General features: G+C 38.8%; 2 pseudogenes; one reads left to right on the plus strand and one right to left on the minus strand.

Annotated features, from left to right (window-relative positions):
• Nucleotides 1-25,257: 25,257 nt before the first annotated feature.
• Nucleotides 25,258-26,085, minus strand: LOC113722428 (uncharacterized; annotated as a pseudogene).
• Nucleotides 26,086-39,223: 13,138 nt separating this feature from the next.
• Nucleotides 39,224-39,675, plus strand: LOC113722424 (small ribosomal subunit protein eS24z-like; annotated as a pseudogene).
• Nucleotides 39,676-72,089: the final 32,414 nt, after the last annotated feature.

The following is a 72,089-nucleotide window of genomic DNA, read 5'->3' on the forward strand; positions in this document are numbered from 1 at the left end:
ATGATCAACCCATGAATTCTTGTCTTTTGGAGGTTATATAGCAAGATTAAGCTCATACATGCACTTAGTTAGCTTGTTTATGGTGAAAAATGTGATTGTGGGCTCTTGGAATTCCCACACTTGGGTTGTTGTTGCTGATGTGATGATGTTTGGTGATTATATTGTTGGTTTAGTGATATTAATGATGCATTAGTGGTGGGTAATTGGTAGGAACTTCATTGGTGTAAGAGGCTAGAATTTCCGAAAATGCCCCTGCCATGTTCGGCCATTTCCAGGCCCATTTTTAATGGTTTAATTGCTTGAATTGGATGTTTGTAGGATGTATTAGATGTGTGAAAAATTTCATTGAAAAATAATGAGGTTTGAATGGGCAAATGGATTTTTGTTCGAAACCAGCAAATCTGGAAACTGTCTCGCGTATGCCTCTGACCAGCAGTAGTATTTTGGCTATAACTCTGTCCTCGGATGTCGAAATCATATGCCGTCGGTGGCGTTTGAAACTAGACATTCCTAGCTTTAATTTGGTATATAATGCACGTTCTGATTCTTTGTGAGCAAGCCGAACCAAATGTTTTAAGTTCGCTGTCCTGTTACTCTGTTCTTCTGGAATGAAGTGTTCAGGCAGCAACTTGATGCCCGAATTTGAACCAATTGGGTGCCGAATTTGGAAATGATTTCTTCTGTGATGTTTTAGTACTATGAATGTATTTTCCAACGGCGTAAGCCATGCTCAATTTCGAGCTATATTGACTGATTTGTGATTGAATCAAGTGGACTGCTCTGTTTTGGAAAACCCTAATCCTTGGACTGGTTTGGGACCAAATCTTGGAATGAACTTGTTAGTTGATGTTTTTGATATTAAACACTTACCAAAGATATTATGGGTGTATCTTAGACCCTTATTTCACAAATGAACCATGGTTGGATAACTTTCTTGGTTAGACGATTGGAATTTGGGAAATGCAAGTCAAAGGCAGATTTGCCTTAGGATATTTCTTGAACTTTGGTGGGCTAATTAACTACCTTGCCAAAGGTATTTTTCCCCGAAATTCGATAGAGAGATACCTTCCATATAGTATTGAAATACTGCCAATTTTGGTGCCAATTCAAGTTCGTTTCGATACCTAATTAAAATTCTAAAGTTGGGGGTTCAAATCTGGAAATTCTTCTCCAGTCTTGAATTTGCTCAACTTCGGGCTACCGTATCTCGGTGCTCGAAACTCCGATTCTTGATCCGCTTATTTTGTCATACAATTCACTTGCAACACTAATTGAGCTGCAAAATTCAGAGGCCGGTTTACAACGTACGAATCGTGCCGAATTTTCAAAGTTGGCCAAAAACCAACTTCGTTCTGCCTTGTGAACCAACCCTGCATCTTCAAGCTCATTTTTGACCACTTTTCGCTTTGATTCATGGAAAAGTGTCTTCTAGGAACTTATAGTACTCTCTAAGAGGTTTCCAACGGTATAAAGTTTTCCAATTCTCGACTTATACCGTGCGAGTTATGATTTTTCAAAGATTCATCATAAAACTGAAAAATATTCCAATTCCAAGAAAATAGAGTTTTTCAAAAACTCTTTATTCTTTTTATATTCTTAAAACGTTTTGCTTACGATTTTCATGATAAAAACTCAAATAATATTGTACCTAATAAAAGGCAAGTTAAACCTCGATTTACGTGTAATTGAGGTTCCTTTTTGCAAAATAATTCTTAGATTGTACTAGTGTACAATCTTTCTTGATAAGTGTGATTATCCACTATTATATTGCCAGGCGCGCAAGGAGACCTTCAAGAGGATCTCACCGCGGACACCTGAACTCCCAGAAAATAATTCTTTTTGAATTGCTCGGTGAGTGTCAAGTGTGTGGAATTTGTTACTTGCTTGCTTGTGTAATTGTTGGAATTTTAAGAAAATGGGGACGGGTGCGTACTTTATCGTACCTGTTCTACTTTCAAATGAATGAATGAAATGTATTGAATGAATGAATGAAATGCAACGTTATGTCATGAATGCTTGTGTCGTTGGAGTGAATCTCCTCGACTTTCAAATGAATGGGGGACGCCCAAACTCATAGGCCGTCCTTAGACTCGAGCCAGCAATGGGCTTGGTCTGGGATTCGGACGAGCCATGAGATACACATAAGCTCGACCTAATAAGAGGTCTTGCTTGGCATACTTGTAGAGTATCGCCTAATAATAGACTTGTGGGCCCTTGGGGTGTACGGTGGACGGAGGAAAGTAAGTGGTGATCTACGGAAATGGAAATACCGACCCGGTTGACAGGAGGGTCAATGCGGGAAGGTATACGAATGACAACGGCAGATCAAGTGGAACTTAGCTCCTGAGAGCTACTATATCCTTGAATTGTTTCTGATTACTTTTCCTGTTTGAATAATTGATTGTTGAAGAGACGTGATTTTATTTATTAAACTTGGGTTTGTTATTTGGCTAAGTGCTTGCATGTGTGTTCTTGGCCTCACGAGCGTTAGCTCACCCTATAGTTTTGTTTTCCTTAACAGGACCGACTCTTGGGGATATATGGAGAAACCATCCGTTGTAATTTTGTTAAGACTCCTGTTATAAATTTTGACTAGGCCCTGGTTCGGGTTGTACTTTTGGAATTGTAAACTTGAAAAGTTTGGGCCCTGATGTGTACTTTGAATTCTAGTCGTTCATGATTACCCGATGTACTGGTTATACATTAAGTGACTTATTAAGCTTGAACGCTTCCGCATTATTGTATTCGTGTTGCTCTCATCGAAGTGTTTAGTTTGATTTTAAATTGAATGAAATCGCTTGAGTCCTGGCGAGAGCTGGGCAGGCGTCCGCGGATACCCTTTGGTCCGCCTTAGGGAGATGTGGGGCGTCACAAAAACAAGGAGATTAGGGTAAGAAAATAGTGGTCAAGTGGTGTACTCAATCGGTAACAAACGGTGCACGTCGGTTCAAACCTATTTTCCTTAACTCTCTCGTACTTGTGTTTTAACTTATAATTCACTAACTTATTTTTAGCACTTCTAGTCGCACACTTCCTCTTACTTAGTACTTGCTCTTATCCACCAAATTTAGTACACACATCTCACCAAGTGATCACATTATCAAAATGCACAAAAACCCTAATTTACACTAACTATAAAAGTAAAGTAAAACTCTCGATTCTATTATATATTTTAACTATTGAGGGAATAAAATTAATAGTAAAAGGAATTATAAATTAATATATTCAAAATAAAAGGGAATTATAAGAAAATATAAGCAAATTTTCAAGTCGTCACACTCTCTCCTCCTTAATAGAATTTCGATTTCAAAATTCATACATTTATTCGTAAATAACTCAGGGTATTTTGCTTGCATGTCCATCCTTAGCTTCCAGGTCTCATCATTAGCCAAAATTTTAGCCAGACAATAGAAAAGATGAATCGTACCTTCTACCACTTTAGACGAGTTAGGCACTTACTAGTGGTTTAAGGCATACACTCTAGTAGGCGCTCTGGGTCTATTCTCTCCTACATTTGGTTGTTTAGAGTTTGACCTATCTAACTGCTGCGTCTCACTGAAGAGGGGACAAGTTGCAATCTGGTACTCAGCACTACCACACCATAAACATTTCTATGCCTTTCGCCAACAATTATCCTCAGTATGATTGATCTTTCCACAATATCCACAAGATAAGTGAGGGATTAATGTTTGATCTCCTTGTGAGACACCTCTCATTTGTCCTCTTCCACTTGGGGCTCTTCTCGGAGTAACTCCCTTGGATATCCCCAAAATTCTCACACCACCAGCTCCTCGACCCACCTTAGAGGGTGATATACTTAGATCACCTTGTTCTTGCCCTTGGTCTCCACTAGACGCACTTTTTTTTCTTACATGAAAAGCTTTCACTTGCACTCTTGCAATTTCTATCCTCTGGACTTTCTCAATAACCTCCGTGAAAGTATTAATTTATGCAGCCACTAAAGCCTCTTGTATTTCTACATTCAATCCTTGCACAAACCGCCTCACCATCTTTTGCTCCGTAGCTATCAATTTAGGAGCAAATTTCGATAACTTGGTGAATTGAGTCTCATACTTAGATACACTTAAGGCTCCCTGACGTAGCTTAATGAAATTGTCCTCCCTTTTCTCCTGGATGATTGGTGGAATATATTTCTCGTTAAACTCTCGCACAAAGTTCAACCAGGCCTATATTGTCTGCTCTCTCTCCCACTTAGCCCTAATTACATTCCACCAGGCTCTGGCTGATCCCTCAAATTGGAATATGACAAAGTTCAACTGCTTTTCCTCCGTATAATTCAAGGCGGCGAAAATATTGATTATAGTTTTCAACCATCTCTCCGCTACTTCAGGGTCTGGTCCTCCAAGAAACATGAGAGGAGAAAACTTTTGAAATCGCTCTAGGGCCCTATCTTCCCTTATTTTAAGGTCCCTAGGTTGATTAACAGGGGATTGACCCTGCTACTCTACCAACTGAGCAAGAATATTAGTCATTTACTGGATTGCTGTCGCAACCTGATCCCCTCCTTCGGCTCGGGGTCCAGGTTATGGCTCAACCGTTGCACCTCTCTCCTTTCTCAATTCTTGTACTGGTTCTTGTGCTTGTCTAGCCCCACGTTCACGGCCAGAACCGCGTCCTCGACTAGTTCCACGTCCTTGATTTCGCCTACCATTCATGCCTCTTTTGGACAATAGACTATATAAGTATAAGTAAAATAAAGTAACTATAAAGTTCGATAAAAGCATTTTCAAATCATAAAATGAAACAATAGAACACATTTAAAATAAAACACTCTTCTTATATACATATCACAACAAGTCACATAACCTATGGAACATTAACCCCAAGTATTGTTCAAGCACTAGATTTAATCAAAACTCGAAAAAGTATAACCAAGTATGTACACTTTGTGAAGACTTACAAAATTTATCTATTTTAAACTCCTAATTCTAGCTTATTTAATTATTTATTTGGCCAATTGCCCTGAATGTTATTTTCTAACCTTTTTGGACATAATTATATGGATCTATAGCTTAGTTATATTTTTAAACTGACTTGTTTCAAAATTTAATTTTTGAAAACTCGTTAAGTGAAAATAGTGAATACACGATTGGAGTCAATAATCGATTCAAGGATACAATCAACTTGGAAAATTGGAGACTTGTACATTAGTCTTAAAATAGGTATTTTATACTTAAGTATCCAAGTATTAGTTAGTGATACTATCGTTATAAGAATTTCTTGAAAATTTCGCTTTATTGAGCAAAAATCGGAAGTACGTATTTTTACGCGCACGATTAATTGAGGAACTTAAGACCCTTATTTTTAGACCATTAAGAGTCAATAATAATAGTATGAAAACAAATGCATAAGAAGTTTAATGCACTAGTGAAATAAACAAGAAAGGAATCGAGCACAAAACGCGCGCGTCTGCGCGCAAGGGAGAGTTGACTTTTGCTCAATTTTGGACCACACATTAAATCTTCTCTTGGAAGCTTCATTTTAGTCAAAACTCTCTCTCTCTTCACTCCATTCCAGCCAGCCAAGGAAGAAAAAAAAAACAACCCAAAGCTCTTCCATTTTCTTCTTCATTCTTCATTAATTTTCCACTAAATCACACCAAAATTTAACCATACTTAGCTAATCACTTGGAGACCACATCAAGCTAGGAAAGAGGGCTGCTTTCACGGTTTTTCTTGGGCTAAGGAGGACCAAAATTTCTACTTTGGTTCATCAACTAAAGTAAGTGATGATCAACCTTGAAAATCTTGATTTGTGGAAGTAATAGTGCACTTATGAATTCATGCATGTATGTGGGTAGCTTTATTTATGTTGGATTTTGGTTTGTGGGCTCTATGAATTTCCGCTATAGTTGGATGGACTAATTTGATGAACTATGCTGTTATTAATGTTGGTTTAGTGCTTGTTATACTAGAAATGAGAGATGTTAAGGATGAAAACCCAAAGGAGGTCAAAGGGAGAATTTTTTCGATTCTGCCCCAATAAATTTCGTGCACTTTAGTGCAAATTTTTGAGGTTTTAATGATTTGTTTCTGATCTATATATGTAATATAGGTTGTGTACAAAGTTTCATTAAAGCATTTCATGATTTGGTTGGCCAAATGATGTGTTTTCAGAAACCAGCAAAAACTGGAAATTTTCCCGTAACTGCTCTGGCAGTGTTTTTGTTCCGATGTCGAAATAGAGTGTTGTTTAAGGCACCGAAAACTAGACATTCCCAGCTTTCCAACGGTATAAATTGCACATTTTGATTCCACCTGAGTAGTACATACCAATCATTTAAACATGACTGTCCTGTTTCAAGTCTACACTGGGAGCTCTGTTTTGAGCAGTGAATTGATGCTCAAATGTGAGCTAGTTGTGGATAGATTTTAAAATGATTTCTTCTAAGAAATTGTAGCTTTATGAATCTAGTTTTCAATACCACCATCCACGCTCAATTCCAAGTTGAATTGAGTGATTTATGAACAGATTTCGAAACCGACTTTGTGGGAGAAAACCCTCATTTTGGACAAATTTATAACCAATCTTGACTTGAGACTTACAATTCGAAATTCTTGGTATAAACCACCTACCAAATGTATCTTGGATCCTTATTAGACTTGGTTATCATAAATGAGACATGTTTTCGGCATTTTATTTGGCCAAAAGTTTGAGAAAAGAAAACTAGAGGTGCAAGGCAGTTTTGCCTTGGAAATTTGGAAACTTTAATGGTTTTGTTAACCAACTTCCCGAATGCATTTTCCTATGAAATTTGGCATAGGAATAGCTCTTATGTGGTAGGATAATACTACCAAATTTAGTGCCATTCCGAGCCCGTTCGATGTTCAACCAACGTCCCAAAGTCAGCGATTTAAATCAGGAAAATTGGTCTAACGGTCTCATTTTTCATCAAATTTGAGCCACTATATCTTGATGCTCAAAACTCCGATTCTTGTTTCACTTTTTTGTTTTAAACCTTGATTGCAACTCTAATTGATTTTCAAATTTGAGAAGCTAGTTCAAATTCTATGAATTTTGTCGAATTTCCAAATTTGGCGAAAAACCAACCTTAAAACTGTCTCGCAAGCCTAAAATAGTAACTTTGAGCCAATTTTTGAATGTCTTCCATGTGGAATCGTGGAAAAGTGCATTTTAGGAACTTTTAGTACTTTGGAAGAAGTTTTCAATGGTACCAAGTTTTCCAATTTTGGGCCTGTAAAGAGTGAGATACAATTTTTCAAAGATCTCGTATCAAAACGGAAATTTTTCAAACTCAAGGAAATGGAGTTTTTTCCAAATTCTCCTTTTTCTTTCGATATTACATGATCGTTTTACACTTGAATTTAGAGATGAAAATCAGATTTCTCTTGTACTTTAAAACTTGCCTTTATGCCTCGATTTATGAGTAAATAGTGCTCATTTTCATGAGATTTTCTTAGATTGTACTCTAGTACAATCTTTTTCGATAATTGGGGCTATACATGATAGTTATTATTAAATGTTCAAGCACTCAAGAGAACCTTCAAGGGGATCTCACGAGAGATGCCTAAACTATCGTTTGAACTTGCTACTTGAATCACTCGGTGAGTGTCAAGTGTGTGACAACGTGTTAATTGCTTTTGATAAATGAAAATTTTGGAAGTGCCAAGTCGAGTGTGTACTTTATCGCACTCATTCTCATTTAAGTGAATTGCACTTAAATTTTGTGACATGAAGTGCTTGAATTATTTAAAGTGACTTGTTAAGTGAATTTAAGTGAAATGTTTAAGTGCTTGTTTATGCTATGGTCGCATAAGTCGTTTGGAATGAATCTCCTTGACTCTTACATGTTAAGTGGGGGACGCCCAACTCTTTCATTGGCTAATCTTGGACTCGAACTGGTATGGGCTTGGTCGGACTCATTGGCAAGCCATGAGATCATATAACCTTGACCTATTGAGAGGTTTTGGTTGGCATACTCGTGGAGTATCGCTTCATAAAAGTATTGCGGGCCCGGTGTGGTATGTAAGGTGAAAGGGGATCGTGTAAGTGAAGTTTCTATGGACTAAATCTACCCGATTGACGGAGTGTCAACTCGTGGAGGTTCATGATTGTGCAAGTGAAAAATAGCCCCTGAGAGCTTCTATATCATTGAATTGTTTCTGTTTACTTTTCTAGCTTGAATTGTCATTTATTGAAATATTATTACTCGACTTGAAAAATTGGGATTGTTACTTGAACAACGTACCTGCATGTGTGTTCTTGGCCTCACGAGCGTTTTTGCTCACCCCATAGATTTGCTTTCCTTAACAATGATGGATGAAGTGGAACTTGATGGGACCCTCTTTTGATGTACTCTTGTATTAGATTTCAAATGTATTTGGCTAGATTCTTGACTGTTGCATATTTTGGAATTGAATGTATCTTTTAGAAATTCTGATGTAAGGATTGGATAACTTATGTATCGTGATCTTGTGGTATAAGGTTGGAGAAGTTATAGAAGTTTTTCGCGCTTCTGTGCTTTATTTTATCGCTTTAGATACTATTGTATTAAGCTTGAATGGAAATTGTACCGAGTCCTGGTGAGAGTTGGGCAAGCATCCTGCGGATACCCTTTGATTAGCCTTAGGGAGAAGTGGGGGCGTCACAGTTGGTATCAGAGCACTAGGTTAGAGATCTATATGGGAGACATACTAGATACTCTACCTTAAGACCTGAGACCGGACAACTAAGTTATACCTTAAGTGGTACTTGGGGTGAATTAGTGACTAGGTTAGGCATACCTAAGTGACATCCGAGCGAGTTAGTGATTAAATTTCTAATTCGAAAAGTGTGATTATTTTGCAGGGATAGAAAATGGAAATGGGACCCTGGCAGCTAATGAGAATGGCCATGCTAATGGTCACGTAGAGTCTTTTAGGCCTATTTACTACCGAACTCTTAGTGGAGGAGCTCGAGTGCGTTACTCACCCTATGATAGGTATCCTCGGTGTTCGTATAGGGTGACATTTGCCTACCCGAACTACCTAGTGCTAGCTCTGAACGACGAGTGTCGTCAGTTGGTGAATGCCAACTTAGACTTGCAGGCAGAGGTGGACGAGTTTAGATAGATTGTAGGTACTCAGGGTGAGAGGATCGCTGAGCTCGAGGAGATTATAGAGCGCGAGGTGGCTACAGTTGCAGTTGTTCGTGAGGCACTCCAGAGTACTAAGGTTCGACTTACTAGACTAGATGAGGAGATCCATGATCGCGCTTCCAGGATCTTAAATGATGCCATTGAGATGATAGAGGGGGTGTCAGATATTGTCCAAAACCCTGATCAGGGGGAGGATCCGGAGGAAGATCTTGAGAAGGAGATTCCGCCTGGTAGTCCTACTGTGGACTAGGTCTAGACTAGTTGACCATTTTGACCCTTTTAACTGGTTTAGCTAGGATTAGCAGGGGGATGCTGAGTGCTGAGACCATTGTATTTTGCATAACTGTGTGGCCTACTTTTGAGGCACTTGCTTTTACTTTAGTCTTTTGTGACTAAAAGTGTTCTTGTGGCACTTGCATGCTATATTTTTGTAATCTCTCCATGACATGTTAAATGTATGAACTTGAAGTGTTAATGAATGCAAATTATTGTTATTTCCAGTGCTTTCTTGATTGGTTCTTATTTTCGACTCTCTCTTGCCGTGGGGGAGGCACTAGACAGGCCCAACCTCATAGTAATGACCAGGGATCGGCGACTGGACCGATCCAGGGACAAGAAAATATTAAGGGTAATCAAGTGGCTACTGCCATTAATAGGATGACTGGTATCCTAGAATGCTTAACTGAAAGGCAAGGTCCTGGACCACTCAATCAAACTGGGGGACATGATAGAAGTGAGGATAGAACCTTAGAGAGGTTCTTGAAGTTTAACTCGCTTAAGTTCATTGGTGAACCCGACCCTGAAGTAGCGGAGAATTGGTTGGAGAGGATGACCAACACATTCGCTGCTTTAGACTATACTGAGGATAGGCGAGTGAATTTTGCTGCTTTCCAATTTGAGGGAGTGGCTCGTACTTGGTGAGATATGATAAATGGGAAATGGGAGAAAGTTCAAATCCCTTGGATTTGGGAGAATTTCACGAGGGAGTTTAATGAAAATTTTCTTCCACCTTTGATCCAAGAAAAGAAGGAGGATGAATTTATCAAGGTGAAACAAGGGACCCTTAGTGTAGTTGAGTATGAAGGGAAGTTTACTAAACTTTCTAAGTATGCTCCTAAATTGGTGGTTAATGAGCGAAGACGGATAAGGCGGTTTGTGCAGGGACTTAATGTGGAACTCCAGGAGGGATTGGCTGCAGCCCAAATCTCTATATTTACTGACACTTTAGAGAAAACGCAAAGGGTTGAGAGTACGAGACTGCAAGTGGGGGATTTTCATAATAGGAAAAGGAACTTTTCTAGCCACACTTCTGAACAGGCTAGTAAGAATGCACAGCCTTCCAAAATAAGAAGAGGAATGGGAGGAATAAGGACCGCAGGAGCTTCAAGAGGAGCTTTGTCCAGAGGAGGTCGTAGTAGATCGACTCAAGCTAGGGGAGCACCTTCCAGTGGATTGGTAGTAACCCCTCAAGTTACCTATGGATATTGTGGTAAATCTAACCACTCTAAGAATGACTGGTAGAGAAAGTTAGGGAAATGTCTGTATTGCGGGAGTGCAAAACACCAACTCACAGGTTGCCCAAAGGCACCAAAATTGGGAGGTAACCCTTAGAGGCCAGAAAAGTCAACGTCTAAGTAGACTAGTGCTGGAGGGAGCCGATCTAAGGTACCAGTTAGGGTTTATGCACTGGATCACCAATAGATACCTGATGCGACTGAGGTGGTCGAAGGTACGATTCCTGTCTTTCACCGTTTAGCTAAGATTTTAATTGATCCGGGTGCGACTCATTCTTTTGTAAGCCCTAATTTTATAAGTGGAATAGACTTGAAACCAATTAAGTTATCTTATAACTTGAAAGTTAAAACGCCTACTGAGGATCAAAGTCTAATCGCTAACTTAGTTTAGAGAGATTGTGAGATCTGGGTTAGAGAGCGGAAGTTACTGGCCGACTTGATAAGTTTAGCAATTAAGGGATATGATGTAATCCTAGGAATAGATTGGTTAACCCGTTACAATACCCAATTGAATTGTAAGACAAAAATAGTATAATTGTGCATTCCGGGAGAGGCAACTTTAAAATTGGATGTAAGGGGTAGATTAGCCCCATCTGCACTTATCTCAGAAATCCGAGTTAGGAAAATGTTAAGTAAAAGAGCTCAGGATATTTGGCTTTTCTAATCAACACTCCCAGTGATAAAATGAGATTGGAGGATATGTCTGTGGTGAAAGAGTTTCCGGATGTTTTTCCTAAAGAATTAGAGTCTTTATCACCGAAAAGAGACATAACTTTTAAAATTGATGTGACTCCGAGAGTAGTGCCTATCTCTAAGACGTTATACCGAATGGCTCCAGCCGAATTGAAGGAATTAAAATTGCAATTGCAGGACCTGTTGGAACGGGGTTTTATAAAGGAAAGTGATTCACCATGGGGAGCCCCCGTCTTCGTTAAAAAGAAAGGTGGGAGTTTAAGGTTGTGCATAAATTATCGAGACTTGAATGAGGTCACTATCAAGAATAAGTACCCATTGCCCCACATTAATAAATTGTTTGACCAATTGCAAGGGGCGGTAGTATTCTCGAAATTGGATTTGAGACAGGGTTATTATCAATTAAGAATTTTGGAGAAAGATATACCCAATACCACTTTTAACTAGAGGTATGGACATTTTGAATTTGCAATAATGTCATTTGGATTGACTAATGTACCTGTTGCTTTCATAAATTTAATGCACAGGGTTTTTAAGTTTTATCTAGACCAATTTATGGTGGTTTTTATTGATGATATATTGGTGTACTCTAAGAATATGTAAGATCACGAGAAGCATTTGAGGATTGTTTTGCAAACCCTGAGGGAACACAAATTGTATGCTAAATTTAGCAAGTGTGAATTTTGGTTGAAAGAAATGACATTCTTGGGGCACATAATTTCTAAAGATGGGATTAAAGTGGATCCAACTAATGTTGAAACTGTTTCAAAGTGAAAACGACTGGAAAATCCTACTGAGGTTCGAAGTTTTATAGGACTAGCAGGATATTACTGGAGATTTATTAAAGATTTTTTTGGAATTGCTGGACCCATGACTGAGTTGACCAAGAAAAGTGGGAAGTTTTTATGGAGTGCTAAGTGTGAGGACAGTTTCCAAGAGTTGAAAAAATGTTTGACGAGAGCGCCTCTGCTAGCTCTACCAAATGGAAAAGACAGCTTTGTGGTCTACACAGATGCTTCCAAAGAAGGATTAGGATGTGTTTTAATGCAAAATGACAAAGCGATAGCATATGCCTCTAGGAAACTGAAACCACATGAAGGAAATTACCCAACTCATGATTTGGAATTAGCGGCTGTAGTGTTTGCTTTAAAGAAATGGAGACATTATCTGTATAGAGTGGCATTTGAGGTTTTTATTGACCACAAAAGTTTTAAATATTTGTTTTCTCAAAAGGAGCTGGATTTGAGGCAACATAGATGAATGAAATTTTTGGAGAACTATAGTTGTACGATAAAGTACCATCCAGGGAAGGCCAATGTAGTGGCCGATGCTTTAAGTCGTCAAGTGCAAGTGGCCGGATTAATGATTAAGGAACTACACTTATTAGAAAAAATTAGTTATTGAATTCTTGATTGGAACCGAGGAAAGTAATTCTTGGGAATATAATAGTGAATTCTGCTTTGTCGGAACGTATCAAAAATCTCAGAAAAAGGACGCCGAAGTGCAAAAGTAGGCGAAAAAAGTTTAAAAATGAGAGAAATCAGATTTTAATATGGGAGCAAACAGTATTTTGAGGTTTCAGAATCGCATGGTAGTGCCACAAGATAAAGGGCTTAAGAAGAAAATTCTAGAAGAGGCACACCAATCGAACTTTACAGTACACTCGGGAGCAAATAAAATGTACCAAAACTTGAAGAATCTAAATTGGTGGGAGAGTATGAAGAAGGAAATTGCCCAATTTATCCAAACCTGTTTGGTTTGTCAACAGGTTAAAACTAAACATCAGAGATCATCAGGACTTTCGTAACCTTTGGAGATACCCGAGTGGAAGTGGGAGAACATCACTATAGATTTTGTATCAGGACTACCAAGAACACAAAGAGCCCATGGTGCTATTTGGGTGATAGTAGATAGACTGACCAAATCGGCTCACTTTCTGCCGATTAATATGAAGTACCCATTGGAGAATCTAGCTAAGTTATACTTGGATGAAATTATCAGGTTACATGAAATACCTATAAGTATAGTGTCCGATAGAGATCCGAGATTTGTTTCAAGGTTCTGGCAAAAGATGCAAGAGATGTTGAGGACTAAACTGAATTTTAGTGCCACTTATCATCCCAAACTGACGGACAATCTGAGAGGACGATTCAAACCCTTGAGGACATGTTGAGCACTTGTGTTTTGGATTTTAGAGAAAGTTGGAGTAAGTTTTTGACGTTGGTGGAATTTGCCTATAATAATAGCTTCCACTCTTCTATTCAAATGGCTCCGTATGAACACTTTATGGTCGAATGTGTAGGTCTCCAATTTGTTGGGATGAAGTAGGTGAAAGAAAAATTTTTTATCCGACTACAATACCTTTGATTGAAGAGGCCAATGAAAAGATGAAGTTGGTACGTCAGAGGATTCAGACCGCTCAATGTCGTCAAAAGAGTTATGCAGATAATCAGAGAAAGGCTTTAGAATTTGCAGTTGGAGACCTAGTATTTCTTAAGATTACACCTCTGAAAGCAAGTTTAATGTCTGGGAATGGAAAGAAGTTACAACTGAGGTTTGTAGGACCTTATAATATTATCCAACGCGTGGGGAATGTAGCATATAAGTTAGAATTGCCATCGAGTCTATCTCGAATCCACAATGTGTTTCATGTGTCTATGCTTAAGAAGTATCACCTAGACCCTTCACATATTTTGCAACCGGAAAGTATTGAAATTAATGGGACTTTGACTTATGAGGAGAAACCGGTCAAGCTTTTGGATAAAAAGGTAAAGGAATTGAGAAATAAGCAGATACCGTTGGTAAAAGTTCTCTGGAGGAATCATGGAATAGACGAAACCACCTAGGAGGTCGAAGAAGCAATTCAAGAAAAGTATCCAAACTGGTTCGCAGATCAAGGTAAATTTCGAGGACAAAATTTTCTTAAGGGCAAGAGGATGTGAAGACTCACAAAATTTATCTATTTTAAACTCCTAATTCTAGTTTATTTAATTATTTATTTGGCCAATTGCCCTGAATATTATTTTCTAACCTTTTCGGACCTAATTATATGGATCTATAGCTTAGTTATATTTTTAAAGTGACTTGTTTCAAAATTTAATTTTTGAAAGCTCGTTAAGTGAAAATAGTGAATATGCGATTGGAGTCAATAAGTTTGGAAAATTGGAGACTTATACATTAGTCTTAAAATAGGTATTTTATACTTAAGTATCCAAGTATTAGTTAGTGATACTATCATTATAAGAATTTCTTGAAAATTTCGCTTTATCGCGTAAAAATCGAAAGTACGCATTTTTACGCACGCGATTAATTGAGGAACTTAAGACCCTTATTTTTAGACCGTTAAGAGTGAATAATAATAGTATGAATACAAATGCATTAGAGGTTTAGTGCACTAGTGAAATAAATTCAAGAGAAATCGAGCACAAAACGCGCTCGTGTGTGTTTTTTGAGAGAGTTGACTTTTGCTCAATTTTGGACTACACATTAAAGCTTCTCTTGGAAGCTTCATATTAGTCAAAACTCTCTCTCTCTTCACTCCATTCCAGCCAGCCAAAGAAGAAAAAAAAAACAACCCAAAGCTCTTCCATTTTCTTCTTCATTCTTCATTAATTTTCCACTAAATCACACCAAAATTTAACCACACTTAGCTAATCACTTGGAGACCACATCAAACTAGGAAAGAGGGCTGCTTTTCACAGTTTTTCTTGGCCTAAGGAAGACCAAAATTTCTGCTTGGTTTATCAACTAAAGTAAGTGATGATCAACCTTGAAAATCTTGATTTATGGAAGTAGAAGTGCACTTATGAGTTCATGCATGCATGTGGGTAGCTTTATTTATGTTGGATTTTGGTGTGTGGGCTCTATGAATCCCCACTATAGTTGGATGGACTGATTTGATGAACTATGGTGTTATTAATGTTGGTTTAGTGCTTGTTATACTAGAAATGAGAGACGTTAAGGATGAAAACCCAAAGGAGGTCAAAGGGAGAATTTTTTCGATTCTGCCCCTGTGAATTTCGTGCACTTTAGTACAAATTTTTTAGGTTCTAATAACTTTTTCTGATGTATATGTGTAACATAGGTTATGTACAAAGTTTCATCAAAAAATTTCATGATTTGGTTGGTCAAATGATGTGTTTTCGGAAACCAGCAAAAACTGAAAATTTTCCCGTAATTGCTCTGGCAGTGTTTTTGTTTTGGCTATAACTTTTTGTTCCGATATCAAAATCAAGTGCCGTTTGGGCCACGGAAACTAGCCATTCCCAAATTTTCAACGTTATAAAATGTATATTCTGATTCCACCTGAGTAGTCCATACCAATAGTTTAAACATGACTGTCCTGTTTCAAGTCTACACTAGGAGCTCTGTTTTGAACAGCGAATTGATGCTCAAATGTGAGCTAGTTGTGGATAGATTTTAAAAATGATTTCTTCTAAGAAATTGTAGCTTTATGAATATAGTTTTCAATTCCACCAATCATGCTCAAATTCGAGTCGAGTTGAGTGATTTATGACCAAATTTCGAAACTGACTTTGTGGGAGAAAACCCTCATTTTGGACAGATTTGTAACCAATCTTGACTTGGGACTTACTATTCGAAATTCTTGGTATAAACCACCTACCAAATGTATCTTGGATCCTTATTAGACTTAGTTATCATAAATGAGACATGTTTTCGGCATTTTATTTGGCCAAAAGTTTGAGAAAAGAAAACTAAAGGTGCAAGGCAGTTTTACCTTGAAGATTTGGAAACTTTAATGGTTTTGTTAACCAACTTCCTGAATGAATTTTCCTGTGAAATTTGGTAGAGGAATAACTCTTATATGGTAGGATAATACTGCCAAATTTCGTGCCATTGCGAGTCCGTTTCGATGTGTCGCGCCCCACTTTTGATAATGGTGTGAGTGTGGTGTGTGAGATATGTATGTGAACGTGTGAAAGTGAAAATAAAGGCCGTGGGATTGTGAAATGCGATGGTTTGGCCAAACAAAGTTCAAAAAGGGTTTTTGAATAAAAAAACGGAGTCGCCACTTGGTATAGAGTTAGGGTGTACCAAGTCACCCAAAAAGATTTTTGTTTTTGAATGAAAAAGTAAATAAACCCTTTTTAAAAACTTTTAGGTCTACGTAACCAAAGAAAGGGATCGGGGGTCACATTTGGTAAGGGAGAAGGCAAAGGCAAGGCCTAAGGCACTCCCTTACCCTAGCCAAAGCTAGTTGCGTGACTTAGCCCCACTTTTCCTAATTTTTCTACCCAAAGTATGTATTGCATGTTGGATATGACTATATGAATGCAAAACCTAGACCTAGGGGACATCGGGATAAAATTTCTCTTCAAAGCTTGAGTGGTGCCAATCACATTAGCTGTGATGCCCAATAATGATCCTTTGGAGAGGTCACGCATAATCCTAAATGACGTAAAAATGAGTGGAATGAATGCATGCCATGTGAAAATATGAGTTTGTGTGTAGTGAAAAAATAATAAAAACAATAGTGGGTAAGTGGAAGTGTGCAAATGGATTTACAAGGTAAGGTGAGTAAAAATGATAATGTGAAAATGTATGTGTAATAATATAAAGTGCATGTGTGCGAGCGATATTGTATAAAGTGTGAGTAGTTGACTGAAAACGTGCAAAATTAAAGTAATGTGAAGTGAAAATGTGGAAAAACGGATAGAATATAAAGTAAAAATGTATGTGATAGCGAATAAAATGAAATGCATGAACCTTAGAGGAATGCAAGCAAGACGGGTACGGGGACTCCTAACTTTGTGACTTTAATTTTCCCTTTGATTAGAAAGGAGAACTAGCGTGCTAAAGCTATGTTGGAGCCACACTCGCTCGTTTCCCTTATCGAAAGGGGACTCTCAAACAAATGTACCCTATAACTAGCATGAGGATGCAAAAACCTAAAATGAAGGGAAAAGGGTTCGAGGAGCATACCAAATGATAAAAACTAAAAAAATGCATGAAATGTAGTGAACATGTAAGTATGTACTAATGAGAGGGGACGGCCTATTGGGTCTAGCATTGGACTAGCCCTTTTCTATGAATTCCTACTAGCATTGGACTAGTGGAAAATCGAAACAATGAGCCACAACTAGCGTTGGACTAGTGTGGATTCGGGAAAGGGGGCCACAACTAGCGTTGGACTAGTGTGGTGACGTCACACATTCATTACGAATCAAATAAATCATATAAAGGCTAATAAAATAAATAAACACATAAATCACATATAGCACATAGCACATGAGCATAATATCTAGATGCAGGGCCCTAAGAAAGCGGTAACACATAGCACGTACGCATGCAAATCACACAACACTCAATAAAGCAAATAAAGCCCTAACTATTACATTTGGAGAGCCCTACTACAATCTAAGGGGAAATGAATTAAATAATAAATAGCTAACTATTACAAATTTGGCATTCGAGTGCCCATCAAATAATCAATTTGAACTAAAATGAAATAAAATAAATGTACGAAGCCAATAAAGCAAATAAATAAATAAATGAAATGAATAAAAAGCATCCAAAAGGCATACAATCAACATGTAAAGTCACATAGGGCACGTATAGTCAAATAAAGCAAGAAAATAAGGGGTTAAGGTGTACCTCCCTTGAATTGTGGTCCCAATGGAGTGAAACCATTTATTTATCCTCCAAAATAATAAAAGAGTCAAGGCATCACTTTAATCAAAAAATAATCACAAAAGATAAACATGAAATTGAATCAATTAAATCATGTAGGCAACCTACATTTAAGAAGTCAAAAGAAGAAAGGACTTGATTGCAAAAATTAATAAAGTCTTGGGGTCAAAATTAAAGAAAAATAAAGTTCAGGGACTCATTTGCAATTAAAGTAAGGACCAAATTGAAAAAAATTGAAAATATCCAGGGCCACAATACAGTTAAGGAGAAATTCAGGGACTGATTTGCAAAATCATTTTCTGGTTTGTTAATGGACCAAACCATTGGGCCATTTTTCCTTATTTGCTTGGGCCAAAACCTTCCAGGCCCAATTGGAAATCCAAAACAAAAGGGAATGGGCCATTTCCACTTTTCCTGGGCCAAGATCCCTTGGCCCAATCGAAAGTCCAAGGAAAAACAAGTGGGCTAGTACATTATTGTGGCCCAAAAATTAGCCAACCAAAAAGATGGGCCTTGACTCTCTAGCCCAAACCAAAAAAAACAAACAAAATAAACTAAAACAACTTTCTTAAACCCAAACACAAAATAACCTCTTGGCCCTAAACATTTATTTCATTAAACCCAACAAGATAAACAAATCAACAAAATTATTAAGCCACAATTATGACCCACAAATCAAGAATTAATCTATTCAAAAAATCACATAAAATATGTAAACAGAGGATTAAACTTAAAAGGGTAAAATTAGTTCAATTTTCCCAGATTTTGGGCCTCGGTGAACAAGAGGGAGACTTGAGGGATCAAAGTGTAATTTTCAGAGAGTTATTTCATACAAAGCTACGGAGAACTTCACTCATGCAATTTTTACAGCTAAACACTCTTTCTGCAACTTTTCTCATGCTTTTGAACTTCAACAAATTAGCAGGGCAGATTCACAAACTTCCCAAACCAAAACCCAAGCCCAAACTATTACCAAACTCATCATTTCAAGATTCTATCATACATGCGGGAGGATGGCAGAACCAGAAATGATGAGGATTTCATGCAAACCAAAATTCAAACCAAGCTTTCTGCTAAGAAGGGTTCAGCAGCTAGGGAGGCTTTCTACAATAATTTTTCTGCTGCAAATTTTTATCAAAACTCAACTAAAATGCCTTAAACCTCTGCCGAAACTTCAAAACAAATCCACAAGATAAGGGCCTAAGATTCCAACCATAATGTTGCAATCAAGAAACAAACAAAAAAAACTCAACATTCACAGAAAACATCTCTCCAGGTTCTCGGATGGGGCAAATGGACAGATTTTATTCAAAAGGGCAGAAATGAACAACAATGGCAAAGCTGCAAACATGTTCTACTAAAGGAAATCTGATACGAATCAAATCATTCACATGCAAAAACCACGAGCAAAGTGTAGAATTCTTTTGGAAAAACCCATACAAAGCCACGAGGAAACTTTCTTTTGAACAACAAATACTCTTCGCAATTCTGATGTAAAAAATCTCATGCGGAGCTTCAAACAAGACCAACTAATCTATCATCCAAACACCACCGAACATTTCAATTAGCAAAAATGAACCCAGAGTTATTGTCTAAAAACACAAACTTGCATGAATCACGCCTTGCGGCCAAACAGAGACAAACGAATAGAAGACTAGTAGTAAATAAAGCTTCGAACTGCAAATCTAAATCAATAAACCAGAAATTCATGCAAACCAAGACTTCTTGTGACTAAGCAAAACACCAAAAATTTTCAAACGTAAAGAAAGGAATTGGATGATTTAGCCGTTTTCTTCACACGAAGATGCAGACCAGTTATCTTTCAATTAGAATTTCCAATCAGGCATTTCATCGAACAGGTTGTAGGCATTAAAATCCTACCAGATTTTTGCTTAAATTGAAGCATAACTAACCCAGAAATTCGTCAGAAAACCAAGGATATTCAGTCCAATCAAGCAAGTAAAGCATGTATGTTCAAAATTGTGGACAATCAGTAGGCAATTACACTAGATGAAACCACGGCAGTTCCATTTCAAAAGCTAGACAAGAAAACTGAAAGATTTCGGAGAGAAAACTAAACTTACAGTGCTTTTGTTCGGTGAAGATTTGCGGATGGAGAAGGGGAAGACTACCGAGAGGACATCTTTAGTGTGGCCGACAAAACGACGAGTAGTGATGCCAGATTGAAGGTCCCAACGGCAGAGCTCGCCGTCCCAGGAGCCGGAGAGAGCGAACTGGCCATCAGAGGAGAGAATGGCGTCTTGTCTTCTTTGATCAAGGACCAGGGGATGGTGGATGTATCGCAGGAAGAAGTGACGACCATGTCTGTGTTGTCAATTGGAGTGGCGATGGCCGTGACATTGGAGCTTGGAAGCATTTCTGCTGTAATTGAGGAAACAGGGAAAAAGACCAGAGAGCAAAGGTTGAAGGCTTGAGGGCTGAGTGGGGAGTGAGATGTGGACACCATCACCACCGCCGCTGGGAGTTTTTCTCCTCTCCTTTCTCAGCTTTTTTCCTCACTCCACCGCCTCCCTATTTTCTTGTTTTTGCTCCTCCCCCTCCTCTTGACTTGCGGCTCTTTCATCTTTAAAGGCACCTCCAAAAAAAAAAACTCAACCTAATATGAAGGGCCAAGATTTAAAACCCCAAAGTAGGCTTATGTGTATGATTCTTGTCCCTTTGATTGACTTTTTCTCTTTTCTTTTTTTCTTTTTTTCCTTTTCCCCTTTTTCTTCTTTCTTTTCTTTCCGAAAATTTTAGTGCAAAAAAAAAAAAAAAAAACCTTAACTCAATTAAAATAAAACAAGGGACACGAATCAAAACAAAAATAAAAATAAAAATCTAAAATCGAAACAAATTGAATAAAGTTTAAAATCAAAAATTTGGTGTCTACACGATGTTCAACCAATGTCCCAAAGTCAGCGATTTAAATCTGGAAAATTGGCCTAACGATCTCATTTTTCAACAACTTTGAGCCACTATATCTTGGTGTTCAAAACTCCGATTCTTGTTCTGCTTGTTTTTTTTTAAACCTTGATTGCAACTCTAATTGAGTTTCAAATCTGAGAAGCTAGTTCAAATTCTGTGAATTTTACCGAATTTCCAAATTTGGCAAAAAACCAACCTCAAAACTGTCTGGCAAGCCTAAAATAGTAACTTTGAGCTAAATTTTAAATATCTTCCATTTGGAATCATAGGAAAGTGTATTCTAGGAACTTTTAGTACTTTGGAAGAAGTTTCCAACGGTACCAAGTTTTTCAATTTTGGACATGTAAAGAGTGAGATAAGATTTTTCAAAGTTCTCGTATCAAAGCAAAAATTTTTGAAACTCAAGGAAATGGAGTTTTTTTCGAATTCTCCTTTTTCCTTCGATATCACATGATCGTTTTAAACTTGAATTTAGAGATGAAAACCAGATTTCTCTTGTGCTTTAAAACCCGCCTTTGAGTCTTGATTTACGAGTAAATAGGGATCATTTTCATGAGATTTTCTTAGATTATACTCTAGTACAATCTTCTTCGATAATTAGGGTTATACATGATAGTTATTATTAAATGCTCAGGCACAAGGGGATTTCATGGGAGACGCCTAAACTATCGTTTGAACTTGCTACTTGAATCACTCGGTGAGTGTCAAGTGTGTGACAACGTGTTAATTGCTTTTGATAAATAAAAGTTTTGGAAGTGCCGAGTCGAGTGTGTACTTTATCGCACTCGTTCTCATTTAAGTGAATTGCACTTAAATTTCGTAATATGAAATGCTTGAATTATTTATGGTGACTTGATAAGTGAATTTAAGTAAAATGTTTAAGTGCTTGTTTATGCTATGGTCGCATAAGTCGTTTGGAGTGAATCTCCTCGACTCTTATATGTTAAGTGGGGGACGCCCAACTCTCTCATTGGCTAACCTTGGACTCGAGCCGGCATGGGTTTGGTCGGGCTCCTTGGCGAACCATGAGATCATATAAGTTTGACCTGTTGAGAGGTTTTGGTTGGCATACTCGTGGAGTATCACCTCATAAAAGTATTGCAGACCCGGTGTGGTATTTAAGGTGAAAGGGGATCGTGTAAGTGAAGTTTCTATGGACTAAACCTACCCGATTGACAGAGTGTCAACTCGTGGAGGTTCGTGATCGTGCAAGTGGAAAATAACTCCTGAGAGCTTCTATATCCACTACAAGAAATTTGGTCATCAGTGACAACAACATGTCATCACAAGACATAGAAATGTTGTCACTAATGACTTTTATTGACGACTTTTGAGTCGTCACTATATCTCCGTCGGAAAAAGTATATAGTGACAACACAAAAAGTCGTTAGTGAATGGTTGTCATTAGTGACAACAATATGAAAGAGTTTTATTGACAACTTAGCATGTTGTCAGAGATGTATTGATCAGGGTTTTCACTGAAAAGTGTCAGAAGTTGTCACTTATATGATCTACTTATTGACAACATTTGTTGTCACAATTGAAGTTTGGAATTAGTGACAAGCTTTGTTGTCACAAAGAGTTTTTGATTGTTGTTATGTAATAGTTCTTTTTTGTCATTAGTGATCTTCAACATTGTCAGCTCCATTTCCATAAACTCACAATTTACCATGGTAAATTATTTATCTAAAATAAATATAAAGAAGTAACCTAAACAATTGATAATCAAATGTAGTTGTTGCATTAGGCTACATGCCAATATAGCATATTAAGTACTCAAATGTCACATTGAGGTGCACATTACCCAACAAAGGTCTATAAAAGTAACATTGTGCCCAAATATCACATATTCATAAGGTATGTTTACAAAAGGAATTAAGTTCAAGAAACCAAAGAACACCAAGCAAACCCTAGCAGGAGCAAATTGCGACTTTGTCTTCAACGCCCTTCAGTCATTGCTATAGATAGCTCCCAAAATTTTGTTTAAATAGCATTTATCTGTAATGAAGTAGTAAAACAAGTAGATATGGGGAGGATTAAAACACTAAAGGAGAAGTAACAATACTTAGGTTGCTTAGCTAAAATATGTAATCCAATAAGAACCTCAATAATTAAAGCTGTACATTCAAAATCAGCCCCAAAAAAAAACCCAAATCAGCCCCAAAAAATCAAAATCAGCCCCGAACAATTGCACAAAATCAGCTCAAGAAATAAGTACTACTATTAAACTTCAGCTTCAAAGGAATAATATAACAAGTTGATAAGGCAACAAGCACTGCTATAAGTACTGCTATGAACAATATAATTAGTTGATAAGGCTACAAGCACAACACTAAAGGAAAAGCAACTTTGATTTGCTTGCTTAGCTAAACATTCAAATAAACTAAACTGAACTAAACCAAAGCAATCCAAAGTAATGCATAGCAGAGGATACAACGTGTCAAGTATGATAACCAAAGTAATGTTAATCACGATACAAGGTGTCGAGCTACCCATTCATATAGGAGAAATTGAGGCTATGTGTACCTCATTTATATAAGAGAAACTAATGCAATGCGTATCGTGAGAAAGATGTCTATGGGTTGCTCAATCTTTACAACCCATTTCTCCAAACCACTAGAGGATGAATACATGGAGTGGTATTGCATAAACAATATTAACATTATCAAAACCCATATGCCCAAATTACTCCAATCACAATAACAACTAAAAGCTACTGAAAAGCATTGGCATTGCCATGTAAATGCTTGTTAAAGCAGTAAATACTGTAAATCGCAAGACTTAATAGCTACCATCCAAGGTCAGAACTCATCACTATCCTAGCTTGTGCTCAAACACATTACCTCAATAACACCATCATATCATACAAAAACTCAAATCACTTCAATATTTCAAAACAACATATGTAAGCTTAGAGAACACAAATTTCTGTAATGAAAGATCCAAAGTTCAAAACTTTCAAAGTCAAATAAGAGAACTGTAAAAGCAGCAAATTAAAGAAAAACAATTAAGTCACCTCTTCGATAATCTTCATTGCCACTCTATCTTTAACACACCCTATTAGCTTCAAGAAATCAGTATTGCTTAAAATCTAACAAAGTAAATACTCGTCATCAATTCAAGTAAATAATAAGCTGGACATAACTATGAAAAATAATATGTTTGTTGAGAAAAAAAAATTTACCTCTTAGCCAGTGGCATCAGATAGGCTATTGATTGATCAGGTACATTTATTTATCAAGAAAGAAAAACAAGCACCCTGTCCTCTTCACCATATCCTATTTTATGCCCTAAGGTAGAATACTCTGAAAACCATTTCAAATTACACTTCAAATCACAAACTACTCCTAAGTATAAACTACTTCGCCATACTTAAGTAACCAAAACTGAATTGCATGGAGAAATAAAAGATAATTAAGGTAAGAACATAGATGATAATTTGAACCAAAAAGCACGGGAATTACCGATCCACAATGGCATAACATATGTATAAACTACTTCACCATACTTAAGTAACCAAAGTTGAATTGCATGGATCACATACAAAAGTTGAACTAATGTTAAAAGAATCACATTTGAAAGTACCATGCTAACAAAGTCTAAAGTAACAGTAATTGCATTATGTAGCAGCAAAGGACAGATCCATAATCAACATTATGTCAGTCATCAATACCTCTACTAGAATAAGACCAAAAAGGAGGAGAAATATTATCATCTCCATGCAAAAAAAAAAATCCAATTCACCAATATTTACAACCATCAAGCCATGAGATTTTTTCTCACAAGTTACCAATCAGGCAAGGTTTAATACTCATACATGATATAGAGGTTTGTGTTCCAGAATGAATTTATAAGTTAGCAGAAAAAACTCAAGCCTACTATATCTCAACTTGTAGGACTACATCCATAGCTAATATACAGCTTTTTAGGCAAAGTACAAATGCAATGATGCTGTGCAACTTGTCTAGGTTTCTAGAAAAAAATGAATAAATGAAACAAAAGAAATGGAGTCAATTTGTAAGTGTGCACATTGACACAAAGATAGAGCACTTCCAACACGGAAACACTAGGAAAAAGCTTGAAGTCTTGCCATATAAACCATTAGGTTTAGGCATTGAAGCTTGGTCAATTTGGTTGTTCATATTAAGCTACCAAAATATGCAAGAAATGCAGACTGCCAAGCATCATCTAATGGCCTTAGCAAAAAAGCTAAACAAAACAAGAACCTATAGATTAGGCTCATTCGACTCTTTCCCTATTTTCTGTGGGCATTCTCCTATAGATTTGTACAAGTAGGAACTGGAGGGAAAATTTTGACTGTGGTAATAGAAGAAATTAGAGCATTACTGTTCCTCACTGCTTCTTTGCTAACATTTTTATGAGGCCCTTGATAATTTTACCAAACCACATCAAATTCATGGTAGAAAGAGCGTAAGGCACAACAAATACTAGAAAATAACAAATAGAATGCATCTGGATGACCTGACTATAGTGAATGTAAACATGGTGAAACATGTAAACAAACAACAAAATCCTTGCCATCAGCCAGCCAAAAAAAATAAAGACACCGTTAATTAGGTAGGCATTGGACCTCTTCAATCCAGAAATATCAAGATGCCATCTCATGTTGATTTTTGGGGTAGTCATTTCTCATATAAGGACCATGAATGGATAAAGCTGCCCCTCCCCAATAAATACAAAATATGCTACAGAAACTCCGGAAAGACTGTGATGGACAATATACTCTAGTCCACCGAAGAAAGGATATAGCCAACAAATCATGCCAAGGTCTACTAAAAAATAACCAACAGATACTCCTAAAGTGAAAGTTGATAAAGGCGAGCTTTGGAATGTAATGAGGCCAGGATGATGTTCATCTAAGAACAAATCAGACCAAAATACAAATTACAAGGACATGACAAAAATAAAAACAGCATAAAGAGTAGAGACGCCACGGTTATTCCATTCAATCCGCTGGATTTTTGTAAGGCTGTTGTAGCTCCTGAAGTAAAAAGTGCTAATCAACTGAACAAGATGATAGAGCACTTTGAAAGCAAGTATGCCAACAAGGACTAATGAGTATGGTATAACAGGGTCCAATAATAAATAGTTCTTCACCAGTAGCTCAACCTCATTTTGATAAGACTTCAATGTCATGGAGGCCTTTTTTGAAATTGCCATTACACTAACCAAAATGATAGAGTTATTGATCTTTGACTAGAACATGATGATAATCACCAGAATATACGATAGCCACCCAGATTCAGAAAACTAGAGAGAACCCTTTTAGCAGATTCCAAGAATTAACAGAAATACGTCACATTCCACCCCAAAATGAAGTTAATTGATAATGCCAACTGGTTTATTCTTTCAGGGCCTAAGGAATGCAAGATGGATAGTAGAAAAGCCAAAAAGAATTTAAAGCAATGAAAAGGGCATGAGCTGGGGAAGAAGCTTGGCCTAATCAACCCGTGAAGAAACGTGAGGTGCAATCAAATCAATGAAAAAGATTTGTTTTATTGTTTTGATGAAGAAAGAAATGGGTTTTCTGCCTTTTGGTTTGTCGTATGGAAATCTCCCAATTCCCAACCATTGCAATGAATTATGTATGATTCATGAAAGAGAATTGAGAGTCGTGATATGAGAGATGGAGTCATTTAGTGGGGGCGATTAGATTAAAAATATATACATTGGCATGATGATTGTCTATCTCCATTGTCCCACAATGGCAATTACAACACATATCACTCAAAAATAGGGGAAAAAAAAAGTGTACTTAAGATAAGATTAATTACATATCCCACCAAACAAAAAAAAAAACGCAGCCAAGGGAATAAAACATTTAACTTAGAGAGCAGTTAAAAAAAAAACCATCTGAGGACATAAAAAGCAAACTAGAGTGCAAGGAACGAACAAAGCAAGAGTGCTAAGACATAAAATTGAGACATAAATAATTGGTTAAAAGAGGATAAAGAACAACAGTAAGGCAGAGCAGCTAAACAATTTTGTCTAGTTTTTTCCTCTTCTTTAGATTTTTACCTAGTCAACTCCTTCCCACAACTCTCAACCTCTTTGCCTTTGTCGGTACACAATAATCCAGCCCACCACACTAACACCACTCCTTTTCTTTCTTCACACCACCACACAAATGAAACCCACAATGCTAAAGAAATTTACATAAAAACACTATAGAAAGCATAACTAGGGTAAGAAACTTTAGAAAAACTAGACAAATGATGGAGAAGAAGAGAATTTACCAAAAAATTGAATGTTAGGTGTGACAGCCCCACCTTCCCCTAAGGCGAACGAAAGGGGTTAGCGGATTGCCTGCCCAGCTCTCGCCAGGACTAACGGTACAGTTTACGTCGGTCTATTACGTTCCGGAACATAACAATGCGCGCAAACAAGTCAAAAACACAAAATAAAAAAAACGAAAATTGAAGCCGAAGTGAACAGTAGAAGACACGTCAGAATCCGGCCGGATTTCCGGCCGGATTCTCGGCCGGATACAAGGCCGAGAGCAAAACCAAGAAATTCAATTTTCCCTCGCAATCCGGCCGGCAATCCGGCCAAGATTCCGGCCGGATTGTCTGGCCGGATTCCAGGCCGAATGCAACTGGCCGGATTTCCAATTTTTTTCTCAGGCAATCCGGCCTTCAATCCGGCCAGTTTCTGGCCGGATTCCTGGCCGGATTCGACACTGTTCATCCTCGCCAAATTTTTTTCCTTTTCGTTTGAAAATCGCATTGATCCGAAATCCATCCAAACATTTACCAAACATATATATATATACATCAATTCAACATTTACAAGCCAAAACGGCCTACCAAAATCATTCACTAAGGAAGTACACATTCGATTTGCCTATCAAAAGGAAATGAACCCGTTATACATTAGGGTTTCACTTCAAGAGCAATACAAAAGACATTTACATGCTCAATTCGGCAATTGACTAACCAATCCATTCTCAAAAGTAATTATCACCCTGTAAGGAAAACAAATAACACGGAATGAGCTAAAGCCCAGTGGTATACCACCCAATAAGCAATCAAAGTCATATACGAATGAACTTTCATTTAAAGTGCGCAAATAAGCAATGAAGCAAAACGGTAAAAGGATACGGTCGGCTCTCAAGAGCCCATTTCCACGCTTGCAATCTTGATCCAACCTCATTGACTCTCCGTCAATGTTAAAAGTACCAAACCGTAGACCACCCTTTACTTCCAATCCTTCCACCTAACATACCCCAACCGGGCCCGCACTTCATTTCAGTAGTTTTTGGTAATACTCGAGTTTACCGGAACCAAGGGTCTCATTACCACAAGGTTCCCCAGTACAGTCCCCGTGGCAATTCAATATTCACGACCAAGCCCCCGCCGGCTCGATCCAATTGACTACCAAACGGGGTTGAGCTCAGTAATACAGTAAGGCCGTTGGACATCGTCCAAACGACACCAATTCAGTTTCCATGAAATGGAATTCACCAACCAATATGTCAAGTTCAGTAATGCAATAAAACGGTAACCAATCAGTGACAATATCAAAAGAGGTGAGGGCGGTTAAGTACACCCTCACCTTAATCAATTTCAATATCCAAGTAAGCCATCAAGGCATCACATAACATTTAACAAAGCCACATAGTAACAATTTAGTGAGTGGTATACTCACCAAGTGAGAAAGTGGTGTTTCATACACCGTGGTCACCAAGACGTCGTGAGCTACCGTCACGCCCTAGAATCACGCAACAAATGCAATGACACTCGATAACGAGTCATATAGCAATGCTAAACACAACCCCAATAGGGTTTCATATGCATAAATGAGCATAATAGCAAACCAGAAATTAGAAAATGGCCTTAGTCTTGGCCCCAAATAGAAAACTGTTTTGCCCTTATTATGCGGTAATGGTGTAAAATTCTCTACGGTTATCGGATGGGGGTGTAAGACCCACCGTTTCGAAGCTATGAAACAGGGCTACAACACTGTAGAAGGTGACTCAATCCAGTTCCTAGCTTACCTAGGTCGAAAATGCCAAATACTATACCAGAATTACCAAAACAGGTTTGCAAAACACAGAAAACTGTAATCGGTATATCTCAGTCCATCCAAGTCCAAATGCCAAAATTCCAAAGGCATATGATAGCTAAGACACTCAGCTACATTTCATCAGAAGACACCAACTTCAAAATCCAAACCAATTCCAGTCAAAATGGCCAATTACTATCGCAGTTTTCGCATTCTGTCCAAAGCAGAACAGCTACAGTAATTTCGTCATAACTCATTCTACATTAATCCAAATGACCTGAAATTTTACAGGCATCTCAATCACATCAATACCTACAACTTTCATGTTTTGAGCAAAGTCAAATTCGGCCTCTAACCCTATGATCCAAAACCGGACAGAATTGGGGATTTAAGAACCCTAGCTTTTCAATTTTCACACCAAATCCAAAATTGGTTGCATTTATCCACATTTCACATCCACTAGAGCCATTATAGTCCATTGCCAATCATCACAAACAACCACACCATCATAATCCAATTAAACCAGAAAAATCATCATAAAATGGAAAACTTCACCAAATCAATTCAAACCAAGATAAAAACCAGAAATTTTAGCACTCTTATCACTAATAAGCACAACATAAGCATCATTAGGTGTAGTAGGGTGTTTCAAGCTTCACTTACCAAGAACCAAGAGAGAAGAAGATGTTGGGCACCTTAATCCTTCAAACAAAGTTCACCAAACAACTTACTAGCTCTAGAAGGAAGAATTTTATGGAGTGAAATGGATGGAAGCAAATGTTTTTGGTTGATTTGCACCAAGTAGAAGCTTGAAAATTGAAGAAATCTCCTTCCTTTCTTGCTCAAGGTGGCCGGCCAACAAGGAGAGAAAAATGGTGAATTTTGTGCAATTTTTGGATATTTAACCTTTGGTCAAAAAGTCAAAATTGTGAATAGTAATTCTTAAAAGGCATCCAATAAAAAGGTGACACTTGTCACCTTCATAAATGCATTCTTATCTTTCTTTCCTCTCTCACATCAATCATTTCACACACTCTACTTATCATTTAACACCCGATAAATTTTACACAGTATCCGAAAATTAACCTTATTGGTCGAATTTTTCTGAACTTTTCGCACTAGTGGGTCCCAAGTCCACTATTTACTCTTAATTTTCTTAAATTTCTCCAATGCTAGAAAAATCATCTTAAAACTATAATTGCTCATAAAATCCACTAAGAAAATATTTCTAAGCCAGAAAATGCAGAAAACATGCAATTAAGGGGAAATAAACCCTAGGAAAATAATTAGGGTTTTACGGGTTCTCACACTCTCCCCCCCTTAAAAGAATTTCGCCCTCGAAATTTCTCACCTTAATTCTCGAAAAGGTTTGGGTACTTCTTTCGCATCTCCTCTTCCATCTCCCAGGTAGCTTCCTCCACTCCGTGGTTTCTCCATAGCACCTTCACTAGTGGAATCCGTTTGTTTCGGAGCTCTTTGACTTTTCGATCGAGTACTTGGACTGGTTTCTCTTTATAGGCCAGTGATTCATCTACTTCGATATCCTCCGGTTGCAATACATGGGATGGGTCAGGATGGTACTTCTTTAGCATTGACACGTGAAATACATCATGGATTCGAGAAAGACTGGACGGTAGCTCCAATCGATACGCGACCACTCCAACCCTCTGAAGGATCTTGTAGGGTCCAACGTACCGCGGTTGAAGCTTCTTTCCTTTACCCGTTGTAAGACTTCGTAAGGGTGTGATCTTGAGAAATACGTAGTCCCCAACTTCAAACTCCAAGTCTTTTCTTCGGTTATCCGCGTAGCTCTTTTGGCGACTTTGGGCAGTTTGGATTCGTTGCCGTATCAACTTAACCTTCTCGTGAGCCTCTTCCATCCACGGAATAGTTGTCGGGTCCAGTGCTTTCTTTTCGCCAACTTCGTCCCAATAAATCGGTGAGCGGCACTTGCGTCCGTAGAGAGCTTCGTACGGAGCCATTTGAATTGACGAATGGAAGCTATTGTTATATGCAAATTCGACTAAGGTCATGTGCTGACCCCAGTTACCTCCAAAGTCCAGAATGCATGTTCGTAGCATGTCCTCAAGAGTTTGAATCGTCCGTTCCGATTGGCCATCCGTCTGAGGGTGATAGGTAGTGCTCAAACTAAGTTTCGTCCCCAGGGTTTCTTGAAACTTCTGCCAAAATCGTGACACAAACCGTGGATCCCGATCGGAAACGATGCTCGCAGGAACACCGTGTAGTCTTACAATCTCATCCATGTACAGTCGAGCCAATTTATCCATTGAGTACTTCATGTTCACCGGCAAGAAATAGGCCGACTTGGTTAAGCGATCAACGATCACCCAAACGGCATCGTGTCCTCTTTGCGTCCTTGGTAAACCTGAAACGAAGTCCATGGTGATGTTTTCCCACTTCCACTCGGGTATCTCCAAGGGTTGTAACAAACCCGATGGTTTTTGATGCTCCGCCTTCACTTGCTGGCAAATGAGACATTTCTGCACGTATTGAGCGATTTCCCTCTTCATGTTGTACCACCAATAGGTTCCTTTTAGGTCTTGATACATCTTGCTACTGCCCGGATGGATTGTATACTTGGACCTATGAGCTTCCTCCAAAATTTCTGCTTTCAACGAATCGTCCTTTGGTACCACCATTCGATTTCGATACTTCAAAATACCCTCAGGACTCAAATTGAAGTCCGTTGTTTCTCCCTTTTCCACTTTCTCTCTCCACTTCCGTACCATCAAATCCTCGCCTTGCGCCTCTTTTATACGTTCCAGTAGAGTGGAGGTCACCCTTACATTGCTAAATATCACCTTATGACTCCCCAAGACAGGGTTTCCACTCACACACGGATTCTAACAAATCCCACTCCTTAATCATTAGCCCTGCCACTTGCACTTTATGACTCAAGGCATCTGCTACCACATTTGCCTTTCCCGGATGGTAATTGATCGTGCAGTCGTAATCTTCTAGGAATTCCATCCATCGCCGTTGTCTCATATTTAATTCTTTCTGGGAGAAAAGATATCTAAGACTCTTGTGATCCGAAAACACTTCAAAGGTCACCCCATATAGGTAGTGCCTCCACTTTTTCAAAGCAAACACAACCGCGGCTAATTCTAGATCGTGAGTCGGGTAGTTCTGCTCGTGAAGCTTCAATTTCCTAGAGGCAAAAGCAATCACATTCCGGTTCTGCATCAAAACGCATCCCAATCCTTCTCGCGACGCGTCTGCATATACTGCAAACCCGTCCACTCCCTTTGGCAAGACCAGTACCGGAGCCATGGTCAATCTTTTCTTTAATTCTTGAAAACTTGTTTCGCATCGGCCGTTCCAGATAAACTGGCCATGCTTCTTTGTCAAGTCAGTTAAAGGTCCTGCCAGTTTGAAAAAATCCTTAATGAACCTTCGGTAGTACCCAGCTAGCCCTAGAAAGCTACGAATTTCCGTGGGGGTTTCTGGCCTTTTCCAATTTGTCACGGCCTCAACCTTTGCCGGATCCACTGAAATGCCTTCGTGGGAGATCACGTGCCCTAGGAATGCCACTTTTTCCAACCAAAACTCGCATTTACTAAACTTGGCGTATAGCTGATGTTTCCTTAACGTCTACAACACCACTCTCAAATGCTCCTCATGCTCCCCGCGTGACTTAGAGTAGACCAAAATGTCATCAATGAACACCACGACAAATCGGTCTAGATAGGGTTTAAAAACCCTGTGCATTAGGTCCATGAAGGCGGCGGGAGCATTAGTCAGTCCAAAGGGCATAACGGCGAACTCGTAATACCCGTATCTTGAATTGAAAGCAGTTTTCGGAATGTCCTCCTTCCTAATCAACAACTGGTAGTATCCCTGTCGGAGGTCCAACTTGGAGAAGACCACTGCTCCTTGCAGCTGGTCGAACAACTCGTCTATGTGAGGTAGTGGATACTTATTCTTGATGGTCACGTTGTTCAGCCCCCGGTAATCAATGCACATCCTCAACGTTCCATCCTTTTTCTTCACAAATAGGACCGGAGCTCCCCAAGGAGACTCACTCTCGTGGATGAATCCCCGCTCCAAAAGATCTTGTAACTGCAACTTAAGCTCCTTTAGTTCTGCGGGTGCCATTCAGTATGGGGTTTTTGAGATAGGTGCGGTTCCAGGTAAAAGATCTATTCGGAATTCTATCTCCCTTTCCGGCGGTAAAGCCACTAACTCATCAGGAAACACATCCGGAAATTCCCTCACTACGGCCACGTCTTCCACTTTTAACTTATCCGTAGGGGTATTAATTAGAAAGGCCAAAAATCCTTGCGCCCCTCTACTTATCAGTTTCCTAGCTCGAATGCCCGAAATGAGAGCAGATGAGGCTAACCTACCCCTTATATCCAACCTTAAGGTTGCCTCGCCAGGAATGCGAAATTCTACTATTTTCGTTTTACAATCCAGTTGGGCGTTATATTTGGCTAACCAGTCCATACCCAGAATCACGTCGTACCCCTTAATGGACAAGCTAATCAAGTCCCCTAAAAACCTCCTTTCACCTACCCATACATCACAATCCTTATAAACCATACTAGTCACCAAATGTTGGTTCCCCGTAGGTGTACTAATTTCTAAGTCATATGGTAAAGTAGCAGGTTTTATATCGATGCCACACATGAAATCAGGGTTAACAAACGAATGAGTGGCACCAGGATCAATTAAAACTTTGGCAAAGCGGTGGAAGATAGGGATCGTACCTTCTACGACCTCGGAAGACTCTGGGATCTGGTGGGGCTCTAAGGAATATACCCTAGCCGGAACTTTTGGTTTGGATCCGTCTCCCTTGGCCGATCCAGTATTGGTCCTCGACGGTAGTTGGCTCCCCTTTCCGTCTTGTTTCAGGACCGGACATGTAGCCAGCTGATGGTCCGCACTTCCACACCACAGGCATTTCCCCTGTTTCCTCCAGCAGTTGTCTTCGGTGTGGTTCAGCTTTCCACAGTGCCCACAGGGCCCACGAGGTGCCGAAGCCGAGCCACCCTAAGCGTTTCCCCTTTGTCTTCGCCCAACTTGGCCACCCCTGAACGGAGTCCCTTTGCCTGATCCGGACTGTCGACCACCACCCATGCCCCATCCAAATTTGGAGGGAGTGCTCTTCTCACCCTGTCCAGAAGTACTCCCAGGAAAGCCACGCTTCTTGGCCTGGAAGTTTCGGACCTGTAGCCGTGCACTTTCCACTCGTTGGGCTTTTTCCATTGCCTCGCTAAAAGTAGTGATTTGAGCCACCGCGAGGTCTTTCTGGATCTCAACGTTCAAGCCCTAAATAAAGCGCCTCACCCGTCGTTGCTCGGTCATGATTAGTTCAGGTGCGAATTTGGACAGGCGGGTAAACTGACTCTCGTACTCCGCCACAGTCTGAGCCCCTTGCCGGAGCCGGATAAACTCGTCCTCCTTCCTCTCCTGGACTAAGGGAGGGAAAAACTTAGCATTAAATTCTCGGATGAAGTTCACCTAAGTCCTCTGTGTCTGCTCCCGCTCCCATTTCTGCCTAATTACGTTCCACCAGGAACGGGCAGCCCCCTCGAGTTGGAACACGGCAAAAGTCACCTGCCGTTCGTCCGGATAGTGTAAAGCCGCGAATATGTCTACCATCTTCTCCAGCCATTTCTTAGCAACATCAGGGTCGGGTCCCCCAATAAACTTTGGCGGAGAAAACTTTTGAAACCGTTCTAGCGCCCTATCTTCGCTCTCGATATGATGGCCAGGGTTTCCGGGGTTAGGGTTTGGGTTCTGACCCTGTTGTTGCACTACTTGTGCTAATAAATTGGTCATTTGCTGCATAGCAGCAGCTATTTGAACGTTGGGGTCTATCTGGGGTTCAGGATTTGGTCCCGTAGAAGCTTCCCCCGTTTCCCTAACCGGTGTGGGTTGCCTACCGCGCCCGCGTCCCCGACCACTTCGTGTTCCTTCCATAAGTTCACTCGGTCTAGGCAAAAGTACTAAACCAAAGCAGTAATAAAGCAGGTAAGTAACACAATAACTTTCACATAACACATATTGATACAATTCACACAGGGTCACAAGCACACATATATACAAGCCAAACATATATATACAAGCAGTCAGTCAAGTACGGCCAAGGCACGTACGTACATAAACGATCCTCCCGAGGATAGGCCTATCAAAAGAAATTTACACGTAGCTAACTCTACATCCAAAACGGTTAGCTAAGGCTCTACCCCTATCCATATGTACATTCAAAACCACCACTTGCCAACAGGTGCCTAGGTATCAAGGCTTAGTCGGTTGCCGGGGTCTGAGACCCAGGCGATGGGGTAGACTCATCCCCAGCCTCGGCCCCAGCATACGAGGCCTCATCGCTAGACTCCTCGAGTCCGTCATCGCACAGATTAAGGATCGCTTCAGCACGACCCCTAACCTTGCGAGCTCGCTTAACCTCGCGCTCGCGTGCATCTCTCAGTTGGTCGTAGAGATCATCAACTCTGCCCTCGACCTCGAGTACGTCATATTCTAGCTCTTTAATACGCGAGGCTTGCTTCTCATTGGTCGCCCTAACCTGGGCCACCTCGGCCTCCAATTTGGCAACCCCAGCTTCCAGCTTAGTATTCTCCTTAGCGAACTCCTCACGTTCCTTTGCCACCGACAAAACTAGTGCATTAGGGTAGGCATAGTTGCTACGGCACTCGCACTGTCGAACGCGGCTGGCCGGGCTCCAACGGACCACGGCCCCTTTCTGCTTAATTTGATACTTAATTGGCGGCAGCGTGCTACGAGGACGATCTCCTGCCGGATGGTCACTCGGGTCACCACTGGCATCCATCCTATAGCAAAGGCAGAAATAACATGAATGACCTTAAAACCATAATCATAAAAACCCTCAAGTCGAGCACTTCTATTACACCCAGGCTAATTCAAACCTAGGCTCTGATACCACCTGTGACAGCCCCACCTTCCCCTAAGGCGAACCAAAGGGGTTAGCGGACTGCCTGCCCAGCTCTCGCCAGGACTAACGGTACAGTTTACGTCGGTCTATTACGTTCCGGAACATAACAATGCGCGCAAACAAGTCAAAAACACAAAATAAAAAAAACGAAAATTGAAGCCGAAGTGAACAGTAGAAGACACGTCAGAATCCGGCCAGAATCTGGCCGGATTTCTGGCCGGATTCTCGGCCGGATACAAGGCCGAGAGCAAAACCAAGAAATTCAATTTTCCCTCGCAATCCGGCCAAGATTCCGGCCGGATTGTCTGGCCGGATTCCAGGCCGAATGCAACTAGCCGGATTTCCAATTTTTTTCTTAGGCAATCCGACCTTCAATCCGGCCAATTTCTGGCCGGATTCCTGGCCGGATTCGACACTGTTCATCCTCGCCAAATTTTTTTCCTTTTCGTTTGAAAATCGCATTGATCCGAAATCCATCCAAACATTTACCAAATATATATATACATCAATTCAACATTTACAAGCCAAAACGGCCTACCAAAATCATTCACTAAGGAAGTACACATTCGATTTGCCTATCAAAAGGAAATGAACCCGTTATACATTAGGGTTTCACTTCAAGAGCAATACAAAAGACATTTACATGCTCCATTCGGCAATTGACTAACCAATCCATTCTCAAAAGTAATTATCACCCTGTAAGGAAAACAAATAACACGGAATGAGCTAAAGCCCAGTGGTATACCACCCAATAAGCAATCAAAGTCATATACGAATGAACTTTCATTTAAAGTGCGCAAATAAGCAATGAAGCAAAACGGTAAAAGGATACGGTCGGCTCTCAAGAGCCCATTTCCACGCTTGCAATCTTGATCCAACCTCATTGACTCTCCGTCAATGTTAAAAGTACCAAACCGTAGACCACCCTTTACTTCCAATCCTTCCACCTAACATACCCCAACCGGGCCCGCACTTCATTTCAGTAGTTTTTGGTAATACTCGAGTTTACCGGAACCAAGGGTCTCATTACCACAAGGTTCCCCAGTACAGTCCCCGTGGCAATTCAATATTCACGACCAAGCCCCCGCCGGCTCGATCCAATTGACTACCAAACGGGGTTGAGCTCAGTAATACAGTAAGGCCGTTGGACATCGTCCAAACGACACCAATTCAGTTTCCATGAAATGGAATTCACCAACCAATATGTCAAGTTCAGTAATGCAATAAAACGGTAACCAATCAGTGACAATATCAAAAGAGGTGAGGGCGGTTAAGTACACCCTCACCTTAATCAATTTCAATATCCAAGTAAGCCATCAAGGCATCACATAACATTTAACAAAGCCACATAGTAACAATTTAGTGAGTGGTATACTCACCAAGTGAGAAAGTGGTGTTTCATACACCGTGGTCACCAAGACGTCGTGAGCTACCGTCACGCCCTAGAATCACGCAACAAATGCAATGACACTCGATAACGAGTCATATAGCAATGCTAAACACAACCCCAATAGGGTTTCATATGCATAAATGAGCATAATAGCAAACCAGAAATTAGAAAATGGCCTTAGTCTTGGCCCCAAATAGAAAACTGTTTTGCCCTTATTATGCGGTAATGGTGTAAAATTCTCTACGGTTATCGGATGGAGGTGTAAGACCCACCGTTTCGAAGCTATGAAACAGGGCTACAACACTGTAGAAGGTGACTCAATCCAGTTCCTAGCTTACCTAGGTCGAAAATGCCAAATACTATACCAGAATTACCAAAACAGGTTTGCAAAACACAGAAAACTGTAATCGGTATATCTCAGTCCATACAAGTCCAAATGCCGAAATTCCAAAGGCATATGATAGCTAAGAAACTCAGCTACATTTCATCAGAAGACACCAACTTCAAAATCCAAACCAATTCCAGTCAAAATGGCCAATTACTATCGCAGTTTTCGCATTCTGTCCAAAGCAGAACAGCTACAGTAATTTCGTCATAAATCATTCTACATTAATCCAAATGACCTGAAATTTTACAGGCATCTCAATCACATCAATACCTACAACTTTCATGTTTTGAGCAAAGTCAAATTCGGCCTCTAACCCTATGATCCAAAACCGGACAGAATTGGGGATTTAAGAACCCTAGCTTTTCAATTTTCACACCAAATCCAAAATTGGTTGCATTTATCCACATTTCACATCCACTAGAGCCATTATAGTCCATTGCCAATCATCACAAACAACCACACCATCATAATCCAATTAAACCAGAAAAATCATCATAAAATGGAAAACTTCACCAAATCAATTCAAACCAAGATAAAAACCAGAAATTTTAGCACTCTTATCACTAATAAGCACAACATAAGCATCATTAGGTGTAGTAGGGTGTTTCAAGCTTCACTTACCAAGAACCAAGAGAGAAGAAGATGTTGGGCACCTTAATCCTTCAAACAAAGTTCACCAAACAACTTACTAGCTCTAGAAGGAAGAATTTTATGGAGTGAAATGGATGGAAGCAAATGTTTTTGGTTGATTTGCACCAAGTAGAAGCTTGAAAATTGAAGAAATCTCCTTCCTTTCTTGCTCAAGGTGGCCGGCCAACAAGGAGAGAAAAATGGTGAATTTTGTGCAATTTTTGGATATTTAACCTTTGGTCAAAAAGTCAAAATTGTGAATAGTAATTCTTAAAAGGCATCCAATAAGAAGGTGACACTTGTCACCTTCATAAATGCATTCTTATCTTTCTTTCCTCTCTCACATCAATCATTTCACACACTCTACTTATCATTTAACACCCGATAAATTTTACACAGTATCCGAAAATTAACCTTATTGGCCGAATTTTTCCGAACTTTTCGCACTAGTGGGTCCCACGTCCACTATTTACTCTTAATTTTCTTAAATTTCTCCAATGCTAGAAAAATCATCTTAAAACTATAATTGCTCATAAAATCCACTAAGAAAATATTTCTAAGCCAGAAAATGCAGAAAACATGCAATTAAGGGGAAATAAACCCTAGGAAAATAATTAGGATTTTACGGGTTCTCACATTAGGAACACAAAATTGGGTTAATAAAATTTGGGGGAAACTGATTATTGAGCAAAAAAAAAGAGAAATTTACCTCTTTACAGCAAATGCATTGAGGAGAGATATCAAAATTAGTAGCCCAATAAGGAGGAATGCTCGAGCATTAGTGAGAAAGAAATTGAGAGAGGTCTTTTTTTTGACAATGTATATTTAATTTTTGACTCTGCAAACTAAGAGAGAAGAAACAGCAACCTCGGCAAGAGCAGAGAGCAGCAGAATCGGCAGGTAAGGGGCGTTGTAGCGGCCGACGGCATCGAAGGACACAATTAAAATGGCGGACAAGGTGGTGACTATTCGAACCAAGAAGTTTATGACTAACTAGCTTCTCTCTGGGAAGCAATTCGTGATCGATGTTTTGCATCCGGGGTGACCTAATGTTTCCAAGGCTTAGTTGAAGGAGAAATTGGCAAAGATGTATGAGGTCAAGGACCTGAATGCCATTTTTGTCTTCAAATTTAGGACACACTTTGGGAGAGACAAGTCAACTAGGTTTGGATTAATTTATGATTCTATCGAGAATGCTAAGAAATATGAACCCAAGTACCGGCTTATCAGGAATGGCCTAGATACAAAGGTGGAGAAATCTAGGAAATAGCTCAAAGAAAGAAAGAATAGAGCCAAAAAGATCCATGGTGTAAAGAAGACAAAGGCTGGTGACGTTGCCAAGGCTGGAAAGAAGAAATAAATTTCTTAGGAGTTTTAGGGATTCTTGAGTTGCTGAAAGTGGTGATGTTTTTGCGGCAATCTTGTTTTGTCATTTGTAACCTTTAGATTTAATTTTCCTGCTTCTTTGCGCTTTCCCTCCCAGGCAAAGACATTCACATGTTCAAATCCTGATTTCAATCTATATCTAGTTTTGACTTTAGGAAAATACTAAAAAAAGAATAGGAGAAAATTTGTTAGTTTTGCCTAATAGTAGTCAAACCCAATGTATTTTTTTTAGATGTTTTATATTGAAGAATCATGAATGTTATGTGTTAAACTTGCATGAAGTTATAGTATACATATTAATTTGTAAGAGAAATATGTATTAGCTCTGACTTTTAGAAAATCAACATTAAATTTGCAAGGAATTGTAGTAATTAGTAATCCTGATTTAATTAATTAACTTATATAACACAACTAATTTCGCTTTCATCAAAAATGAGTTTGTACTTAAGCAATTTCAACATTAGACCAATTAGCAACAAGCCATCACTAAAGACCAATTTTCTTACAGTGAATTAAATAGTGACAAGACTAGATTGTCATTAATGACTATACATTATTATCAGTGACAACAATTGCAAAGTTGTCAAAGAAAGGACTATTATTAGTGACGACTTTTAGAAAGTTGTCACTATTGCAGTTCCCGCTCTCTCCATGACTCTTGGCGGGAATTGAATTCTGATGACAATGCAAGGTCGTCACTGATGTGTTGGCTTCCTTGACTCAATTGTGACAACTTGTTGTATTGTGGTTAAAAACCCCATTCTGTGACAATTTTTTTTCATCACTGAGAAATATTGTCACTAATGACCAAATTTCTTGTAGTGATCCTTGAATTGTTTTTGTTTACTTTTCTAGCTTGAATTGTAATTTATTGAAATATTATTACTCGACTTGAAAAATTGGGATTGTTACTTGAACAACGTGCCTGCATGTGTGTTCTTGATCTCACGAGCATTTTTGCTCACCCCGTAGATTTGTTTTCCTTAACAGAGATGGATGAAGTGGAACTTGATGGAACCCTCTTTTGATGTACTCTTGTATTAGGTTTCAAATGTATTTGGCTAGACTCTTGACTGTTGTATATTTTGAAATTGAATGTATCTTTTGGAAATCCTGATGTAAGGATTGGATAACTTATGTACCGTGATCTTGTGGTGTAAGGTTGGAGAAGTTATAGAAGTTTTCTACACTTCTTTACTTTACTTTATCGCTTTAGATACTATTGTATTAAGCTTGAATGGAAATTGTACCGAGTCCTGGCGAGAGTTGGACAGGCGTCCCGCGGATACCCTTTAGTTCGTCTTAGGGAGAAGTGGGGGCATCACACACTTGAATAATAAGGGTCCCAAATCTCACTAATATCTTCAATATCTCCCAAGTCCAGACTATTCGCATTCCCAGTACCTTGGGTTTCGACATCCAGATTTATTCCAATATTATTCGTGAAATCGACTTATCATAAAAGTATCACTTTTTGGTATTCGAGTACGAGAATCCAAAAATATGATAATTCACCACTCAACCTGGCCAGTTTCAAGAGGAAATCAACCACTTTTGAGATTCCTACCCAACATACATATCTAATGTCCCCAATAATAGACATTTGTTCCATACATAACAAGCCAATCCCCACAGTTCAAGAACCCTCTCCCAACACGAGATCATTAAGAGCTCTGAAACCACCTATGACGACCCCACCTCCCCATAGGGCGTACTCCAGGGTTTAGCGGACCACCTGCCCAACTCTCGCCAGAACTCACTCACTCACTTCAAGAAAACAAGTTACAACCTCAAATGTAATGGAAACAACAGTTCCCAAGCTTAGAAAGTACATTTACATTCATTTCTATCTCAACCGTTCATACATATCTGAATATAACAAGAGATTCAAGTTGTAATTGCACTTCTAACCCTAATCGAGCACTAGCGCTAGAAGAATTACAAACGTTAAAAGTCTAGACAAAACGAGCCTTTCCAGCCTCACGCCAATAATCGTACCCCCTGTAAGGAAAACAAAAACTAATACAGTGAGCCAAAACTCAGTGAGGTTCCAAAACTTCATGCAGACCCAAGTAGCAAGTTGGTCATTATGTAAAACTTGAACTCTCAAAATGAGCGAGCATAAAAGTTCATAAAAAGAAACAATAACACAACAAGCAACAAATTGACTAAATATACAACATTTCCAAGTAGAAGGATACAGATGGCTCTTAAGAGCCAAATTTTCATTGCATTACATGATCCGAACTTGTTGACACTCCGTCAATGTTTAGAGAAGCAAAATCATGACCATAAATCTCCACTTTACACCAATTTCCATCCACCGATCAACCCCCTACCGGGTCCGAACTCCAAAATAAGAATGATGGTAATACTTGAGTATACCGAATCTAGTGGACCATATCCAAAGGATTACACAATAAACAATAAATAATTATCAGTAAACAGTACCTATCGTTCGCCAGTCTCCTTGACCAAGCCCTTACTGGTTCGATTCGACTGACCAACCAATAGGGTTAGGATTCTCGGAAGTATTCAAGTCATGCACATGTATATATATCAAACCATTTGTAACCAATACATAGTAATAAATCACATTAGGGCAAGTGCGATAAAGTACACCCTTGCCCTATCAAACAAGTTAAGTACCCTCCAATCATGTTAACGAAACAATTCATTCAAGTAACAAGTTCAAACATGCACTTGGAAACGCTCACCAATGAGTTATTGCTTTTCAAAACCACACTCAAGTTCAATTCCCTGGCTGGAGTCCAAATCTACGATAAAATACCGTTTAATAGTTTGCAATCAATTAGAGTTCAAAATATAGGAGTTTCGCTTAAAGAAAATCAAGTAAATAAAACTCGTTTAAGTAGTACTCATTTTACTTATCAAACCCTAGAAAATTCATGCTCGTTCTTTTGATTTCGATAAAGAAGTGATTAAACCGTTTAAGTTCGTAACTTGGCGAAAGAAACTAGAAAATCGTGTTTGAAATGGTCATTACTTTGTTTTTGAGAAATATACACTTTTAAGCAAAAATTTTAACTTATAAGTCACCCTCAAGGTCACTTAAGCATCTTTACATAACTAAGTCCCAAATTAAACCCAAATCACATCCCTATTTCTGTTTCACTCACTTATCACACGAAAGAAAAATCGGGCAGCATTTCCTTTGTGTTTACCTAATTTTCAGCCATTTTCAAAGCTTCATTTTTCTTCTCAAATCAGCCCCAAATCAACACATAAGTAAGAATATAAAGACAGCTCTTAATCTAGTCCATAAACCATCCAATTGTAACTCATTTCTAGCAAATAATCAACCAATACCAAGCTGGAAATTTCTTAGCAAAGCTGGAAATTCATCTTTTGAAGCTAAAAAGTCACAATCATGCTACTAATCACCTCACAAATTCCATATCCAAGTTCCATACCAACATAATATAGTTGAACAACGTAAAGCAAGACTAAAATGGCAAAACCCTAGCTGAAAATCCACTAATCTACACCAAAACTAGAAGATCATCCATAATACTCCAAAATTCAAGCCATCAACACCATATTTAGCTAGAATAAGAAAGAGAAGGGAAGTTAATAAGCTTATACCTTCCAATACTTCTTGAAAAATGAAGAACCAAGTAAATTTTCACAAGAAATTCACCACTCCAAGCTTCCAACACCCTTGGTGCAAGTTTAATCGGTTTAGATTTTTGTGATTCAACTCAAACAAGGCAAATCAAGGTTGTAGTTGGAGGTTTCTTCTCTTGTTTTTTCTCTCCCTAAGTTCGGCCACCATGAAGAAATAATGAGGGAATGTTAGCCAAAATGAAAGATAAGAAGGAAGAATTTGGCTTGGTCAAACTTTCCTTTGATTGCTAACACTTGGCAACCTTGCTTTTCTTTCTTTTTTTTTTCTTTTCTCACCTTTTCCTTAGTCAAAGATTTCGGCTGGTTTAGGGTCTAATTTAGGGCTGATTAGATGAAATAAAAATAGGGAAATTAGGGTAAGAAAGTAGTGGTCTAATGGTGTACTCAATCGGTAATAAACGGTGCATGTCGGTTCAAGTCTATTTTTCTTAACTCTCTCGTACTTATGTTTTAACTTATGATTCACTAACTTATTATTAGCACTTATAATCACACACTTCCTCTTACTTAATACTTGTTCTTATCCACCAAATCTAGTACACACACCTCACCAAGTAATCACATTACCAAAATGCGCAAAATCCTAATTTGCTCTAACTATAAAAGTAAAGTAAAAGTCTCGATTCTATTAAATATTACAACTATTGAGGGAATAAAATTAGTAGTAAAAGGGATTATAAATTAACGTATTCAAAATAAGAGGGAATTATAAGAAAATATAAGCAAATTTTGAAGTCGTCACAGAGTTACCTTAATACCCTAAGAAGAAAAGGAAACCAAGTGCTTCTTTCTCCCAAATCACTCCACCAAAGCCCTTAATCTTCCTTGGATGACACCTTTTATGGTGTACTTTGCAAGATTAAAGTGAAAATTCAAGATTCAAGCAAGATTAGAAGATGAAAGTTGAAGTTTTTCTTTCCCTTTTTTTCCGTCAAAATTTCAGCCAAGTGTGGTAGAAATATGATAGGATTTTTGGTCAATTTTTTTGCTTTTATTGAAGGATAAGATAGGTTGTAGTCAAAGTCAAAGCTCCATGAATTTTGTGACAAATGGCATTCTAGGGTTAATTCTCATCCTATTGTTTTCCAAATGTTAAAATATCTAGTCAACATCTAATTATCCCTTAATACCTTATAAAATAATATCTCTTTGCACAAAACTCCTCCTAATCTTCAAAAATTTAATGCACACACCTCACTAGTGGGTCCCACTTCCATAATGCATTACAAACTTAACATGTATTAACTTATACAAGGAAAATGATTTAAAAATTGACTCACTTGTAAAAATATCTAGGTAATGAAGGCAATATGGTAAAGTAACAAAAATGTATTCGAAGAAATAAAATAAAATAATGTAATTTTTCGGGTCCTCACACGTAAAGTATTCCTCCCCTAAATTCCGACATCTTGCTTTTCCATGCTTGGGAGTGTGACTCTCACTTTTGGACGGTTGCTTTTAGGAAATCCTAATTTGATCGCATTCATGGATGAATTCCATTTCGGTCTGCATCAATTGGCTCATCTCTCCTTTCACAACCTCCATGATCAACTTTGAGTCAACTAGATGGGAATGTGAATATTCCTTGATAGACATGATTTCCTGCAAGATATGTTAGAAATAATATCTTACATACTCGACCTTACATGTATACCCTCAAGCACTCAGGTTTACACTCACTTTTTATGGTCTCAAAGTCATTCAATGCCTTGGAGTCTCAAATTCACTCAAGATTTGGTTACCCAAGGATTTAGTGAATGCATCAACCAATAACCACCTCAACTATAGCATAGAAAGTGAAAGAATAAGGCTTGAAATTTGGACAGCAATACAACAAGGAAATTTCAAGAAATAATGATGGAAAATTTCTAAAGAATGAGGTGATTTAATACTGGAAATTTTAGACTTCAATTTCCTAATTAAATTAGAAATTAGACATCTAAAGATTACTAAAAAAAATAAGACTATACTTCCCTAATTCGATTTAGAAGCAATCTAATATAAGGAATATCAATATGATTAGGATTAGAAAAGAAGCAAAAGTAGTCATAAAATTTGCAAGACTCAACTAGGATTAGGATTCACACGAACAAACAAAGCAATAGAAATATTTTTTATGGATGAATAGTGTGATGAACAGCAACGCAGGAATATTAATTGCTACAGTACGCTACAGCAATGCTATAGTACTTTTTTTAATCAATGAGGGAAGGTAGCTACAAAATTAACACAATCCCAACAATGAAGAACACAAAAACAATGAAGAAACACACAAGAACAACATGAATGAAAAATTTCAAACCTTAAAAGTAGACAAACCCTGATTCCCGATTTTTAAATTAGGGTTTAGTAGTAGAACAAAAGGATAAAACAAGAAATTGAAAGGGATATAATGTATTGCCTTCAGTTGAAACTCCGATGCCAACTGATACAAATTTCCTTAGAATGAGAAATTTGCAATCCTACAGGAAATTCTAGTTCATAAGGAGACAAGTTTGGACGAAATTTGGATGGAATTTGGGTAGGTCGGGCACAACTTGGGTGAATACTAAATTGATATGACATTCAATTCACTTAAGAATGCACTCAAAGTGAATCAAGATTTGAAAGACAAGATCTCCATTCCATCATATAGAAAACTTCAAAAGTTCAATATCATAAAATCACTCAATTGAATAACCATATTCCATACAACGTTATTTAAAAGAGATAACTTTCTAGACTAAACCCTATGGATCACACCCTAAAAACCAAACAAACTCGACTCAATAATTGGTCCATTAAGTTCAAAGGTTTAACACACATTGCCTTTTTATTGACTAAAAAATAATTAAATATATAACTTAGTTTAAAGCCAAACAATAATTAATTAAAATGGACAAAATAGAACAAATTCTAAAAATCACGATACGGATCCGCGGAATCTATAGACTAGCAAACAGCTACTCTGACATTCTGTAATGACCCCACTTCTCCTTAGGGCAAACCCTAGGGCTTCGGCGGGCCACCTGCCTAGCTCTCACCAGGGTTCAATACCAGTCAAATTTAAACTTAAAGGTAATCAACCAATAATAAGATCAATATAAAGAAAAGTTGTTTCCTTATATAATCATTCAAGTCTTACATCACAAAGTTTCCAAAAGGTACATCAAATTTTTCCAAAAATACAACCATCCAAAGTTGACTAAACCATTTACATCCAAATTTTAATCAAAAGGTTATGACGACCCCACCGTACCCAGAGGCGTACCAAAGGGCTTAACGGATCGCCTGCCTAACTCGCGCCAGAACTCAATACTTAAAGTGAGAAAACCGATTTCACGCTAAAAGAAAGTTCTATTTACTCTATTACATCTTTAAAAGTTGTACAAACTATTACATCAAGACATACCTACTACTAGTACCAGAAAGTAAACTCTAGAAAAGCTAGTGACTATAACCACCACAACCGAAATTATACATCTTACTCATCAGCTTATAACAATCACTAGGGCAAAATCCGCTATTCTTTAAACCAAAAGTCTATACACCTTCCCGAGCTTTCCCCGCGTCAGCCCCTGCTAAGGAAAACAAATGAAACGGGGTAAGCTATATGCTTAGTGAATAATCAGGGGTAAAAATGTAAACTCACATCCAAATAAACAAGTAAATCAGGATATTTCATATCAATAATAGAAGGGTAACATCACAATGGTAGGATACGGGTGGCTCCAAAACCAGTTCAATTCCCCGAGCTTGAATGCCTGTTGACACTCCGTCAATCAAAGTACTCATGGTCCGTAGACTCCGCTTACTTTCGCCGTTCACCTTATCAACTCTCGTTTGCCAGTCAATAGCACACAACAGCTTGAGCGAAACAAAATCACTTAGCTTTAATTAAAGCTTTAACAAAGAACAAAATCCCAAGGTTAGCATGGAACTAACTTCGACCAAGTCTCGGCTAGCTCGAATAGTTCGTCTACCCTTGGAACTGGGATAGAACCAAACCCTGAGATATCCAATCTCTCAATAGATGATATCTCTCAATAAAGTACACAACAAAGTACTTACCCCAACAGCATACAGCAAAAAAGGGTTCAACTCAAGTCATGTAATCACCCCCATCAGCACACAGCAAAAGGGTGATACTCAACATAAGGCATGTATTCTCACATATGAAATCAAAACAAAGGATGGGCTTCGGTCAAGTGAGATAAAGTACACCCTTGCCTAAGTACCCATTTAACATATACAAAACACTTCAACAATTTCACATCAATAAACAACCCAATTACTCACTCAAAATAATGAGCACGCAAATCAAGGCATTTTATACGGGTCCACCGACTCCGTCCGATTCGTCACTACCTGTGATAGAAGATTATACTCAACTATCAGTGAATCGACCATCACAAATGGAAATAAGGACTAAAACGATCAAAGCGGCAAAAAGGACAAGGAAATGCATGCGCGCGTGCACGGAAATGACAACGGTATAAAAATGGGTTACACGGTTTTGATCATAACTAGAGCTGTGGTTATCGGATCAAGGTGTACAAGGTAGCGTCTCGAAGCTAAGACAAAAGGTTACAACTTTCATGAAAACAACTTGACCCAGTTTTTAGTGGATCTAGGTCAAATTTGTAAAATACAGAACTAGAACTCCAACGGCTAGTTTATTCCTCTAGTGAAAATTTGAGCGGCATGCCCTTAGTGTTTACCTATTTTCCAGCCATTTATGGCTTCAATATTTTCCTCAAATTAGTGCCAAAGTCACACATATGCAATGGTAACACAATAGCCCTTCAACTAGGCTCAAAATAATCCAATTACAACACAGGTCTTAACATAGCAACTAGAAATCAAGTTTAAAGACGAATAGCCAAATGGCAGATTTGAGGTCTCTTAGCGTATCGGTCACAACCAAAGATACGCTTATCAGATTGGGGTATAACTTATACCGTATCGAAGCTAAGATAGAGAACTACAAGTCTCATGAAGACATCAATAGAAAATTCGTTCATTTCCAAGGTCAAATTTATTGATTACAGAACCAGAATTCCACCGTCAGGCTGGTTAACAGCATTGTGTTCAAATGACAATAACTCAGGCTACAAAAGTCTGATCGAGGCTTTTTCAGATGCGTTGGAAAGCTACAACATAGAACTACAGATTTTGTGTATTGGCCAAATGCTAATTCAATATGGATCAAGGTGAAAAACCTCGGCCAGAATGATGAAATGTCTAAACTGTCCACAGAACTCTACCTATGGCAGTCGAGGTTATTTTTGTCATTTCACAAGCTACAGTGCTCAGATTGAGCTTAAATTTTGTAGGCAGATATAAAACATGATTTTTTACAACTTTAATGTTTGGAGCTAAGTCTAATTCGGCCTCTATCATGACCAAATGGAACCAGTCAAAACAGGGTAGCATGAAAACTCAAATCTGGAATCTAGTGAATTCAAAGTATAAATTTCACATTTCTAATTTAAACCACTACTATAACTTCCTATACAAGATTATATACACCATATACCATTCAAACAATAAGAAATATAAGTGAACAATTCAAAACCCTAACTCACAATTTCATCACCACAATCATCAAAACCACTTAAATAGGTATCACAAGGCCAGAATACAAGTTACTACATAATTTAAACAAGCCTAAGGGGAAGTGTGACGGCCCCACCTCCCCCTAAGGCGAACCAGAGGGTTCGGCGGGCCACCTGCCCAGCTCTCGTCGGGACTCAGTCGATCACTACAATCCTCAAATGAATTACAATATAAATCTCAAATATACATCACATGGTCCACAAACATACATCCAAGTCTCCAATAATTACATGTCACAAATGCAGCGGAAACTGATTCCAATCGTGGAATGTATACTTACATCCATATCAATTTCAAATATTTATACAAGACCAACTCGTACATAAAATAGATCCAAACTTAAACTGTACACGATATAAGCCATCCAGTCACGTGAATAAGCACAACAAGCCCTTCCTTCGCCTTGAGCCCTGTGGGGGGAGAAATAAAACATTTTTGGGGTGAGCTAAAAGCCCAGTGAGTAACCAGTAAAATCAGTAATCAAATAGTTTTCACAAAAATTCATTTCATTGATGTCATGGTTCAGAAATCAGATGTACGTATTTTTGCTCTCGTGAGCCAGTGAAATCATTGTACCAAATCACCTCCAAATCACACCAAACTTGGAGATCTCTTAGCAAACCACTTGGAGACTACATTTAGCTAACAAAAGGCTGCATCTTCACGGTTTCTTGGAGCTTCAAGAGGGCCGAAATTTTCTGGTCTTGCACACCTAAGGAAGAGGTAATGATCAACCCATGAATTCTTGTCTTTTGGAGATTATATAGCAAGATTTAGCTCATGCATGCACTTAGCTAGCTTGTTTATGGTGAAAATGAAATGAGTGGGCTCTTGGAATTCCCACACTTGGGTTGTTGTTGCTGATGTGATGATTAATGGTGATTATATTGTTGGTTTAGTGATTATAATGATGCATTAGTGATGGGTAATTAGTGGAAACTTCATTGGGTGTAAGAAGCTAAACTTTCCGATTTTGCCCCTGCTATGTTCGGCCATTTCCAGGCCAAATTTTAATGGTTTAATGGCTTGGATTGGATGTTTATAGGATGTATTTGATGTGTGAAAAATTTCATTGGAAAATATTGGGGTTTGATGGAGCAAATGAATTTTTGTTCGAAACCAGCAAATCTGGAAAACTGATTCGCGTATGCTCTGACCAGCAGTAGTAATTTGGCCATAACTCTGTCCTCGGATGTCGAAATCATGTGCCGTCGGTGGCGTTTGAAACTAGACATTCCTAGCTTTAATTTGGTATATAATGCACGTTCTGATTCCTTGTGAGCAAGCCGAACCAAATGTTTTAAGTTCGCTGTCCTGTTGCTCTGTTCATCTGGAATGAAGTGTTCAGGCAGCAACTTGATGCCCAAATTTGAACCAGATGGGTGCCGAATTTGGAAATGATTTCTTCTGTGATATTTTAACTCTATGAATGTATTTTCCAACGGCGTAAGCCATGCTCGATTTCGAGCTATAATGACTGAGTTGTGACTGAATCAAGTGAACTGCTCTGTTTTGGAAAACCCTAATGTTGGGACTGGTTTGGAACCAAATCTTGGAATGAACTTGTTAGTTGATGTTTTAGTATTAAACACTTACCAAAGATATTATGGGTGTATCTTAGACCCTTATTTCACAAAATGAACCATGGTTGGATAACTTTCTTGGTTAGACGATTGCAAATTGGGAAATGCAAGTCAAAGGCAGTTTGCCTTAGGATTTTCTTGAACTTCGGTTGGCTCATTAACTACCTTACCGAAGGTATTTTTCCCCGAAATTCGATAGAGAGATACCTTCCATATAGTATTGAAACACTGCCAATTTTGGTGCCAATTCAAGTTCGTTTCGATACCTAATTAAAATTCCAAAGTTGGGGGTTCAAATCTGGAAATTCTTCTCCAGTCTTGAATTTGCTCAACTTCGGGCTACCGTATCTCGGTGCTCGAAACTCCGATTCTTGATCCGCTTGTTTTTTCATACACTTCACTTGCAACACTAATTGAGCTGAAAATTTCAGAGGCCGGTTTGCAACGTACGAATCGTGCCGAATTTTCAAAGTTGGCCAAAAACCAACTTCGTTCTGCCATGAAAACCGACCCTGCATCTTCAAGCTCATTTTCGACCACTTTTCACTTTGATTCATGGAAAAGTGTCTTCTAGAAACTTATAGTACTCTCTAAGAGGTTTCCAACGGTATAAAGTTTTCCAATTTTCGACTTATACCGAGCGAGTTACGATTTTTCAAAGATTTATCATAAAACTGGAAAATTTTCCAATTCCAAGAAAATAGAGTTTTTCAAAAAACTCTTTATTCTTTTATATTCTTAAACGTTTTGCTTACGATTTTCATGATAAAAACTCAAATAATATTATACCTAATAAAAGGCAAGTTGAACCTCGATTTACGTGTAATTGAGGTTCCTTTTTGCAAAATAATTCTTAGATTGTACTAGTGTACAATCTTTCTTGATAAGTGGGTTAATTGTGTGATTATCCACTACTAATTTGCCAGGCACACAAGGAGACCTTCAAGAGGATCTCACCGTGGACACTTGAACTTCCGGAAAATAATTCTTGTTGAATTGCTCGGTGAGTGTCAAGTGTGTGAATTTTGATACTTGTTTAATTGTGGTATTTGTTGAAAGTTTAAAAATTAAGGGCGGGTGTGTACTTTATCGCACTCGTTCTAATTTCAAATGAATGAATGGAATGTCTTGAATGAATGAATGAAATGAAATGTTATGTCATGAATGCTTGTGTCGTTGGAGTGAACCTCCTCGACTTTCAAATGAATGGGGGACGCCCAAACTCATAGGCCGTCCTTAGACTCGAGCCAGCAATGGGCTTGGTCGGGGATTCGAACGAGCCATGAGATTATAAGCTCGACCTAATAAGAGGTCTTGCTTGGCATACTTGTAGAGTATCGCCCAATAATAGACTTGTGGGCCCTTGAGGTGTACGGTGGACGGAGGGAAGTAAGTGGTGATCTACGGAAATGGAAATACCGACCCGGTTGACAGGAGGGTCAATGCGGGAAGGTATACGAATGACAACGGCAGATCGAGTGGAACTTAGCTCCTGAGAGCTACTATATCCTTGAATTGTTTCTGATTACTTTTCCTGTTTGAATAATTGATTATTGAAAAGACATGGTTTTATTTATTAAATTTGGGTTTGTTATTTGACTAAGTGCTTGCATGTGTGTTCTTGGCCTCACGAGCGTTAGCTCACCCTATAGTTTTGTTTTCCTTAACAGGACCGACTCTTGGAGAAATATGGAGAAACCATCCGTTGTAATTTTGTTAAGACTCCTGTTATATATTTTGACTAGGCCCTGGTTTGGGTTGTACTTTTGGAAATTGTAAACTTGAAAGATTTGGGCCCCGATGTGTACTTTGAATTTAAGTCGTTGCATGATTTACCGATGTACTGGTTATACATTAAGTGACTTCTCAAGCTTGAACGCTTCCGCATTATTGTATTCATATTGTTCTCATCGAAGAGATTAGTTCGGTTTGAAATTGAATGGAATTGCTTGAGTCCTGGCGTGAGCTGGGCAGGCGTCCGCGGATACCCTTTGGTCCGCCTTAGGGAGATGTGGGGCGTCACAGTTGGTATCAGAGCACTAGGTTAGAGGTCTATATGGGAGACATATTGGATACTCTACCTTTAAGACTCGATATGGGATGACTTAATCCTACCCTAAGTGATACTTGAGGCGAGCTAGCAACTAAGTTAGTCCTACCTCAAGTGACGATTGGGATGAACCAACGATTAAGTTAGGCATGCATTGCAGGATATTGGAATTAGGTAGTGATTTAAGTTTCTAACCCGAAAGGTATTATTATTGTTATTATTTTGCAGGGATGGCTGATGGAAACGGAGCCCCGGCAGCTAATGGGAATGGCCATGCGAATGGTCATTACGTGCCCCTTAGGACTATCTACTACCGACCTATAGCAGGAGGAGCTCGTGTACGCTACTCACCGCATGATAGATACCCTCGATGTTCGTGTAGGTTGACTTTTGCCTACCCGGACTATGTAGTGCTTGCTTTGGACGACGAGCGTCGTCAGTTGGTGGATGCCAACCGTGATTTACAGGCTGAGGTAGATGAGCTTAGGCAGATGGTTGGCGCTCAGGGTGAGCGGATTGCTGAGCTTGAGGAGGTGCTAGAGGGTGAGGTAGCCACGTCTGCAGTGGTTAACCAGGAGCTTCGGGATACTAGGGCTCGACTCACTAGGTTAGCACGAGATGTCCGTACTCGGGCTTCCGAGATGCTGGTTGATGCTACTAGTCTGGTTGAGGACGCTACTGCAGTGATTCCTGAGGATGAGGAGGAGGATCCGGAGGAGGATCCCGAGGAGGAGGTTCCTCCTGATAGCCCTGCTATGGACTAGGATCTTGGTCGTTGACCTCTTTTGACTTTTGATGGGTACAGTTAGGACTAGTTAGGGTGACGCGAGTGCTGAGGCCATTGTATTTTGCATGCTTGTGTGGCCTACTTTTGGGCACTTGTTCTTACTTTAGTCTTCTGTGACTAGAAGTATACTTCTGAGCACCTGTGTGCTATATTTTGTGAATTGTCCCTAACTTGCTAATTGTACGAACTTGACCTGCCTATAAATGTAAATTATTGTTAATTTCAATGCTTTCTTGGTTAGTTCTAAATTTGATAAAATTCTTGTTTTCTGCTTAAATTAATTTATTTCTTGCACTAGGCACGTTTAGACTAATGGAGGGATTAAGGAGTGGTCGAGGCCGTGGACGAGCGTCTAGACAGGCCCAACCTCAGGGGGATGACCAGGGATCGGCAACTGGACCGACCCAGGGACAGGAAAACGTTGAGGGTAACCAAGTGGCTACTGCCATCAATAGGATGACTGATATCCTAGAACGTCTAGCGGAGAGACAGGGTCCTGGACCATTTAACCAACCTGGGGGCCAGGATAGAGGAGAGGATAGAGCCCTGGAAAGATTCCTAAAGTTTAATCCGCCTAAGTTTATGGGTGAACCTGACCCCGAAGTAGCGGAGAATTGGTTAGAAAGGATGACCAACATATTCGCCGCTCTAGACTATACTGAGGATAGGCGAGTGAACTTTGCTGCCTTTCAATTTGAGGGAGTAGCCCGTGCTTGGTGGGATTTGATAAAAGGAAAATGGGAAAGAGCTCAAACCCCTTGGACTTGGGAGAATTTCACAAGGGAGTTTAATGAAAAGTTTCTTCCGCCCTTGATCCAAGAGAAAAGGGAGGACGAATTTATTAAGTTGAAACAAGGAACCCTTACTGTCGCAGAGTATGAAGGGAAGTTCGCTAAACTTTCCAAATACGCTCCTGAGTTAGTAGCCGATGAACGGAGAAGGATTAGAAGGTTCATACAGGGACTTAATGTGGAACTTCAGGAGGGCCTGGCTGCAGCCCAAATCTCTACTTTTACTGAGGCTTTAGAGAAAGCGCAAAGGGTTGAGAATGCAAGATCTCAAGTGAGGGATTTCCACAATAGAAAGAGGAATTTCCCTAGTCGCACTACTGGGCAGACCAGTAAGTTTGTCCACCCTTCTAAAAAGGGAAGAGGGGAAGGGGGAACGAGAACTGCTGGAGCTTCTAGGGGAGCTCTATCTAGGGGAGGTCGTAGCGGGACGACTCAAGCTAGGGGAGCACCATCTGTTGGATCGACTGTGACCCCTCAAGTTACTTGTGGGTATTGTGGTAAACCCAACCACTCTGAGAATGACTGCTGGAGAAAGCTGGGAAAATGCTTACTGTGTGGGAGCACTGAGCATCAGATTGCAAGTTGTCCGAAATCGTCAAAGACAGGGGGAAGCCTGCAGAGACCTGAAAAATCAACCTCTAAGCAGACCAGTGCCGGAGGGAGTCGACCGAAAGTACCGGCTAGGGTCTACGCATTGGACTATCCACAAGCTCCAGATGCGACCGAAGTGGTCGAAGGTACAATTCCAATCTTTCACCGCCTAGCTAGGGTTTTAATTGATCCGGGTGCAACGCACTCTTTTGTAAACCCTGATTTCATGAGTGGAATAGACTTGAAGCCAATTAAGTTACCATATGACTTGGAGGTTAAAACACCCACTGGGGACAAAAGTCTAATTGCTAATATGGTGTATAAGAATAGTGAAATTTGCGTGAGGGAAAGAAAATTGCTGGCCGATTTGATAGGCTTAGCGATTAAAGGATATGATGTGATCCTAGGGATGGATTGGTTAGCCCGTTATAATGCTCAACTGAATTGTAGGACGAAAATGGTAGAATTGTGTATTCCAGGGGAAGCAACCTTGAAATTGGATGTGAGGGGTAAGTTAGCCTCGTCTGCACTTATTTCGGGAATTCGGGCTAGAAAGTTGTTAAGTAAAGGAGCTCAAGGGTATTTGGCTTTTCTTATTAATACTCCTAGCGATAAGGTGAATCTGGAGGACACACCGGTAGTAAAAGAATTTTCTGATGTTTTTCCTGAAGAATTGGAGTCTCTACCTCCGGAACGGGAAATAGCTTTTAAAATTGATTTAACTCCGGGAACAGCACCTATATCAAGGACACCATACAGGATGGCTCCAGCTGAGTTGAAGGAGTTGAAGTTACAATTACAGGATTTGTTGGAACGAGGTTTTATACGAGAGAGTGATTCTCCGTGGGGAGCCCCAGTTTTGTTTGTAAAGAAGAAAGATGGGAGTTTGAGGTTATGTATAGATTATCGAGGTTTAAATGATGTTACGATTAAGAATAAATACCCACTACCCCACATCGATGAACTGTTTGATCAATTGCAAGGGGCGGTAGTGTTTTCAAAGTTGGATCTAAGGCAAGGTTACTATCAATTGAGGATTTTGGAAAAGGACATACCTAAGACTGCTTTCAACTCGAGGTATGGGCACTTCGAGTTTGCAGTGATGCCTTTTGGGTTAACCAATGCACCTGCCGCTTTCATGGATTTAATGCATAGGGTTTTTAAGCCTTACTTGGATCAATTTGTGGTGATTTTCATTGATGACATTTTAGTGTATTCTAAGAATGTGAAAGATCATGAGAAACATTTGAGAATTGTTTTACAAATCTTGAGGGAACATCAGTTATATGCTAAGTTTAGCAAGTGTGAATTCTGGCTGAAGGAAGTGACTTTCCTAGGGCATATAATTTCTAAGGATGGGATTAAAGTGGATCCAGCTAAAGTGGAAGCTGTTTCGAAATGGAAACGACCGGAAAACCCAACGGAAGTTCGGAGTTTTATAGGATTGGCAGGATATTACCGGAGATTCATCCAGGATTTTTCGAAAATTGCTGGACCTATGACTGAGTTGACCAAGAAAAATGGAAAGTTTATTTGGAGTTCTAAGTGTGAAGGAAGTTTTCAGGAGTTGAAAAGACGGCTGACTAGAGCGCCTGTTCTAGCTCTACCAAATGGACATGATAGTTTTGTGGTTTACACAGATGCATCTAAGGAAGGTTTGGGATGTGTTTTGATGCAAAATGATAAAGTGATAGCTTATGCCTCTAGAAAATTGAAGCCGCATGAAGGGAACTATCCGACCCATGATTTGGAGTTAGCGGCTGTGGTCTTTGCTTTGAAGAAATGGAGACACTATTTATACGGAGTGACATTTGAGGTTTTTACAGATCACAAAAGCCTTAAGTACTTATTTTCTCAGAAGGAGCTGAATTTAAGGCAACGTAGATGGATGGAATTTTTGGAAGATTATGACTGCACGATTAAGTACCATCCTGGAAAGGCCAATGTAGTGGCCGATGCTTTGAGCCGTCAGGTACAAATGGCTGGATTGATGGTTAAGGAATTTCGATTGTTGGAAGAAGTTAGCTATTGGAATCCCCGATTAGAACCAAGGAAAGTGATTTTGGGGAACATTGTGATAACCTCCACTTTATTGGGACGTATTAAGGAATCTCAGGAAAAGGACCCTGAAATGCAAAAGTTGGTGGAGAAAGTCAAGATGGGAGACCAGACCGATTTCACTTTGGGATCAGATGGAATATTGAGATTTCGAAATCGGGTGGTTATGCCAAAGGATGAAGGACTTAGAAAAGAAGTTTTGGAAGAGGCACACCGATCAAAGTTTACAGTACATCCAGGAGGGAACAAAATGTACCAAGACTTGAAAGGTCTATATTGGTGGAAAAATATGAAGAAGGAAATTGCCCAATTTGTCCAGACATGCTTGGTTTGTCAACAGGTTAAAGCCGAACATCAGAAACCATCTGGGCTTTTGCAACCTCTAGAAATACCTGAGTGGAAATGGGAAAATATTACCATGGATTTTGTATCAGGCTTACCAAGGACACAGAGAGGCCATGATGCCATTTGGGTGATAGTAGATAGATTGACTAAATCGGCTCATTTTCTGCCGATTAATATGAAATATCCATTGGAGAAGTTGGCCAGATTGTACGTGGATGAGATCATCAGACTACATGGTATACCTGTGAGTATTGTGTCAGATAGGGATCCAAGATTTGTTTCGAGGTTTTGGCAAAAGATGCAAGAAGTGTTGGGGACTAAGTTGAACTTTAGTACCACCTATCATCCCCAGACTGATGGACAATCTGAAAGAACAATTCAAACTCTTGAGGACATGTTGAGGACTTGTGTACTGGACTTTGGAGAGAGTTGGAGTAAGTTTTTAACTTTAGTGGAATTTGCCTATAACAATAGTTTCCACTCTTCTATTCAAATGGCTCCATACGAAGCACTTTATGGTCGGAAGTGTAGATCCCCAATTTGTTGGGATGAAGTAGGTGAACGGAAAATCTTAGACACGACTATTGTATCTTGGATTGAGGAGGCTAATGAGAAGGTGAAATTGATACGGCAAAGAATTCAAACCGCTCAGAGTAGACAAAAGAGTTATGCCGACAATCGGAGGAAGGATTTGGAGTTCACTGTTGGAGATATGGTATTTCTCAAGATTACGCCTTTAAAAGCAAGTTTGATGTCCGGAAAAGGGAAGAAACTACAACCAAGGTTTGTAGGGCCTTATAAGATTATTCAGCGAGTTGGGAATGTAGCCTATAAGCTGGAATTACCACCGAGTTTATCTCGTATTCATAACGTGTTTCATGTGTCCATGCTTAAGAAGTATCATCCAGACCCCTCTCATGTTTTACAACCGGGGAATATTGAGATTGATGAAACCCTGACCTATGAGGAGAGACCGGTAAAACTTCTGGATCGAAAGGTAAAGGAATTGAGGAACAAGCAGATACCACTAGTGAAAGTTTTATGGAAGAACCATGGAGTAGAAGGAGCAACATGGGAAGTTGAAGAGACAATCAAGGAGAAGTATCCAGACTTGTTCATCGACCAAGGTAAATTTCGAGGACGAAATTTTCTTAAGGGGGAGAGGATGTGAGGACTCGCAAAAACTATTATTTTATGCCTAATTTATGGCTTAATAAATTATTTAATTGGATTTTATTTCCAAGGAATATTTTCTAGTCTTATTAGACCTAAATACATGGTAATATAACTTCGTTATATTTTTAAAATGATTCGTTTCGAAAATTAATTTCCTAGAGCGCGTTTAGTAAAAATAGTGAATAGTACTTGGAGATTTTATCCGCGTATTAGCACAATAAGCTTGGAATATTGGAGACTTGTACCATGGTCCTAAAATAGGTAATTTAAGTATAAATATTCCAGTGATAGTTAGTAGTGCAATCGTTATAAGAATTTTTCGAAAGTTTCGCGTTATAGCGGTAAAATGGGCGGTACGCGTTTTCACACGCGCGACTTTATTTGAGGAACTTTAGACCCTTGTTTCGAGACAATTAAGAGTGAATAATATCTATATTAACATGAGTGCATTAGAGGTTTAGTGCACTAGTGAACCAAACGCGCGAGAAAATCGAGCCTAAAAACGTGCCAAACGAGCCTCACAAGAGTTGACTTTGGAGCAATTTTTCACCACACATTTAATCTTCTTGGAGAAGCTAACTTAGATCAGAATTACACTCTCTCTTCTCTCTCCTCACAGCCGGCCAAGCTCCTCCCTCTCTCTAACTCATTTGCAACAAAAATTCTGCACACTAACCTCACTCAAAACCACCCCAAATCACCTCCAAATCACACCAAACTTGGAGATCTCTTAGCAAACCACTTGGAGACTACATTTAGCTAACAAAAGGCTGCATCTTCACGGTTTCTTGGAGCTTCAAGAGGGCCGAAATTTTCTGGTCTTGCACACCTAAGGAAGAGGTAATGATCAACCCATGAATTCTTGTCTTTTGGAGATTATATAGCAAGATTTAGCTCATGCATGCACTTAGCTAGCTTGTTTATGGTGAAAATGAAATGAGTGGGCTCTTGGAATTCCCACACTTGGGTTGTTGTTGCTGATGTGATGATTAATGGTGATTATATTGTTGGTTTAGTGATTATAATGATGCATTAGTGATGGGTAATTAGTGGAAACTTCATTGGGTGTAAGAAGCTAAACTTTCCGATTTTGCCCCTGCTATGTTCGGCCATTTCCAGGCCAAATTTTAATGGTTTAATGGCTTGGATTGGATGTTTATAGGATGTATTTGATGTGTGAAAAATTTCATTGGAAAATATTGGGGTTTGATGGAGCAAATGAATTTTTGTTCGAAACCAGCAAATCTGGAAAACTGATTCGCGTATGCTCTGACCAGCAGTAGTAATTTGGCCATAACTCTGTCCTCGGATGTCGAAATCATGTGCCGTCGGTGGCGTTTGAAACTAGACATTCCTAGCTTTAATTTGGTATATAATGCACGTTCTGATTCCTTGTGAGCAAGCCGAACCAAATGTTTTAAGTTCGCTGTCCTGTTGCTCTGTTCATCTGGAATGAAGTGTTCAGGCAGCAACTTGATGCCCAAATTTGAACCAGATGGGTGCCGAATTTGGAAATGATTTCTTCTGTGATATTTTAACTCTATGAATGTATTTTCCAACGGCGTAAGCCATGCTCGATTTCGAGCTATAATGACTGAGTTGTGACTGAATCAAGTGAACTGCTCTGTTTTGGAAAACCCTAATGTTGGGACTGGTTTGGAACCAAATCTTGGAATGAACTTGTTAGTTGATGTTTTAGTATTAAACACTTACCAAAGATATTATGGGTGTATCTTAGACCCTTATTTCACAAAATGAACCATGGTTGGATAACTTTCTTGGTTAGACGATTGCAAATTGGGAAATGCAAGTCAAAGGCAGTTTGCCTTAGGATTTTCTTGAACTTCGGTTGGCTCATTAACTACCTTACCGAAGGTATTTTTCCCCGAAATTCGATAGAGAGATACCTTCCATATAGTATTGAAACACTGCCAATTTTGGTGCCAATTCAAGTTCGTTTCGATACCTAATTAAAATTCCAAAGTTGGGGGTTCAAATCTGGAAATTCTTCTCCAGTCTTGAATTTGCTCAACTTCGGGCTACCGTATCTCGGTGCTCGAAACTCCGATTCTTGATCCGCTTGTTTTTTCATACACTTCACTTGCAACACTAATTGAGCTGAAAATTTCAGAGGCCGGTTTGCAACGTACGAATCGTGCCGAATTTTCAAAGTTGGCCAAAAACCAACTTCGTTCTGCCATGAAAACCGACCCTGCATCTTCAAGCTCATTTTCGACCACTTTTCACTTTGATTCATGGAAAAGTGTCTTCTAGAAACTTATAGTACTCTCTAAGAGGTTTCCAACGGTATAAAGTTTTCCAATTTTCGACTTATACCGAGCGAGTTACGATTTTTCAAAGATTTATCATAAAACTGGAAAATTTTCCAATTCCAAGAAAATAGAGTTTTTCAAAAAACTCTTTATTCTTTTATATTCTTAAACGTTTTGCTTACGATTTTCATGATAAAAACTCAAATAATATTATACCTAATAAAAGGCAAGTTGAACCTCGATTTACGTGTAATTGAGGTTCCTTTTTGCAAAATAATTCTTAGATTGTACTAGTGTACAATCTTTCTTGATAAGTGGGTTAATTGTGTGATTATCCACTACTAATTTGCCAGGCACACAAGGAGACCTTCAAGAGGATCTCACCGTGGACACTTGAACTTCCGGAAAATAATTCTTGTTGAATTGCTCGGTGAGTGTCAAGTGTGTGAATTTTGATACTTGTTTAATTGTGGTATTTGTTGAAAGTTTAAAAATTAAGGGCGGGTGTGTACTTTATCGCACTCGTTCTAATTTCAAATGAATGAATGGAATGTCTTGAATGAATGAATGAAATGAAATGTTATGTCATGAATGCTTGTGTCGTTGGAGTGAACCTCCTCGACTTTCAAATGAATGGGGGACGCCCAAACTCATAGGCCGTCCTTAGACTCGAGCCAGCAATGGGCTTGGTCGGGGATTCGAACGAGCCATGAGATTATAAGCTCGACCTAATAAGAGGTCTTGCTTGGCATACTTGTAGAGTATCGCCCAATAATAGACTTGTGGGCCCTTGAGGTGTACGGTGGACGGAGGGAAGTAAGTGGTGATCTACGGAAATGGAAATACCGACCCGGTTGACAGGAGGGTCAATGCGGGAAGGTATACGAATGACAACGGCAGATCGAGTGGAACTTAGCTCCTGAGAGCTACTATATCCTTGAATTGTTTCTGATTACTTTTCCTGTTTGAATAATTGATTATTGAAAAGACATGGTTTTATTTATTAAATTTGGGTTTGTTATTTGACTAAGTGCTTGCATGTGTGTTCTTGGCCTCACGAGCGTTAGCTCACCCTATAGTTTTGTTTTCCTTAACAGGACCGACTCTTGGAGAAATATGGAGAAACCATCCGTTGTAATTTTGTTAAGACTCCTGTTATATATTTTGACTAGTCCCTGGTTTGGGTTGTACTTTTGGAAATTGTAAACTTGAAAGATTTGGGCCCCGATGTGTACTTTGAATTTAAGTCGTTGCATGATTTACCGATGTACTGGTTATACATTAAGTGACTTCTCAAGCTTGAACGCTTCCGCATTATTGTATTCATATTGTTCTCATCGAAGAGATTAGTTCGGTTTGAAATTGAATGGAATTGCTTGAGTCCTGGCGTGAGCTGGGCAGGCGTCCGCGGATACCCTTTGGTCCGCCTTAGGGAGATGTGGGGCGTCACACCTAGAGTCATTAAACATCATTTCCAATCATCATACATGACCACCCAATCATATCCCTATGAAAACAGAAAAATCCCCAAAAATAATAAAACTTCACCAATTCAACCAAACTCAAGAAATAATCCATGAAATTGCATCTTATAACACCACTAATCATGAATTGAACATCATTAGAGGAAGGAGAGGTGTTCATCCACCACTTACCTTAGCAAAACAAGAGGGAGAGCTACTTGTCACCTTAAGCTTCCAAACAACTTCACCAAACAACTCACTATCACTAAAAGAAGAGGTTTTATGGAGTAGAAACTAGATCAAGCAAGTGTTTTGGAGGATTTGAGCTAGATAATTGCCAAACTTTGAAGAAGTTTTTTCTTCCTTCTTTGCCAGAGAGAGAATCAGCCAAGAGGTTGAAGACAAGAATGAATTTTGTGTGATTTTTAAGATATTTAAGCAATTGGTCAAAAAGTCAAGAAAATGAATAGTAAGTCATAAGCTATTTCCAATACAATGGTGACACTTGTCACCTCCATAAATGCAATCTTATCTTTTCTTTTTCCTCTCACATCAATCAATTCACATCCTCTACTTATCCCTTAACACCCGATAAATTTTACACAGTATCCGGAATTTAACCTAATTGGCCGAATTTTTCCGAACTTTTCGCACTTGTGGGTCCCACGTCCGTTATATATTCTTAATTTTCTAAAAACTCTCCAATACTAGGAAAATCATTTTAAAACTATTTTTGCTCATAAACTTTATCTGGGAAATTTTTCTAATCAAGAAAATGTAGAAAAACGGGCGATTAAAAAAATAAACCCTAGAAAATTACAAAATTTCCGGGTTCTCAAACTCTTTTTTTTTTCGGGGCGTCACAATCTCTCCTCCTTAAAAGTATGTCGTCCTCGACATTCTCACTTGTACCAATCAAGTTAAGACATCCCGCACAAATCTCTCAAGAGTCAAATCAAACCCACAGTCCGGCATCCTAAACTTCAAGCCTAGGATACACTACAAAGATCTGAAGCCTAGGCTCTGATACCAACTGTGACGGCCCCACCTCCCCCTAAGGCGAACCAGAGGGTTCGGCGGGCCGCCTGCCCAACTCTCGCCGGGACTCAGTCGATCACTACAATCCTCAAATGAATTACAATATAAATCTCAAATATACATCACATGGTCCACAAACATACATCCAAGTCTCCAATAATTACATGTCACAAATGCAGCGGAAACTGATTCCAATCGTGGAATGTATACTTACATCCATATCAATTTCAAATATGTATACAAGACCAACTCGTACATAAAATAGATCCAAACTTAAACTGTACACGATATAAGCCATCCAGTCACGTGAATAAGCACAACAAGCCCTTCCTTCGCCTTGAGCCCTGTGGGGGGAGAAATAAAACATTTTTGGGGTGAGCTAAAAGCCCAGTGAGTAACCAGTAAAATCAGTAATCAAATAGTTTTCACAAAAATTCATTTCATTGATGTCATGGTTCAGAAATCAGATGTACGTATTTTTGCTCTCGTGAGCCAGTGAAATCATTGTAATGTTTTAGAAGTTCAATAAGTAACCGGGGGTAAAAATGTAATTTTGTTACAGGTCAACATTTGCACAGTGAGAGTAAAACAAAAGCAGAAAATGACACCACATGGTAATTCCACAAAGCTAAATGAGCTAAAATCTCAATAAGGTTCCGAACATGAAATTTCATAACAAAGCCAACACATTAACCATCAATAATCAATAATTCAATAAACAATTACAATGAAAAGCGATAGTAACATATTCATTAAAAGGATACCGCTCACATGGAGCTATTCATTTGTTCGTTCCCCTGACATTTCCCCTTATTCCTCCAATTATTTGAAAATTTCATTTTTATAAATAAACCCTCGTTCATCTTTTTATTCGTTCATCCCCTTTTCCGGACGTTGACCGGACTCCACCCATCCGACGTTGGCCGGACTCCACCCATCCGGACGTAGCCGGACTACAAGGTAATACTCGAGTATACCAAATTCACCCAGGGTCACCATATCGCCCGACCGAGTCCGCTTCTGGCTCGAGTCGATCAGTAACGAAGGGCAGTGGCCAGTTCAGCCAAAAGGCTTACATCATGCGCAACTAGCATTTAATCATTAATCATTGAAAATTCATATTTATTTAGGTCGAGTGCGATAAAGTACACACTCGCCTAGAAAACTCGTTTTAACAATCATCGAAAGTACTTAACACATTTTCAATTAATAATGACAAGCCAATAAGTCAAGAATTACAGCAACCAAGGGACACTCATATGCAAGTACGCATGATATGCAAGAAAACAGTTCAAAAGTAACTTTTGGAAACAGTTTAAAAGTAAATAATGCAGGAAACGGTTCATAAAGAACTTCAGAAATAGTTTGAGGTCACTCACCTCAATGGCTCAGAAATCATCCATCATGTACCATTGCCTTGCTCAAACCCAAGTCTTAGATCACAAACTCAATGCAAACAAATCCTTTAAAAGTTTGGACAGCACTTCCCCTACATTTGCTAACTTTTCCAGCCATCATGGCTTCATTATTTCCTCAGCCAGTCCCAAAGGTACACACACAACAACAAGTTCATCCATAGTCATTCAGCAAGCTCCAAGTAATACTAGTGCAAGTCAAGCTAGGGGGAAAAAAAATCCGGAAATGAAACTTAAGCTCAAAACCAGAAAAACAGTTTTGACGTCATTTTGCGGTAATGGTACCAAAGGCGTTATGATTGTCGGAAGAAGGTGCAAGACCCACTGTTTCGAAGATAAGAGATAGGTCTACAACAATGTAGAAGACCACTCAGTCCAAATCCTAGCACAACTAGGTCAAATGTGCCAAATACTCAACCGGAAACACCAAAAACAGGTTTACAAATCACATAATGCTGTAATTACTATAACTCAGTCTATACAGGTCCAAATGCTGAAATTCCAAAGGCATATGGTAGCTAAGACATCCAGATACATTTCATCAGAAGACACCAACACCTAAATCCAAAGCAATTCCAGTCAAAATGGCCAATTACAAGTGCAGTTTTCGCATTCTGATCAACCCAGAACAGCAACAGTAAAATCGGCATATCTCACTCTACACTGATCCAAATGACCTGAAATTTTACAGGCACTTCAAACTCATCAATACCTAAAACTTTCATGTTTTGAGCAAAGTCCAATTCGGCCTCTAACATGGTGCAATAAATTCGGGCAGAATGAAGAACTACAAAACCTAATTTTCTGAAATTTCTTCCAAAACAGAAATTGATTGCACTTAATCACTTTTTCCACCTCCTAGAGTCATTAAACATCATTTCCAATCATCATACATGACCACCCAATCATATCCCTATGAAAACAGAAAAATCCCCAAAAATAATAAAACTTCACCAATTCAACCAAACTCAAGAAATAATCCATGAAATTGCATCTTATAACACCACTAATCATGAATTGAACATCATTAGAGGAAGGAGAGGTGTTCATCCACCACTTACCTTAGCAAAACAAGAGGGAGAGCTACTTGTCACCTTAAGCTTCCAAACAACTTCACCAAACAACTCACTATCACTAAAAGAAGAGGTTTTATGGAGTAGAAACTAGATCAAGCAAGTGTTTTGGAGGATTTGAGCTAGATAATTGCCAAACTTTGAAGAAGTTTTTTCTTCCTTCTTTGCCAGAGAGAGAATCAGCCAAGAGGTTGAAGACAAGAATGAATTTTGTGTGATTTTTAAGATATTTAAGCAATTGGTCAAAAAGTCAAGAAAATGAATAGTAAGTCATAAGCTATTTCCAATACAATGGTGACACTTGTCACCTCCATAAATGCAATCTTATCTTTTCTTTTTCCTCTCACATCAATCAATTCACATCCTCTACTTATCCCTTAACACCCGATAAATTTTACACAGTATCCGGAATTTAACCTAATTGGCCGAATTTTTCCGAACTTTTCGCACTTGTGGGTCCCACGTCCGTTATATATTCTTAATTTTCTAAAAACTCTCCAATACTAGGAAAATCATTTTAAAACTATTTTTGCTCATAAACTTTATCTGGGAAATTTTTCTAATCAAGAAAATGTAGAAAAACGGGCGATTAAAAAAATAAACCCTAGAAAATTACAAAATTTCCGGGTTCTCAAACTCATTTTTTTTTCGGGGCGTCACAGGAAGGAAGAATATGAACAGCCATAATACCTGAATAAAAGGCTTGCAAAAGATATCCTTCACCTCTCCTTGTAAAATTTTAGCTTCCCAAGCTTCCTAAGCTCTCCAATTAGAAGTTAATCTGTTTAGTTTGCTTGATTTCTCACTCAAACAAGCTAAGCGCAAGATGAAATGGAATTTTCTTCTCTTGCTCACTCTCTCCTTGAGGTTTGGCCAAGCTGATGGAATGGAGAAGAAAATGAAGCTTCAAGAAGGTTAATAAGATGGTAATTAGTTTGGGTCAAAGTTAAGTGGATGACCACTAAGTGTCATCACAAGATTCAATCTCAATTTTTTTCTTTTTCCTCCCTTTTCTTGGTCAATATTTTCAGCCATCTTGAGCTGGATTAAGGGCTGATATTTTGCACTAATATCAATGATATTTTATGGTAAGAAAGTGGTGGTCAAGTGGTGTGTTCAATCAGTAACAAACGGCACCCGTCGGTTCAACCCGATTTTCCTTATTTCGCACGTACTAGGGTTTTCACTTACCATTCACTAACTTATTATTACTATTTCTAATCACACACTTTATCTTATCTAAAACTTACTCTTAATCACTAAATTTAGTACACACTCCGTACCGGGTACTCACACTACGAAAAGACGTAAAAACCTTAGTTTACCCTAACGATGAATGAAAAGGGAAAACTCTAAATTCTATTCTTTATTCCAAACATTTAAGATGTAATGAGTAGTATAGCTATTATAAGGGAATAAATGTCAAAGAAAAAGGAATTATAAGAAAATATGAGGGATTTTACAATTTCATAGATTAAAATTAGGGTTTCGATTAAAATGTGAGAGATTTAAGAAAATCAGTTAGTCACAAGTGAAAACTAGGGTTTTGAGTACAAGTAGGGTTTCTAGTCTTTGAAACAAAACAATGTCTTAAAATAAAAATAAACTAAAGAAAACATAATATCCTCTTTGAGACTAAACAAAAATATTATCCTAAAAGTCGGGGTATCACAAAGGTAATCAAGACAGCTTCGCCAAAATCTTCCAAATCCAACTCCCTGTTAAGGAAAACAAACTACGGGGGTGAGCTAACACTTAGTGAGGCCAAGAAAAGCATGCAAACAAATAAGTTCAAGTAACAATAACACTTGTACAAGAATTATAGCTAGAAAATTCATGTAATTCACAAATAACAGTAAAGCATAATCAATAAGGATACGGGAGCTCTCAAGAGCTAAATTCCCATTGCTTTGCTAAGGCTTCATCCAATACGTCCACGTGGTGACACTCCGTCAACTGGGTAGGTAGCAAGTCTATAGAAACCCCGCTTACTTCCTCCATCCCTTATTTCACCCTCTTAGATCCGTAGCCAAACACTCATTGAAAGGGCAGTACTACTTGAGTATGCTAAGCAAGACCTCAAAAGATCAACCTTATAATTTTCTCATGGTTCACCAGGTTTTTCGACCAAGTCCATGCCAGCTCGAGTCACAAGGTTAGCCAATGAGTTTTGGGCATCCCCAGATGTACAAGAACAATTTGCCAAGTTCACGCAATTCAATTGTCAAGTCACATTCACGCAAGTCAATTGTCTAGTCAGGTAAAAGAGAACGAGTGCCATAAAGTACACACTCGTCTCGGCAAGTCCAAATCACTTAATTAACAAGAAATAATTCAAGTATTTAGCAATAAGTCATGCACTTAACACTCACCAATTCAAAAGCAAGTGAGCAAATAAAGCTCTTCAGTTGTCCACACTGGAATCCCTTTCGAAACCCTCTTAAGCACTTGAAGAAATAGTGACCAACCATCACTCACATATACTCTACACCACTTATGTGACGCCCGAAAGAAGAAGAAAAGGACAAAATTTCTGGTGAAAAGTGAACAGTGAGAATCCGGCAGGAAATCCAACCAATAACTGGCTAGATTCTTGGCCGAATTGGAAGGGGTTTTGGAAAAAAATTTGATTCACCACTGCCTTGAATCCGGCCGGAAATCCAGCCAGATTCTGGCCGGATTGTGACGTGGCACTTCGGCAGCCAACTTTGACTGGTTGTTTCCTTCATTCTTATCTTTTTTCTTGGCTGAAATATCTTCCATTCTTGCTCCTTCTTGGCCGTGCATCATAGAGAGGAAAAGAGAGAAAGTTTTTCATTTTCTATCTTCAATCTTTGCTCAAATCTTGAGTTTTAACTGGTGAAATCACAAACTACTCCGTACAAGTGTACACTAAGGAGGAATAAAGGAGTTGGTGGAGTTGTTCGGAAGGGGGGAAACTCTAAGCTACCATATCTCTTGAGGTATAAGTTAAGTTATCAAGAAATCCTCTCTTTGTTCCTACTAATATGGAATTAGTAGTTTATGGTGGTTGAATATGCTAATTTGTGGGACATTTCATGAGTTATGGTTGGGCTTGTCTAATTTTCAAATTATTGGTGATTTTTCTGATTTTATATGATAATCATGGGTTGGCCATGGAATGATGGATTGATATGGTGTAAAATGAAGCTTGTGTATATTAGTTGTGATGGTTTGCGGAAAATTTCCGTTTGTAGGGCAAATTTCAGTATTAGGGTTTCGAATTAGGGGCTTAATTGTGTTTAACTGTGGAGCTATCAAATGGTTATATGTGAAGGGTGTTCTGACCCTAAGAAAGTGTATTTACTAGCCTATGATTTGTGTGTGCTGTTTTGAATTGATATTGGTGATGTATTGTAGGATGGGAAAATAAAAAAATTAAGAGGAAGTGTTGTCCAATCTTTGAAAGCATTTGATTGCTTTGAGTTTGAGGTAACACTTGGTAAAAATGAAGGGCTTGGACTTGATCGAGGAAACTGTCTATGATAGATGAGGTTCATGAGCCGTGGTTGGTGAGTGATCCCCAAATTATTTCCAAAATTACGTTTCGAACTAATTCTTGCATTGGTTACTCGATTGCATATCATTTGTGTTTGTGTGTGTGCCATAACATAATTTGGCTTCAATGAGTTCTTGGGAAGTCTTGTGTTTGGAACCAATGTCTCCACCACTAGTTATTTGGAGCGCATGGCTCCCTATTCCTGTTTCGCTGTTATTGGATCTATTTGAGCGTTGGATGTTTAAGTACAATGATTTCACTGGCTCACAAGAGCAATAAGCGTATATTTGATTACTGATTCATGACATCATTGAAATGAACTATTGTGAAACTTATTTGATTACTGATTTTACTGGACACTGGCTGAGCTTCTAGCTCACCCCAAAATAATTTTTTTCCCACAGGGCTCGAGGCAAAGGAAGTGCTTGTATTAAGTTCTTCAGGTGATTGGATGGATTATCTCATGTGCAGAGTGAATTTAGATTCATCTTATGTAACAGTTGGGCTTGTTTGAATGTTTGGAATTGAACGAATATATGTGTACGTTCCACACTTGGGAACTAGTTTTCGTTTCGCTTAATATGTAATTCATGGAGGTTTTGATGTATTATTTTTGAGATGTAAATTGTAATTTAATTGAGAATTGTAGTGAGTGAGTGAGTCTTGGCAAGAGGTAGGCAGGCGGTCCGCCGAATCCTTTGGTTCGTCTTAGGGGGAGGTTGGGCTGTCACAACTTAACATTCAAGGAAGAAAATGCACTTGCTTAAAATTTAAGACAATGCCTTAAAAGAGTTTTTCTTATCGAAAATCAAAATTCAAAAATGAGCATTTAAAGTCTTAAGTAAACTCGTATCATTCATGAAATCGAATTTAAAATAAACCATCAATCTCAAAAGGAAGTTGGGAGTTCATAAAAGTTCATTTCTTAAGAAATCAGAACTTTTCAGTTTTACTCGACAACACTTGACAAATCATATCTTGAATTTGGAAAGTCCAAAAATGAGAAACTTTATACCGTTGAAAACTAGATTCAAAGTAACAAAACTTTCCCAAAGACACTTTTCCCAGATTCCAACCAAAAATATTTTGAATTTCAGCTCAAAATTACTTTTTCATGAAGACAGGGTAGAACCAGTCTTATTTTTTAGCAAAGTTTAAAAATTTGGTAAAGTTCATAGATATTGAATTAACCTCTGAAATTTATAACACAGTAAGAGTTTCAAGTCAAGTTTCAAACAAAACAAGCAGAACTAAATTTGGATTTTTGAACAGCAATATACAACAGTTTGAAGATGGCTGGATTTCGCAACCTGTTTCACATTTTTTTCCAGTTACTAGCTATGACAGTTTTGAAATCAGGCCATATCTGACTCTATACAAGTCCAAATTGGGAATGGGTTATGACGTTAGAAACTAGATTCAAAAAGCTATAATTCATCAGAAAAAATCGTTTCCAAACTCCTTTCACAAGAGGGATGAAATTGTGCCACAAGATGCAGTTACACAGTTTCTCTCGGACAAACAGGTAAAACAGGTCAGTCCACTTTGCCGATTTGCTACGGCTCACTCAAAATGAATTAGCAGGGGAATCTTATACCATTCAAAAGCTCTTGGTGCCTAGTTTCAAATACCATAAACGCACTCAATTTCAACTTTTGTACAAAGATTTATGCTCAGACAAAGTACCCTTGATCGGCTGACCTGGCAACTATTTTTTAGATTTCTTCCTTTCTACAAAACCCAAGTTTTTATGTAATCGATTGAAATGATTTTTTAAAGACAATTTCAACACACATAATACAACATATAACAAGCATTTTAATAGTCATATAAGCAACAAAAATTCAAAATCCAAGCAAGGCAATAAGGCAGCAATTTCGGCCAGCTCTTCCCATGAGTTTCTTCCAACTTTCTCTCCTCTTACCAAGCCAATATCAAGTCACTCATCACACAACAACAACAATCAAGCAAGCAGCCTCAAGTCCACTACCTAAAAGGTCACCTCAAGACCACTACCTAGGATGTATAGTAAGGAATAAAAGTTCCTCAAGTCCTCTAACCTAACTCCTTGATTAGAGTTTCAAACTCATGAAATTCAACATCTAATCTTGGTAAAATTGAAAGATTAAAGAAGGATGAAGTGGTTACCTCACCAAGCTCCTAAACCCTAGTTGAAAGTGTAGACACCAAAATTTTAGCTTTTCATTTTTTTTATTTTTTTATTATTTTTATTTTATTTTGGTGATTTTTATTTATTTTGTTATTGTTATTTTTTGTTTGTTTCATCTTATTTTCATTTTTGTTAAGAAAATTGCTTTATTATTATTTAATTCATTGAAAAAATCAAAGGGACAAGATCAAGACACATAAACGTATTTTGGGGTTTAAAATCTTAGCCTTCCATCTTAGGTTTAGTTTCTTGGATGCCTTTAAAGGCATGAGACAGCAGCGAACAGCGGCAGAGAAAAACGGGGCAAAATGAAAAACTATGCAAGGAAGAAAAGGGCTGAGGGAAAGCAAAGAAAAAAGGACGGACCAAAAGAAGGGGAGGAGATTTCTGGTCTGGAAGTGGGACGGAGAGAAAAAAAAAGACAGAAAAAGAAAGATACAGAGCGGGACCGGCTAAAAAAAAATGGGGTTGAGGGCCGAGAGAGTTGAGAGCCGAGGGAGAGGAAAATCAGAAGGTCCGCTAGGGTTTTGAGAGATAGTTTTGGACAATTGAGAGGGGGAAGGAAGCTACGGGCTTGAGAAAAGGAATTAAGGGAAGAAAAAGGCTAAGAAACAGAGAAGAAAAAAAAGGTCCTCGGCAAAGGAGAGAACTAGAAACAGAGGGCAGAGGGAGAGTAGAAGGAAAAGGAGTTGACGGTTGGGCTAGGAAAGAAAGAGGGAAAAGAAGAGAGCTAGAAAAGGGGATGGCTGAGAGTGGGCGGCGGACGAAAAATGACTTGGGCAGGAAAAGAAAGCGGAGCAACGCAGGAAAAAATAGAGTGAAAGGAAAGGGGGAAGTCTGAAAGATT

This window comes from Coffea arabica, chromosome 4c (genome assembly GCF_036785885.1).
Source record: "Coffea arabica cultivar ET-39 chromosome 4c, Coffea Arabica ET-39 HiFi, whole genome shotgun sequence".
In the NCBI taxonomy this organism is placed as follows: domain Eukaryota; kingdom Viridiplantae; phylum Streptophyta; class Magnoliopsida; order Gentianales; family Rubiaceae; genus Coffea; species Coffea arabica.